We start from the raw sequence: 72089 nt of genomic DNA on the forward strand, positions 1-72089 counted from the left end.
TATGTTATCAAAATTTAAATTTGTCTTTTAGCCTGGTGTTAATATGTTATCTGGTTAAGGAGAAAAGATGGGAGAGATGCTTCAGTACAAACTTCTGTTTGACGATACCAACTCTTAAATAGGGAAAAAAAAAGAAAAAAAAGAAGAAATTTTGCGGATTAAAGCCTCACGATTGATTTTATGCCTTTATAAAGTGCCTTTGATAATAAAAATGATTTTTTTTACATTAGTTTTCAAAGCATTTTAATATATATTTGATGTGCTAGACCAAGATAAAAGCAGGTAAAATCCAATAAAACCGCTTGCCTTCAAAATTCTATGGAGGATGGACCTTGCCAAAATTATCAGTAGAAAAAGAAAGAGATAAATGGTCAAAAAAATAGAGATGAATAAGGGAATAAAAACACACAAGGTAAAAAACCCCAATAATACTGGAAGTAAATTGGAAATTGAAATAATAGTGATAATGTTTAAATCATATTGTTGTACATGATAAACAGATATTAACTTAATTCACACTACATAATCAAATAAGTTGGAAAAGTTCTTATTGTTTACTTCTTTGGATCCATTATGCATTTGTTTATTTCTATTTTTACTGTCAATTTTGGCAGTACTGGTCCCCTGTAAAATTCCACAGTTTTTTAGAGGAATTTTTGAGTTGGGATTCAAACCCAGAACCTTTTTTTTACTGTTAGATAACAGTGATACCAACCAGTCCAACACATAAAATCCTAATAAATGTATTTAAGTGAACATTTGTACGTCAAGTCAGATTCATTTGTACAGCACATTTCAACAACAGGACAGTTCAAAGTGATTTATACCATAAAACACTTTGGTCACCAATTGACTGTATGGTCAGTTTGTGACCATACAGACACAAATTGAGAAACCAGTGACAAACATTACATTTTGATAACCACAATCATCAAAATCATCAATACATGTCAAGTGTGTTGGTAAATGTTCCATTAATTATTAATCAAAAGCGACTCAACAGGTGGGTTTTTGATTTACAGGAACTCAATGTTTCAGCTGTTTTTCAGCTTTCTGGAAGTTTGTTCCAGATTTGTGGTGCATAGAAACTGAATGCTGCTTCTCCATATTTGGTTCTGGGGATCCAGAGCAGAACCAGGACCAGAACCAGAACCAGAAGACCTGAAAGGTCTGGAAGGTTGATACGACAACAGCAGATCTTTAATGTGGTGCTCAGCAGTTCAGTGATTTATAAAGTAATGGTGGTTTTTTTAAAGTCTATTTTCTCAATGTAAGGACTTTAGATCTGGGTGATGTGCTCTGTCTTCCTGGTTTTAGTCAGAACGTGGCTAAATTTAAACCCATGGATGAGTTTCTCTGCTGAATCATTAGTCCTTCAATTCTGGAGATGTTCTTCAGGTGATAGAAGGCCAACTTTGTAACCGTCTTTATGTGACTCTGAAGGTTCCAGTTTGTCACTGCACACAGATCTGATCACTAGTTTCAAGTGTAATCGCAGGTTGACTCCAGAAAGTTCATCAGATCATAACTTCCTGTCCTGGAAATGTTCTTCAGGTGATATAAGGCCGACTTTGTAACAGTCTTTATGTGACTCTGAAGGTTCAAATTCATCACCACACCCAGATTTGATCACTAGTTTCTAGCTGCAAAAACACAAGCTGTGTGCTGACTCCAGATTGTTCCTTCAGTCTTGTAAAGCACATCTGGAAGGGATTGGAGGTCAAAACTGTTGTCGAAGTTTGAAGAATTGTGCATGAAGAAGCTTTAAAGCTGCTAAACGTTTTTGTCTGACTGCTGGTTTGGGTCGATGACGATGTGCGGAGCGGCAGGTCGAGCGAGGTGTGGCGAGGTGACGGCGGGTTATCAATTATCCAGAGCGCAGTGGCACTCTGGCTTCCTCCAGATCTGGTGTTAAATTGAGTTGTCAGCGCTGTCTCTCTGATTCCCCTCATCACGCGAGCAGGCGGTGATGGCGCGTGACGGCCGCTTGCCGGAGCGCCTCGCCGGCTGCCTCCACGCATCTCGCCTGCAATTCATCAGCTTCCGAGCAAAGCCATCCAGCCGCAGCCTCCACGCCAGCGCATGCGGCGTTGCACTGGAGCCAGCCAGCCTACCAAGCAAAAAGAGGAAAAAAAATCCTCGGATCACCTTCCAAAAATCCGACGTAGAGGACGGGCTGAGGTGGACTCTTGCCCCCGCGTCTGGTTTAGGGGGCGGTGAGTGTTTTGAACTTGAGGGTGTGTTTGTTTGTGCAGCGAGGAGAAAAAGCCTGGGAGTGTGTGAACTTGGGAAGTCGTGTTGGGATGAGGTCTCAGGTGAGGGCAAAGGATGTGAGACACGGAGCAGGGAGTCTTGGCACAAGACGGCGGTGAAGGGCACCGCAGCACTCAGCCGCAAGGAGAGGAAGAGGCGGCAGAGGACAATCAGGTGACAGGAAGGAAAAAGGGATAAGTGTAAAGCAGCAGGGCGCTAAGCTCTTGCACTTAAGTATTTATTTGTGATGAATAGTTATGGCGGCACAATTACAAAGCAGTTGTTTAATATGGAGACCAAGAAGCGACCAGGGGGACGTGCCAAAGTCTGCCCGGCCCGCCACCGAAAACACTTGCCGTCCCTTTACACTGTCTCTGCCTCTGAATTAAACATTAAACACCATTCTGAGATATTAACCTACTTATTGAAAAAAAGAAGCAGTGATTTATGTCGATTTGGTTGGCGCTCAATGCTGCCCAGCTGTCACTGCCGAGCCTGTAACCTAAATTATCGAGCGATGCTCTTTCACTGCGGTTTAGGGAATAAGCAGAGCTTTAACACTTCAAAAAGGCTCCTCTCTGCTAACTTGGAGCTCCAGCTTTATTTTTAAGTTCTGTAATTATTCAATCTTGGTGATAATGAGCGGCTTGTTGACCTTGTGGATGAAGAATATCTTCTTTTATCTCCACGCTTCATGTTTTCCAGGCTAATTTGAGAAAACAGTGCTTAATCTTTCATCAAACAAGCAGCAAAACATTGAGCCTTTGGATCCCCGGCACCGCAGCGGGAGAACCTCCCCGGTTAATGCGCAGCTTCCAGGGCCCCGGTGCAGAACTGGCAGCAGGTCCGGCTGCCATGGATCAAACAGCCATAACCTCCTGTTCCAAAGATAAGCTGCAATCAGATCTGCGGGGGATCTTTAACCGGAGAGGGAGGGTGTTTGTGTGGAAAAGAGGCCGAACAGACGGGGGAAGTAAGCATGAAAAAGAACAACGGGGAGGGAGGGGTGAGGATTCAGGCGAGTGTGTGCGTGACGCTCCGCCGTGGGGCCCCGCGGGGGGCCGCGGACCGAGCCCCTGCGCTTAATTGGGCACTCAAATGTTACCAGGTCCCCTTCCCAAGCGACTTGGAGGGACACATGGCCAAAGTGAGGGAGTGTTGAGGAGAGAGGAAATGGAGCAGAGGGTTTAGCACCTCCTGTGGTCGAGTGTTTTTCAGCTCCCTCCGCTTGGTGAGGCGGGCCGGCGAGGCGGGTCTGGCGAGGCGGGCCGACCCGGACTGGTGCATCGCGCCGCGCCAGAGGATGACGGGGCGAAAGGTGGAGGTTTCACTTGCATTTCTGCATCCGTTTAATTATTAAAGGCCGTGGAACAAGCCGACAGACAAACATTAAAGATTAAATCAGGGGTGTCCAAAAGTGAGGCGTGGGGGCCATTTGTGGCCCTTGGACTGAGTTTGTGCGGCCCCCAACTGCACTGCAAAAACACAAAATCTTACCAAGTATTTGTGGTCTAGTTCTAGTGAAAGTATCTTTTTTTCCAAATGCTTATTTAGCCAATTTAAGAGAGAGAAAAGCTTATTTAAGTAGCTTCTCAGTACAAGTCTCTTAGCTTTACCTTTTGTTAAAACTTGGTTATAAAACATGAATCCTTTGTGTTCTTTACATTTTCCTGTATAAGAAAATTATGTTGGTAACAATTTTTACCTTGATGACAAATTAAAAGTCTCCATCTGCATCTACGGCCCAAATCTGTATCATTTTTAATTGAACACTGCAAAAACACAAAACCTTACCAAGTATTATTTGGTCTAGTTTCTAGTGAAAATACCGTAGTACACTTGAAATAAGACAAAACCAACTTACTTTTCAGTTTGTTTTAAGTCAATAATTCCTTAATACTAATGAAAAAGTTCTTCTTTTTCACTTTTAATAAGACATTTTGTCCATAGTTAAATCAGCCTAATTTAAATATTTAACATGTAAAATTACAGATTTATTTGAAAAACTAACGCTAAAAACCACCAACATGATAAAATTTGTTTTTAAAAGAGTAAAAATGAATTCAATTAGCCTAATTTAAATATTTAGTATGTAAAATTACAGATTTGTTTGAAAAGATAAACACTAAAATCCTGGATCAGTTGAGAAGAAATTCACATTTTTCCAGTGCATCAAAGCCTCCATAACGCTAAAAGTAGTTTCTAAAAGCGTAAAAACTAATTCAATGAGCCTAACTGTGTTACTTAACATGTAAAATTACAGACTTGTTTGGAAAAATAAGCGGTAAAATCCTGCACCAGTGCAAGATGGGTAGAAAATCGCATTTTTCCAGTGCATCAAAGCCTCCGCCATGCTAATCCCCTTTCTTATATAAATAGCTCTTTTGGTGGGGAAGGTATCTGCCGCATGGAGCTCTAACCCTTCTGTCCCTGAAGCTACAGCCAGGATAAGCTGCGTGTTGGATTGGCACATCGGGCTGCCTGGGGCCTGCTGCTGCGCTGGCCGACCAGTACAGATGGAGGGCAGGGCTGGGCAATGCCAGCTTGTCAGTCGGATTAAAACGACTCATTTATTCACTGAAGTACCGTGCAAAGCGACCGGGCCAAAGCGGGGTGAGGCGAATAGGAGGGCGGGGGCGATGCGGTCCTCTGCTCTCCGGTCATCCGTCCGCGCATCACTCTCCTGCCTTATTCCATCGCCTGCTTATCCTTCTAGGGCTGCCAGAAGCTATTACGGCGGTGTGCGGAAGGCGGACGGCAGGGTGGCAGCTCCCGGTGCCCTGGTGACAGATTGCCGCTCGGCATTGGCGGCAAAGATGGCGAGGGGTGGGAAGTGATTGGCTCTGGCGCTCAGGAAGTGGGCACCGAGGGCTGGAGGAGGAAGAGGAGCAGGAGGATGACAAGACCTGGCTGCGTGACCTTTCCTAACGGCCGGGTTACGGCGAGGGGCAGAGGCCTTCAGGAGCATGGTCGGCAGCGGCGGTCGCCGTGGCGATCCTGAGCCGAACACGGACGCGAGGGCAAGAAGAGGTGGCGGCGACGCTGACATGTCTGGAAAAGCCTGCTGTCCCCGCAGAAACCTCGGCGAGGATAAGTAGAGGACGAACGGCAAGATTAGTCCAAGACTCACCTCTGGAGTTTCAGGGCCGCTGCCAACATCAGTCCTCAAAGTCAAGCGGTGGCGGGGGAAGCAAGATGGCCGATGTGTGTGCATAAATAAAGCTACAAGATGTAACTTTTCTTAAAAAATGTTTTTTGCATATTTTGTTAAAACTCTCCAATTTGTTACAGATGATCTAAGATAAGATTGATCTCCTTCACTTCCTCCCGGAGCTGCTACTGCCGTCTGAATTAATGCCTAAAATCAGCCAATCAGAGCCAGGAGGCGGGGCTTAGTGCTGCCAATCATCCTCATGTACACCCTGCTAAATGTGCTACTATCTACCGTCATAAATTCTATGCTAACTAGCCTAGCATTCATGACAGGCTATGCTAACTGTAGCGTAGCAGAGAGAAAGTGGATGAGCAGCGCTACATGGAAGGTGATATTAAATACTCTTTAAATATCGTGTTGTAGCACGTTAGCATTAGCAGAACTATTATTTATAATTTTTAATTAGTGGTGCCAACCACTGATTTTCAACCACATCCTTTTTAGACTTTAACTAATTCTGTGCTTTTCAAAGCTTTCTCAATTCTTAATGACCAACCATTAAAAAAATTAATGTATATTTTCATTATCTTCAGGAATAAAATGCTTAACTAAGACATTTTGGGAAGCTGAAGAAAACCAGTTGAGAACTAAAGGTAAACTCTGACATATTCATATTATTTACTCAGTGCAATAAGATAAATACTTGGTAAAAATTTTTTTTACCAGGTATTTGTCTAGTTTCAAGTGCAAATAAGTTAGTACCCTTGAAATATGAAAAACTAACTTACAAAAAACCTATCAGTAAAATATAGGAGCTTATTGGCTTAAAAAGTACAAGCTCCTTTGGCAAATGTTTTCACTTATAACACATGTCAAACTGAAGGTCTGTGGGCCAAATCCGGCCCGCCACAGCTTCTTATGTGGCCCTCTTGATTCGAGACTAAACACTAAGTGAGCTTAAATGTCATGTTTTCAATCAAATCAATGCAGATTTTATCTGTTTACTGCCAAATTATATCAATCAGTCCCTCCAGTTTCTCGAGAATTATGGTGGAAATTCACACAAAATCAACAAACTCCTGCATTTTTTGTACTAATAATTGGGAGTTTATTGTAGATTTTCCTCAAAATTTGTTAAAAACTTTCTAACTTGTATCTCAACTGATGTCAGATTATAGTTCATAAATAAGCACAAATATTTCCAAATTAGAACTATAAACACTTTTCAAATCACAAAATCCTGGAGGGACTGAAAAGATGTTCCTTATTATTCAACTTTAATAATTCATTGATGTTTTAACAGGTTTTATCGATGCATTCTGGTGCAACCGGCCCTTTAAGAGCATCCATGATCTTGATTTGACCCAAAAGGAAATTGACTTTGACACCTCTGACTTATATACTTTCCAAAAGTATTTCTTCTTAATTAGTATTACTCAAAACAAGCTACTTGTGAGCTAGTTTTGTCTCATTTCCAGTCAGATATTTTCAGCTGAAACTCGTTAAGATTTGGTGCTTCAGCTGCACAAAATGCATCCTGAAGGTAAGAAGCACGAAGCTCTGACCAGGTCTGGATCGCTGTGCTTCCAAGTGGCACACGCCCAGGTCAGCGACAGGCCAAGTCTGTGTACGTGTGCGCATGAAGGAGGGGGAGCTTGGAAGGGTTTTATCGGGTCTAATTACTCCAGATAGCTGTAATTTACAGGTTGACAGCAGGGAGAAATCGGCAAGATTCACACTTCTGCGGGTCAGCATCTGTCGCCATTACAACGCCGCCGGTTGGCTGGTTGGTCGGGAAGGAACCGTAAACAACAAACGGCGTGTGACAGATTAGCATGGCGGGCTAAAGGACCTTCCACTGACACATCATTTCTCTCGCTCCGCGGCTCAGTTTGGCGGCAGCTGTCAGCGATAAAATGGAAAAGGCAGGAGCCGGGGAGGGTGGAGGTGGCTTTTGTTCCAGATCCAGAGAGGTGGGTGGTGAAGGAGGAGAAACCGGAGGAAGAAAATGAAAATGGAGATGGGAGGGAGGGTTAGCTGAGAGTGACCTGTTTTAAAAGTCTGGCCTCACTTTTTAATGGAGTATTATCTGGAAATCCAGGGCAGGGCAACGTCAAACACTAGTTTTCCGCTGACTCTAATTACCCCGGCTGTTTCTTTTTTAGGTCTGCAGTACAAATTGCCGGTGTCATCCTGAAGAGGTAATTTTAGCTCCATTTGCATCAGCCTGTGTGGTACAGTCAGTGCCGAGCTGCTCTAAGCATTATCCGTGGACACATTTGTTAAAAAGCTGCAGCCCTGAACTTTCTGCTTCCTCCGGGTCGGTCCGGAGCCAGACCGGGCCGGTGGGTTCCCACCTCGTTTCCAGCAAACGGCCTCCATAATGGAAATATCCTGGCAGAAACATTTCTCCCTGACCTTCGCCTGGAGGACGCCTCCAAAGCAGGCGATCGAGAGTTTCGTCAACTTCCTGGAAGGAAAACGGAGACTTTGACGGAGAAAAAGAAACTGTCAATCAATTAAAAAATTAGATTAATCACAAATAATCACCATTAATAAGCTAAGTTGGAATATAAATATACATGCAGCTGTGCAAGCCCCGCCCTCTGACGCAAACCAACCAATCAGAATTTAACAGCAACTTTACGTTTATACAAGTAGAAGCAAACCAGTTCAGGGGACATCTGACAGATAAGATGTATTTAATATTCTAGTTCATGGGTGGCCCGCCCCTTAATCATGGCGCCCTGGGCAACTGCCATATCATATCAAAAACCACCACTGTTCACTGCAAAAACAAAGTCTTACCAACTATTTTTGGTCTAGTTCCTAGCGGAAATATTGTAGTACACTTAAAATAAGAAACTTTTCAGAAAGATACAGGAGCTTGGTTTAAGTAAATAATTACTTAATATTGATGAAAAAGTTCTAGTTTCATTAGTTTATTTCACTTATAATATGGGATTAAACATCTTGTTAAAAGTGAAATAATCTGCCAATGGAACAAGGCCATTTTTAACAACATTTTTAAATTAACCAAGTCCTTTAGATCAGGATATTTGACTGAATAAATAGTTTATTGGTATCTTCTCCGGCATCTATTCTCCAATATCTCTACACAATAACTCCAGAGTTGGTAACTAGTTACATTTGAGTAAAACATTTATTTTTACAGCCTGTATCTTTTACTTTAGTACTACTCTTAATTGAGGAACATTTCTGGGTATCTGCCCAATGTGAGTAACTTCACTGAAAGAAGAACAAGCTTGTTTTAACCAAAAACTAACACAGTTGCCGATTTTGTTAAAGTTTTCTAAGTTTTATCTTTTAAAAAATTATTTTACCTTATTTATACAAATTATTTAGATTTTTAAAATACCAACATTTTCACATAACTTTATATTTTGGCCCATCGTATGATGTAATTTTTAAATATTATATTAAAGATGTTTTGATCAGTTACTCAGTACTTCAGTCGCTTTTTACCAAATACCTTTTTTTACTCTTGAATTACTTCTTGGAAAGTTACTTTTTAGAGGGTTAAGCGCGACTATTAAGCTTCCTTGAACAGGTGAGGATAGGCCTAGGGGCGAAACAAAACATGTTGACTACATTTTTTGAACAAAACCTAGCCAGTTCATGCTATTGTGAATTCCTTTCAGATTGGATTGCTAGGTAACGGGCAGAGTTCCACTGGGGTTGCTAGGTAACGGGCAGAGTTCCACTGAGGTTGCTAGGTAATGGGCAGAGTTCCACTGGGGTTGCTAGGTAACGGGCAGAGTTCCATTGAGGTTGCTAGGTAACGGACACTACCTCCTGATTTTCCAGAACTTTTTCAAAAGGCAAATTTTCTAAACACTAAAAAACTTTAACTTACTGCGTAAAACTGGTTGATTGTTTTTTTTAATGCTTTGGTTGTTTTTAGAAGCAGCAGAAATCCAAATGGAAGTAAAAAACATTTAATTTTGTACAGTACGTCTCCTTTAAGAAACAATAGGTAGCACAAACGTTGTTTTTTTTGCCTGAAGTGAGCGAGGAGCAGCTGTGTCTCCGTCCCCATCAGCGATCACATCCATAATGGTCGCTGGTCGCGGGGTGAGTGTACGGGTCTGGCCTTGTCCTGTTCAATATCTAACGGCAGGCTGCCTGGTGGCCACCAGTGCCAACCTCCAGAGCCCCTCGGTGCCAGATGGGCACCCCAGGTCTGGTCCATTAGCGGGGCCCAAGCAGCGGTTAGAGCGGGCCTGGACCCCAGCCCTTCTGGCCATCCCCTGGCACTGCCACAGGGCATGTCGTCCCGCCGCCAGCTGCCCAACGCCGGGTCAGACCATGCAACAGCCGCTGCCTACCTGAGTGCTGCAGGCAACCAGCTGCTGGTTCCAGAAAGACATCAGGGAATGAGACAGGCCCGTTTTCTATGGAAAAGACCTGCTTTTAATAAGTTTGTTCTTCTATTTGAAATTAAAATGTAATGTTATTAAAGTCTTAAATGACACTGTTCTGTATGTAGCAGCAACACTTTGTTTTTATAATGGAGACAACAGGAATGGGATAAAAACCCAAACTGATTAAATAACTGTCAGGAAATTCAGCTCAAATCACTCAAATTATCTTCAGGCTGTTATAAAGGGTAGACTTGGTTTGATTGGAGACCAAAATAGCAAAATTTGTTACATTTTCCGTTGGTGTGGTTCGCTTTCACACTGCACTGTGAAAAGAGCCTACAGGTGACAAAAACCGCTGGTAATGGAGAAAAAACAAAGAAAGGCTAGTAGATCGTTTCACAAAAAAACGACGACTCTTTCACTATGTTCTAGTTGGTTTTATAAATACAAAGTTATGGTTTTACCCCTTTAATTATTGTTTTTATTTCCTTCAGTTACCAAAACTGTTTTCTCAGTTTCAGTTTTCGTGACTTTGTCAGCTTTAGTTAACTGTAATAACCTTGGGGACGATGAGAATCCACTCAGAGATGGGTTCTCTGACCCAGAGTGCTTTTTACATGCTAACCAAGCTCTGGTCTTCCACCTTGTGTATTTATGAGTCGGGTTAAGATGTGGGGTGTTAAGGCATGTAACACGTGTGTGGGTACCCTCCCTGAAGAAACAGAAAGCAGGAGGAAAGAGGGAGAGACATCCAGCACATCACAGGGGAACGTCAGTGTATGTCTGAGCTGCCTGTACCTGCCACAGGACCTCAGGCCTCTTTTAATTAATCATCACACAGGATGAATAATTCAGCCATTATCCCTCAGAATAAATAGAAGCACTGGATTTTTTCTGGAGTCGTTCGGTTATTATGTTTCCTTCACAGATTGGGGACCATAGAAGAAGAAAACTCTGCACTGCAAAAACATCCAAATATACCTTAAATATCAAATAAAATTAGATGTTGTATAAATTCAGACTTGGGTAGTAACTGGTTAGATTTACTGAGTAACATTACTTTTTACTTTTACTTGAATTCTTTCATTATGATGTATTTCTCCTCTTACTTGAGTAAAATGTCTGGATTTTCTTCCCACTGAATGAAAAACAAAAGACACACCTGGGATTTTTGCTAAAGTTTCATAAGTTTTTTAACTAAATAATAAATAAGAACAGAAACAAAAGTGTCATGTATTTCAGTAATAAGTGTCAAATAGATGGTGATAATTCAATAAACCCTGCAGCCATCAGTTTGTGGCGAATGTTAGTTTTTAAAAGCTGTGATGTACGTTTTGATTCATTCCAGTAGTGATTGCTGGTTTTCTGTTAAACATTGTGTAAACTGCTGCTCTGAATGCTTGTTCTGATGTCGGCACTCTGTCGCCTTAACCTTTTACACCGAGCGTCTCTGAGGGGAGCAGAGTGAAAGGCCAGCTCCGCGTTTCCACACTCAGGCGAAATCAATGGGTTTCATTGAGAGAGCAGGGAGGGGAAAAGGCAGAACCCCTTTTTTTGTCCCATATTAAGGAGAGAGAGGAAGAGGAGAAGTTATTAAGAGCTACTGTACATAACCTGAACAGAGCACCCCATAGTGATACATGGTGGTGGAACCATCATGCTGTGGGAAAGATTTCCTTTAAATGTTGATGGAAAATCTAGAAAAAAATCTGACTGAGCAAAAAAGAATTTATAAAAATGCCTGTTTAAAGTCAAGGTTAGGTTTAGGGCTGAAACGATTAATCAGATTAATCACAATTTATTGATTATCATCAACTAATTTAGTAATCAATTAATCGTTAACTGGTGTACAGACTCAAAAGAGATTCATTTGCGTGAAAACGTCATATTGAGATCAGCTCCACCTTCAAATCAGACAAAATTGGTGTCAATCAACTCGACTATGTTTGTGCTGCAACAATTTTCGTTTGTGCTGCTTTTCTTTGAAGGTATTAATGAAAGTTCATAGGTCAAAAGGTCAACCAGTCTCCCCACGTTACTTAAATCAAGTGAAATTGCAGTTAAACATTTGTGCTGCGTTTGTGCAGCAAAAGTTTTAATTTGTGCTACTTTTGCTTTGAAAAGATAAATGAAAGCTTAAAGGTCAAAAGGTCAACCAACTCACACTCCCCCAACATTACACAAATCTAACAAAATTTGTGTCAAAAATTGGTGCAGCAAAATTGTTTAATTTGTGCCGCTGTCATTTTAAAGATGTTGATAAAAACAAAATTGGTGTCAATGAACTCGACTACATTTGTTTGTGCTGCTTTTGCCCTGAAGATATTAATGATGACCTCTGCAAACCTTTTGACTTTTAAACTTTTATTAATACCTTCAAAGCAAAAGTCAGGTGAGGCCTCAGCAGTCGGTGGCGCAGAAGGAGCGCCGAGTCGACAGCCGCTCTCTGCCGCCGCCGCGGCGACCCGTCGGGTGCCGCCGGCCTCCAGAGGAAACCCGAACTCCGACGCTCCTCCACGTCCTGTTAGCGTCTCCCCGAACGGAGCGAACCGCGCTCTAAATACATTTCATTATCATCACCGTGATTATATCAGTAATTGTGTGTACTCTGTAACGCGGTGCAGCAGCAGCAGCCGCCTCCTGGGAAGGCTGAATGATTAAAACATGCATGGTGAGCCATGCATCAAAACGTCCCTGCAGGCCTCCTCACCACATCCATGCAGGCGGCTGCCCTGACGCCCGGCGCTGGCAGGCTGCAGGATGCGGTCTGCTGAGGGTTGAAAGGCTGAGGAGGATCCTGCAGGCAATAACAAGACAGTAGCTGGACTTCAGAGGTGCAGAGGATTGACCCGAGCTGACCCCATCCATATCCATAAACCCACACTACATAACCTATATGCCTTCAGACACGAGTCCAGCCTAAATAATTCCTCCAGCACACAATCCTGGGGTTCAAATCCGGCTTCTTCCATCTTCATGTGCGGCTGGCAGCAGAGGATAAAGTTTTTGTGACAGCATTTGATGAATGTTTAATCCGACATTCATACTTTTCCCCGGGCTGGGACCGGGTCCCAAGTCAAAACCCACTGCAGACACTCACAGCAGCAGGTGTGTGAAATATTCATCCACGACACGCTTCATTAAGAATGAAACACGCCGTTCATTTATTTACTCCGATTATCGAAACAAAAGACAGAAAATGGAGGGATTAAAACATGGTGGGTGTGCGATTCCGTGTTTGTCTCGCAGATTTGTAGCGATTTGTTTTGTGACAAATAACTCTGCCTGTCGTCTTGCTGAGAGTTTACAGCGAACAGGGGGCTTAAACAAATCACCGTCTGCGTCAGATACTCCGGTTCTGCAGCGGCGTCACCTTTGACCGGCCCAGAGGCGTCGGCTGACTGGTCCCACAAAGCGAGCTGATGTATGGACTCAGCCAGCAACAGAGAACTGGATAGTTTTTTACTAATTAATGACATTTAATGATCTCTCCTGACGAGAAAGGGCTGCGCTCGGACAAATGAAGTGACTGATGTCGCGGCTGTCAGAGTGACAGCGCCGCTTCGGCGTTCGTCTCCGCGAACGCTGAATGGATGTGACACGCTGATGACATAATTTCCCAATGGAGATCATTAAAGTTTCATCTGTTCTAATCTAATTACAGTAAAAGATATTCTCATCTTAACGCAGAGTCTTGGTGAGAGCTTCAAGAAAACAACTGAACGACATGAATAAGATTGAAATAACCAAACATGGAGTATATCCCACCAAGGCTACCGGAAATGTGCATTTAAATTATAAATTCAGCTTTAACTCGACTTGAAAGGCTTTCGGTTACTGTTTTTACCATTCTTACAGAAGAGCATTTATTAGGTCAGACGCTGATGTTGGACGAGAAGGCCTGGCTTACAGCCCAAGTACTGAAATCATCTCTTGTTAGCTGCGTTTCCGTCGATTATTTGACATTTTGGAAGTAAATTTGCTTAATGGAAAAAAAAATCTAGTTGTTTCAATAAAATGTTTTTGCACTAGCATGAGGTGGTTTCTTGGCCGTATCCAAATTAATGTATTTCACAAAACTGCAATGGAAACACTTTGTTTTCTGCAGTTATCAGATTAATTTGTCAGAATAATCTGATACTTTTTCTAGATTAAAAACAAGGAAATTTCTGAGTTTGAAAAGAGTCAAAGTCGTGATCAAAAATCGGATGTTACTACTGGCACAAACTACAAAGAAGAAGACTACAGGAAGTAGATTGAACAAACTTATTCATGTGTGATTTTAATTACATTTCGTATTTAATGGTAACATTGCAATTGCGAAATTGTGTTTTTTCGACATTATTGGAAAGTTTTATTCTCATTTATATTTTATAGCCAGATACAACTGCTGTCGTACAATTAAAGCTGCTCTTTAATTGTACGACAATTGTTGTCACACATTGTTGACCACAAAGGTCGCACTACATCTGTTAACCTTTAATGATTCCAATAAGTTTAATAGAAATGCGGCCTAAGCATATTGCTTTTCCTCCATAATTTTGTACATTGTAACGCACAGAGGTCAAAGGATGGATAAAAATTTATATAAAAGAGGTTTTACATGCTAACCAAGCGTAATGTTGTTACATCAAAATGTAAATTTTGATTGGATTTGTTGTTATTTACACACAAAAGCTAACAAAGGAAGCAAAATGATTATTAAATTATATTAAATTTATTGTCATATAATTTAAAATAAGGAAACCCATAATAAATAATAATAAACAATTATTATAAAGACTCAGAGAAGGGGTACATCTAAATAAGTTTGTACTTCTTCCCATTCATTTTCAAATACGTAAATTACTAATGTTGTTTTGGTTATCTATCAGGGTATTGTGTTTATTTTCATTATTTCTTACTTTATGAATAAAGTAATAAATAATTTAAATAAATAAACATTGAATTGAACTGAACCGCTGAAGAGACGGTATCAGAACAATAGAATATTGTTTGGCCGATTGAGAAGCTAAATGTAGCTAAAAACTTTACAATCCTCATTAAACTGCTGTTCCACCAGCAAGGAGACATTTTTATTTCAGTTATCAAAATATACGTGTTTCCTTTTGCTACATAAATCTCTGTTGTTCCATACAAAATACTTATTTGGAGAAAAAAAATGTGTTTATAAATATTTTTACTAGTAGTTTCCTCTTACCCGCCCGTTCGTGATGACGTCACGTCCGCTTCCTGGTAAAGATGGCGGCCGCCAGTCTGCCAGACTCTGCTCCCCCGGAGTCTGGAAACATTGCGATAAAGACGGAGCCTTTAGACGGGGATGACGTGCCGCCCACGCCGCGGGACGTGCCGGTTAAACGCGACCCGGTGGTGCCGCTGCTGTCCCCGGTGAGCGGGCTGCAGCCGCTCCGCTGGTCTCCGGATCACCGCCTGGCTGTGTGCACCTCCAGCTCCCTGTCCGTGCTGGAGCTGCTCTGTGACATGCACAGCAGCAGGCAGGACCTGAGCCTCAACAGAACCTCCATCCCCGTCCCGACCCAGACCCACAAGCTGCGGGTAAATAAAAGATATTCCGCTGTTAGAACCAGAAGCTGCAGTTCGATGAGAAAAAGCAAAACAGCAAAAATAAAGTTTCTGCAGCAAGATGTTGCTCTCTAGGACGTAAAACAACAACATATATTCATCTATTTTCATACATCCTCTGTGATTCTGGCCGCTTGATTTAACTTCAAGATATTATGTCACATTTTGCAGTGATAGTTTCTGTTTATTGTAAACAAAAAAGTGAAAGAGTAAGTTTTCACCCAAAACAAAACAAAAAAATAAACTCGGAAATTTTTAGATTAATCTCAGAAATTTTCTAGAAAAACAATCAAAGACAGTACTAAGTTCAAAAAGTCGAAAATTTGCTACAAAAATAACTCAGAAGTTAATTTTCTTGAAAAAAGTAGGAAATTTCTGAGTTTGAAAAGTTGAAAATTTACTAAAAGAAAAAGCTCAGAAATTTTGAGATTAGTCTCTTAAATGTTCTTAAACTTTACCAGAATTAACCTAAAATTTCACACTAAATATGTAGCAGAAAAGCTAAATAATTAGTAAAATACTAACTAAATAGTGTATAATAACTGAAAAACACATTATTTAGTATTCACTTAGTATGAAATACCAACTAAATAGTAGTATTATGTGCTAACATGCTAAATGTTTAGTTATTAAATTAAACATGTAACTAATTTTCTAGTTATCAAACTATATATTTAGCTTGGCTGCTAAATATTTAGTTTGGAAACCAAATATTTAGCTTGAAAATGAAACGCATAGATCAGCAAAATATGTAATTTGGAGCTAAATATTTAGCTTGAAAACTAAATATTTAGCTTCCTGACCTAACATTTAATTTGAAAGCTAAACATTAACTTTAACTAAATATTGTGCTGGGAACTCTCGCCTTTGTAAATGTAGGAATAAAAATGGTGAAAATATGACTTTGAAAAACAAAGAACCACATTTTTCTCTGCGACAGACTGAACCAAATTATTACTGCTCATTTTTTACAGTGTAACTTTCCAAACTATTTAAGAGTAAAAGTCAGATTTTCTGATAAACAGAATTTGGATATTAACTTCTTGTTAAATCTAACAGTATTGGACCATGGTTGTTTGTTTTTTGGATTTTAAGGTCGGACCGCCAGACGAGCTGTCGCAGGCTGTAAAGAAGTTCTCGTTGGATCCGGACCCGACTGTGCGGCAGGTCTTTCTGGCGGACACGGTGATCAACCCGTCAGTCGGGGTTCACAGCGGGATGAAATTCGCCAGCTGGTCTCCGTTGGGCTGCGACTCGTCCGGCCGCTGCCTCCTCGCCTGCCTGACGCTCGATAACTGCCTCACCGTCCACAGCAGCCGCGGCCACCTGGAGTGGAAACTGCTGGTCAATCTTACCGAGAGCTACGGCGAGCGGCTAAAGCAGCGAGGCTACGCCAAGAAGGATAACAACCCCCCGCAGGCGGACCTGTTGGACCTCGCCGAGCTACAGCGGCGGTTCCGCATGCAGACCCCTGTCAAGATGGAGTGGTCGAGCATTTACACCATCAAAAAGGTCCAGGCGGACAACAGCTGCGTGGATGAAGAGATGGTTCTCCTCGCCGTCCTGATGGAAAACGGCGACCTCGTGTTGTGGAAGTTCGTGCTGCCGTTCGCGGACGGAGACGACGTCGTCTTCTACGACCTCATCGAGTCCGGCGTGAGCAGACCCAGCGACTTGGCGTGGTGGGAGTACGAGAACGGCAGTCAGCGGATGGGGGGGCTGATCGTCGGCAGCGAGGTTGGACCAGTCAAGATCATGCCGGTCAGCCTGTCCAAAGTGAAGGGCTACTGCACGCTCCGGCTCCCCGTCATCCTGTGGAAGGAGTGCGACGAGATCGCAGTGGAAAACATCCGGTGCTTCCCGGTGATCCACCCGATCCATAAAACCAGCTGCAGCCTCATCCTCGCCTCCAGGGGTTGCTACATCTTCTGGTGTTTGCTGATGATTTCACCAAACGGACTCAACATTCACAATTCCCACATAACGGGACTCAACTCGCTGCCTGTCGTCTCCTTGGCAGTCAGTCAGCAGGAAGTCGCGGTCTACTCCTGCTCCATGGACGGCTGGATCAAAAAGCTGACGCCAACGTTCACGGAGAGCTCTGTTATCTTCAAAGTAGAGGACTTGGCTCAGCCAGAGACCCTTACAGGACGATGGATACACGGGATTGCTGTTAGCCACAACGGCGCGTACGTTGCTCTGGTCAGCGCCCCGGGGATCGTCGGTAGCTTCCACCCTTTCCACAAGAACTACCAGATCCACTTCCTGATGCTGAAAACTCCTGAAGCGGCTGCATCGCTCCTGCTCAAGTCCCCCGAGCAGAACCTGTTCAAAACGGCGGACTTGCTCGAGCTGGTGAGGTGGCAGGTTCTGAAAACCAAACGTGTCCCTGCGTCGCTCCAGGAGGAGCTCGACCGTAAACTCCAGGAAGTGGACTCGCCGTACTTGTGGCGCATCAAGCTCTTTTTGGCGCGAGTTCTTCACCTGACCCTGCAGGCGCCGCGCACAGAGCACAAATGGAAACCAAGGCGGACGGTGGTCAAAGTGTTGGTACAGGAAGAGGAAGAGGACGAGGCTGTGGAGAGGGTGGAGGGCGAGGCTGGTGGAGTCGAGGGGGAAGCAGAGGACCGAAGGACCGAGGTTCAGACTCTGATGCAAGTGGCAGAGATGCATCTGATGAGGGATCACATGAAGAAGGTTTTGGGTGTCGTCTACCTCAACACCTGGGTGCCTCAGAACATCTGCATCCCCACCTGCGGCCTGATGGACTACCTGTCCAGGGATCCCGACGACAAAGATTCAGAGGTACACACTTGTTTTAATGCTCATATATACACTGATAAGAATATTTTCAGTTATTAACAAGTTGCTGAAAGGGCTTTTTTACATAAATTTGAATTTTAAATAATTTTATAATGTTATTCTGTCGTCAAAAACATAACGGGAGCGTTTCCTTGATTGTAAAAAAAAAAAATCCTTTAATCCCCATGGCAACCATTTAGCAGTGCAAAATGCCTGGGTGGGCTTAGCCCCGCCTTCGAGAAAGAAGCTCCTCCCCCACTCAGCTCCTTCAGACTAGCCAGAAGCAATTAGCAAGCACCTGTTGGAACGCTGGTGAAATTGTTGTTATAGGGTTGATTGAGGAGCCATGTTGGGATGACTTCCTGAAGGCAGAGCTTCAGATAGAGCACAATTTTTTTAAAGAGACAGAGACGCAATTTCAAAGCGTTAAATTACAAAATCAAATTTATTTTAGTTTATAAATGAAATGTGATAAAAAAAAATACCCATTTTATTACAACTGTAGGTAACATAGTTGCTTGATTGTGCTATAAAATGTGCCTGGAAAATATGTAACACTGCCCCTTTAAATTCTTCAGTGGTTTTCAAAGTGTGGAGTCAGCAGGGGGCGCTACAATGACCTCAGAAAACATGAGGATAAAAAATGAATCCAATCTATTTTTTAAACAGAAAAATATGAATACTTTTTTATCTTAAAATCTATTTTTCAGTCATCACTATAATCAGTTTATTGTTGTATAGATAAATAAAAACTTTATTAATTTTAGCTTTATTAGACAATGAACTAATTTCAACTTTATTGTTGTTACGAATTTATTCTTGTATTATAAAAACTTTATTCTGGTAAAAATATATGAGAAATAAAAATTTAGTTTATTATCGTACAACTTTATTCTCATAATATTGACTTTATTGTCCACTAATGCACACTAATGAGATAGTAAAAAATGAAAAACAAATCTCTTTTCTGTTCCATTTAAGAATAATAATCACGGGAGTTTTACTTTTATTATGTTTTGTAGGTGAAATGATTAAATTTATGTGGAGTTTTTGTTTTGTGTCAGTGCTGTCAAAGCTTCAGGAACCTGAGCTGCGGTTCTGATAAACTCGTTTTGGCTCCTCCAGGTTCTGATCGGCCACATCCGGAAGAAGCTCAACAAGCAGACGTTCCCGGAGCGCTGCAGCCTCTGTCAAGCCCCGCTGCCCTTCACCGACTGCAAACAAGCCGTCTGCGAAAACGGACACATGTGGCTCAGGTCCGAACGACGGTCTTTAAAAAGAATGACGGTTTCATTTCCCCTTCCTTCTTAGGGAAGCGTGGGCGCTGCTGCTGCTCCTCCGGGAGCCTGACAGTTAGGACACAAACCGAATCCTAATGCCAAATTCCTCCTCCGACAGTTTATTTATCCTCGGAGAGCCGTAATCAAGCCGCCCACCTTTTGATATTTACTCAAGCGTCGCTCTCATCTCCTCATAAATATCATCCGTCAGCCGTTCCTCCTGCTAGCACATGGCGCCTCTGCTGGGCTCGCCATCCCAGCTCCTCGCCCGTCACTCGCACATCCGCCAAACTTTTTTTTGTTTTCTTTCTGTGTGTGTGTGTGTGTGTGTGTGTGTGTGTGTGTGTGTGTGTGTGTGTGTCGCTGTCCCTTCCCATCCGGCTTCCTCATGTATTTGTGGCGCTCTCCTCCAGGTGCGTGTTGTCATACCAGGCCTGCCAGACGCTGACGTTCAGACGCTGCCTCCTGCAGGATTGCATTGCCAGACTGCCAGAGCCTGAGGGTAAGCGCCACTTTCCATCCTCCTCCTCCTCCGTTTCGCAGGCCTGTCACCCTCAGCGACAGCCTTCGCCCCGCGCCGCCGCTCAGATCCACGCCTGGCATGTCGGGTTTCCACCCGCTTGAGGAGTTAATACCTAATAACCAGCGACCGCTTTAGAAATCGGCTTCATTTGCTCCGTTTCTGCGTCCCTTTTTTCTTTAATTTAGTTCCTCCGCCACATTTTTTAAACATTTATTGTATCATCTGTAATCGATCGTGATAAATGTCTTATATTTATAAGATTCTGATTAATTGTTGTCACAATAACTTCCTATCAATAATATTTAGCATCACCCAAAATTGTCCAGTTTTAGTTTTACTATTTCTCTCCACTGTTTGATCAATTCATAAGAAAATAAATAAAATAAGAATGAATAAATAAGAAAATATGATTATTGTGTCCTAAAGAAGCATATTACAAAATATTATAAATTTTTAACAATAATTTAATATGATGAAATGGAGATAAAACACATTAAAACAACTACTATTTCCTATTTTAACAGTATAAATCCCAAATATATTGCAAAATGTATGAGTATGATGAGATTTTGATTGATTGTTGTCATGCTAAATTCCAAATAATTATATTTAAAATCCCCCAAACTGTCCATATTGTCTTAGTTTTACTATTTTATTCCCTGTTTGCTCAATAAATATGTATAAATAACTATTAAAATATGATTAAATGCAGTTACTTTGTGGATTTTAGTCTCTATGACTATGACTCGTGTCCTAAAGAAAAATATTTCAAATTGTTTTTTAATAATTTAATTTGGTTAAATGGAGCTACTGCAATAAAACACTTCTTATTTTAACAGTATAAACATTAAATGTATTTTAATCTGTGCGCTGGAAGCCATCTTGGCGCTACCAAAGAAGCTAACATCTACAGTCTTACTTGTCTTTGCATTCGGGGTTTCAGCCAATCAGCAACGAGGAAATAAACGCAGTTCTTGGATTGGCTGCTAGCTTGTAGCGTGTCAGTTAGCATACTAGCTAGGTACTTTAGCTAAATAAATGATTTGAAAACTTTTTGTTTTTACTTAGGTTCTCTTTGTCCCACATGAAAGTTTTAGTTTGAAAATCTGAAAAACAATGTCTTCAGTCAGAGGGTTCACCAAATGCGCTGTAGCACAGACTGCTACAGGAGATCCTTCCATCACTGTCTTCAAAAACTCTTTGAAAAATGTTAAATTAAATTGAGCTACATTTAATTTCCATTTGGGAAAAATAAAAGATCTTTTAACTGAAATATTTATGTTAATGAAGCAAAACTAAATATTATTAATGGAAAAAATAGCAAAAAGTTGATAACTTTTTCTTCAGATCTTCATTAACAGAGAGCCAATATTTCTATTTTTAAAATACTTGTTTCAATTTTGGGAATAAATCAGACAACTCGGATCTTAATTCAGCAGGATTAGATCTAGTTTTCTTATTTTCTAGATATTTAGCTACATGTTTCCCCTCCAGTAATCTGTGTTTTATTTTATTTTTACCTCCATCCTGAACAAACTGCTTCATTAGTTTCCGTCTCTGGCTGCTTTGGCAGAGATGTTTGGATTTTCTTCCAGGACTTTTCGGTTCGGCTTCATGCAGCTTCTGCCTGCAGCTCAGATCTTCATCATCCCAGTTTAACTGAACAATCTGCACCGTTCAAAACCTGAGAAGTCTTGAAACTTCTCACAAACTGTTGGTGCTTTTATTTTGTTAAAAAAAGAAAAACTTCCATCAGAGGGTTTAGATTTTGGTCCTCTGAGGTTCTGCAACCTTAAGAATGCTGCAATATAAGATCAGGGGTTCCCAAATTCTGGCTGGAGGGCCATTTGTGGCCGCCAGAAGGATTTAGTGTGGTCCTCAACTGCAGAATAGGCATAACTTTGGTGTCTCACATCAAATGTTTGATGAAGAAACACATTAAAAATATGTTGGGGTGCAACTTTAACTGACAGGAGGCAGACAAATAAAAGTAGAATAGAAAACCATCTTTTATTGTCCCGCAAAGAGACAATTTAAGTGTAACAGCAGCATTAAATAATATTCTGTACAAGGAAACAGTGCAGTTATTATAAATAGGAATATTGGACTTGGAAGTTAAAGTCCACTTGAAATGTAGGATGTTTTTATCTCTTATCAACCAAGTTTTTGGCCAAATAAAGTCAGAATGAGCCTCATCCTGTTCATGTTACTGAAAATACACACAAAAATTACAAAAACTAATCAATCTGTGGACATTGTTGTGTTTTAGTTCATTGTCAAATGGGTAAAAATAACTAATTTAAACTGTGTTTGCAATTTTAATGATCAATTTAAATTTTTATTTATTTAAGTTTGGACACGATTGACTTAAATTGGAAACTGCAAAAACACAAAATTTTACCAAGTACTTTATAATGTCTTAGTTCACTTTAAGTAAACCAAACTAACTTATAAGTAACTTTTCAGTAAGATGTAGCAGCTTGTTTTGAGCTAATAATTCCTTAATATTTATTAAAAAATACTAGTTACAAGTGAAATAATCTGTTTTTTTGCAGTGCTCATCAACTCTTAATATAAAATGTTTTTCACTGTAGAATAATTCAGATTGTTTGGAGGCGGCCATCTTTGTTTATAAGTAATAATTTTGAAGTTTCATGTGGTTTTTTTTGTACATTTTATATCAGATTCCAATAATTTTATGCTTTAAGCCTCTAAAGTTGTCAGATTTTATGTTTAAAATGTGTGAAATATTAATCTTTGACTTCATTTAACAGTTTAATTCCTCAGTTTGGTGGATAAACTTCCCATTTTCTGGTTTCCTGTAATAATTTCTTGTGTTTTTGCTTCAGATCCGGAGTGGATAAAGAAACTGCTGAAGGCGCCCTGCCTGCTCTGCGACTCACCCATGGTCTGAAACCAACCTCAAGTTTACTCAAAATTACTGCTCTAAAGTCTTTATTTTTCATATATATAATTTATTTTATTAGTTTATATCGTTATAATAAAAAGAGCAAATAAAAAAGACCCTTTATTAGTTGTTGGTTTGGTTATTTACTTGAAAATCTGCTGCTTTAAATGAATGTTTTACCTCCAACTTTGCGGCTCTTTATTATTTTTCTCCTTCAAATTAATTCCCCCATGCAGGCGCCGTGTTTGCAGTAGGAAAGTTTAAAATGCAGTTATATGTGGAAGTCTTTATTATATCAGTTGGACTTCAGGGGCGCCATAAATAAGCTCGCTCATTTTCCCCGTGTTGACTGTGTTTCCAAACCTTTGGTGTAGTTTTTATTGCGAGTTAGTGGAACTTGCTCTCCAAGTCCTATTTTAGTATTGCTTTTTTCTTTTTGTTTGAGCGTAACAAATAATACGGTGTGAATAATATATACTCTGTAAAAAAAAAAAGCTTGGCGTACCTTCTTTAATTGGCACTGTAAAACAATTTTGCGGCTCTGGGTGGAGGAGGAGGAGAAGTGCTGGCGCTCAGTCATTCCCTCAGATGAGGACTTCCGCTAATGTAAACGCAGAAGAGACGAAGCGGCGAGGCAGACGAAATGAGCAGGAAGAAAAGGGGAAAGTGTGGTTAAAAACGCGGCGCGTCCTCTCCCGCGGGGACGCCACCCGTAATGAGATTCAGCAGTAATGAGGGACAGAGCATGGAGCCAGATGTGATTCTAATTCTAATCAAGGAGGGGAGTCGAGTTACAGAGCGTATTGTTAAATACGATTAACCCTTTATCGCTGTTTGGACGGGGCTACGACCGGTGATCAGAAGAACGGGACGATGAAATGGGATTTCAATCAGTAAAACTCTGAGAAGACGCAGCGAATAAAGTATTTTTGGTCTAGAATCTAATTCAGATATCTTAATACAGTTGAAATAAGACACAACTAACTTACAAGTAACTTTTTAGTAAGATATAGAAGCTTCTTTCTACATTCAATCTTCTTGGTCTGGTCAGCTCTTCCTGTTTTACTGCGTCTTGTCACTTTAAATTCAAATTAGCTCCTGCTGGCCACGCCCCCAACTCAACATTTACATTCGCACATGAAAATGGATGCCCTGCTATAAACCTATACATCTTTGAAAAGCAGAAGTGGAGCCTCCTGAACAACCAACAACAATGCAGCAAGTGATTGCTGAATGTGGTTTTTCCAGCAGCCATTCTTCAGCGCATGCAGCAGTAAAACCAGCTGACCAAACGTACTAGAACTTGGCTTACGTTGCTAGGTAACAAGCAGAACTCATGGCGTTGCTAGGTAACAAATGGAGCCCTGCTGGGGTTGCTAGGTAACAGGCAGTGCCTGCTGATTTGTGACATAATAATGTGGAGAATTTTGAAATGGTTCATTTTCTAGACATAAAAAAAAAACATTATTGCCAAAAACCGGCTAAATGGGTTTTTTAAAAAAAAATAAGACTGTTTTTAGAAGATGTTAAAGCCCAAAGTACATAAATGGGCAAAATGTGAATCTGGGCCATCGTCTTACGATCTCGAGAAAACAAAGTTTGGTTTCTTGAGATTAACTAGTTACTTTGAGAAAACATTCAAGACATGAGCCTGTTGGAAAACAAACAGGAGATTAACATATTTCAAGAAAACATGACATGACAACGTGACATCAACTCGTTATCTGGAGAAAACCATCGGGAAATTAACTCGAGAAACAATAAATTAAGTTGTTAACTCGAGGAAACCATTGCAGTTTCATTGGCAGATTATTTCACTTATAACTTGGGGAAAAATGTCTTGCAGTGAGTGCAGTAATCTACCAATGAAACACGTACTTTTGTCATTAGTGAGCTCCCATATATGCTGAAAAATTCCTTGTAAGTTAGTTTAGTCTTATTTCAGGTGTATTGTATATTTGCAGGAGAAACCAGATGAAATAACCTGGTGAGATTTTGTTTTTGCCGTGTGAAGGCCTCCTGGCGGTTCTGTAACCAGGCCGCTCGGCGCCGTCAGGTGGGATCGCTCTGCTGTTTGTCGACTGGAATCATCGGCTCCTCAGGTTGTTTTGTTGCTGTCGCTGCTTCAGGTGGAGACCAGCGAGGGTTACATCCTCCTCCCGCTTTAATATAATAATCCGTCAAAAAAGCGTCTCTACTTGTAATTACCTGGCTCCCCCTCCCTTCTTCCTCTCCTCCACCGTCTTTGCTCTCGAGACTTCAAACAGGGGAATCTTCTCTTTGCATGCAATATTTATACCCTTTATGTCAGTGGCTGGAAGACATGAAACATTCATGACACCTTTTCACACCTTAATTTCATGTGATATTCCTTTTGTTTTGTTTAGACTCAAATTTGAACATGATATGTCCCACTGTATTCTCCTGAGGGGATCAGTTTATGTTGTTGCTCCAGAATATTTCAATTCAGACACGGCAGAGGCGGCTTTCCGTCGCCGTGACAACTCCTATGAGTCATCAATCGGTCCTATTACCAATCCTACAGGTTGGTGAATGATTTCTATTGGAGAAACAAGTTAAGACATGGCTTAAACACTTTGGTGTTGACACTACCGAACTTATCAAACCACTCAGGTTCTATCTAATGTTTCATGAAGCCGTCCACTGAAGCAGCAGTGGAGGTAAGAAGAATATGGCCCACAGCATGACAGACCTTCCACCGTGCTTTACTGCTCTTGAAAGTGATCAAGATCATAAATGTCGTTTAACAGTCGGTTCTGGTTACATGTATAAACGAGACCAAGTGACATACTTGAAAAATGTAGTAAGTTCCCGTTTCTGTCATACTAAGAAAAAATAAAATATAGAAATATAAAATTATGAGAATAAAATAGAAATAATACAAGAATAAAATCAGATTTTTAAAGGGAAACAACTTAATTCTCATATGATTTTATTCCCAATTGTATTTTCTTAGCGTGGCCCTAACACTCCACCGTAGTATTCGATCAGCACTTCTTGTAATTTAATAATATTGAACATCTTTTCTTTTCAGAATGATGTAATAAATATAAAACCTGCTGATATTTAAACTCACAGCTGTTCCATTTATGAGGCTCTTCATGGCATCAAACTCATTTTCATTTTGGGCCAAATAAAGATCATGAATGCTTTTAAAGGGCCGGTTACACCAGAATGTATTGATAAAACCTGATCACAAACTGTTAAAATATCAATTAATTCTTAAAATTGAATAATGTCAATAATCTTTTCAGTTCCTTCCGGATGTTGTGATACATTTTGTGATTTCTGCAATAAAAATCAAAGTGTTTGTGGTTCTAATTTGGAAATATTTGAGCTTATTTATGATGTTAAATGCGACTCGCTGTACAGATCTTGAACTATATAATCTGACATCAATTAAACCTGAGGCAGCTGTTTAGCACAAGTAAGAAAGTTTTTGACAATTTAATTGAAAACATGATATTTAAGCACATTTAGTGTTTAGTCTGGAATCCAGAGGGCCACATTAAGATGTAAGGCGGGCCGGATTTGGCCCTCGCGCCTTTAGTTTGATTCATATGGTTCAGATGAGAAGCTGTATTCTTGTATCTGTTCTCTCTGACTTATTAGATGGAATGGTCTCTTGTCTTTCCCGTTTTGAAGAGTAGCTCTGGTACTATTTAAGTGAATTCTGGAGGATGTTGGCTGCACTGATTTTTATTTAGAGGCAATCAGAGTAAAAGGGGACTGAAAACAAACGCATGCCACACTTTTGAGATTTTTATTTTCACAAAATCTTGTTTTTGGTTGTGATGTGGCAAAATAAGAAATATTTTTGGCACTTACAGGTTTATATTTTTTTGTTTTGGATTTTGGACAGTTATCATTACATCGCCTGACATTTTACTGATTGTTTTATTGAAAATCCTAAAATTTGCCAATTAAATGTAAGTTTTAATCAGTCTGCTTGTCTTTTGCTGAGCTTCTTCAAACATTCCCTCCTTTATCCTCCTCACAGGCACAGGTATCATCTCATCCTGTGATTATAACGCTCCGACACGTCCTCTGTTTCCCTCCACAGTTACTATATTTGAGTAGCATCCAGACGGAAAACACATATTCCCTCAGCTGCAAACATGTCTGTCTGTAAAGTTTGAGCCCAGAAATACACTCCGATAATCACGGCGGTGCAGAAACAACCCGTCTGTCTCCCTTCGTTCCCTCCCTGAGGATTCCTTCCTCTCTTTCTAAAGTCGTCTAAATTGAGCTGCATCCCCCCCTTCAAACTTGTCAGTGCTAATGAAGTCGGTATTTGAGGTTGTCTTCCTCTCTTTCAGCACTGATGGGGTGAACATGGTTGTCAAACTGGTCGACACACCCTTCTGTTCCCCCGGGAGGAGAGGAGCAGTGACCCGAGACCGTCCTGCAGGGGGACGTTGTCCATCATTAGAGTCTCTATTTGTTCCTGGCTTTGGGGCGCTGAACTGGAACTAATACTGAGCAGCACAACGGACGTACAGAGGGAGGGACGCTTTTTACTGCTACATTAATTAAGCTCATTTCCAACATGCACCCAGCCCACCAACTCCTGCCCTCCGGTTCTGCTGTAATTAAGTGTGTGTGTGGGTGTGTGTGTGTGTGTTTAAACCAGGCTACATTGTTTGTGTGCGCCTGGTTTAACCTTTTCTGATGGTTAGCATCAGTGCGGACTGAAAGAGAAACAAATCCCACTAAAAGCTGCTGCACTTCTAAACAGTTTTATTTGTTTTCTGTGGTTAAACGTAAAAAATAAAACACTAAGGGAGACTAAAATGTTGTTACTCCTTGTGGGAAAAATTTAGAATTTTCCACTAAATTATTTAGGCTTAATTAGGCAACAAAAAAGTGTATGTTTATAGAATTAATTTGCTATTGAAAGCCTTGAGTTTCACTTGTGGACCGATTATAAATATAAAATTATCATCTCTGTATGTAAATTTATTTGAAATATGTTAATAAGCTACTAATTTACAATGGTGGGCACACTTCAACTAATGTATCAATACATAGAGCTCATGTGATGTCACACTTCCATGAACTTTGTAGCTGGCAGCCATCTTGGTAGGCCTTTGCTATGGCAACAACAAACAAGCCACATGCTTGGAATTAGCTCTCGCCTACTAATATCTAGTAGCTAAGCTAGTTTTTCATGTAGTACTTATGCTAACTTTGAAAAGTTAGCATCCCCTAAATGAATGTTTTTGGGTAAATTTTAATCATAAGTTTTGTAATCTTTTAGTTGAAAAAATAAACTCTAGCTTCCCCAAATTAATTTTTCCATACACAAACGCTCATTTATTTGGTTGTTTTGTAAACTTTCAGTTGAATAAAGTTTGACATCTGTATTGAAGTTTTGGTTGGAACTGTTAAGAATTCTACATGTACATATTAATGCTGATGCTCTTATTTTGAAGTCTGTTTACGCAGAACTTCTGTTTCCTCTCCTCAATTCGTATCTTTTTTTTGACAGGAAGTTCACTGAGCAATTAGCAAGTACATACATGTTGAGTATAAACATGGTTGACTTTTGTGCATTAGCATTAACAAATTTAATATTTGTAATTAGTGCTTTAGAAAAAGTGCAACAAATATTTTAATACTTCAAACTGGGGATGCTAATGCTAATGTTAGCATTTACAAACTACCATTCAACTCTAATATTTTACACACTGTGAATGAGACACAGTAGTGTACAGAAGTTACTGATTAAACTTTCCAAATGTTTTAAATCAAAGACTAAACGCCCCCTCAGGGTGTTGGTTTAGATCCTGGACGAGCCCCCAAAAATATGTTACAGGCTAAAAATCAGCAATAGTTCAAAGAACATGCGTGTCCCCAAAGCACAATCTTATGATTCCATCTTGGATATGTGGAATAAACACAAAATTAATTAAAATTAACAACATGCTAGAAGAAATAATATGGAAGCCATAGAATAAACAAAAGTTGTCCCGACTTTCACTTGATTTGCAAATTTGCATTTATTTTGTACGTCAGTTAAAAATAGTTTATCTTCGAAACAATCTATTAATAATGTCTCTTTAACTATCAAACTCTTGTGAAACAGTGGCCACGCTAAACCATAAAACAGTTTAGATAAGTGATAAAAATGAGGAATTTTGCTGCTTTTACATGGACACCACATAATTTTAATTACATGTGAGTTTAATATTCTCCATGTCTGTTGCTTTCAGTGTGATTGATGGACAGTTTTTCCTCTTTTTTCCCAGGACTCAAACACTTATTTCATGCATAGATGACAGCGATAAGTGATGAAAAAAGCCCTCCTGGCTCTGCTTGAGCGCGCTTCAGCAGATCTTAGGTGAAACACGCAGTTGAGCGCGGCCTGCGAGGCTTCACGCCGCCTTCGTAAACGCAGCAGATGACGGATGTCTGTCTCCATCAGCGCCGGCGCGCTAAAGTGACAGCTCTCTGTTAACGGTGACGAGTCAGAGCTCCAGCGGAGACAGATTGCCTTCAGGTGGCTCCATTTTCAAAATCCTTGCTAAGAATCTGCAGCGCTTAACTTTCTTTTGATGGCTGAAGGGCTCTCAGCGGCTTTTTTTTTATTTTTCAGATTTCAGCTGAAGGAAAAGGGGGGTTCCTTTAATATCTTGTCTCTCAGAGATCAGAGGGTGTCACATTCTCACACCTCATATTTCACAGCATCTATCACAGGCGGTGTAAAATTCCCTTAAAAGTGCATTATGCAATATAATAGCAGGTTGGGATGACATTTAACTGCCAAAGGGAGGAAGGCTATTACAGACCTGCTGCCTTTTCCAAGAGGGATTTCATCATGCAGGACTTTTCTTTTTCTGTTTTGTCTTGTGATTGCAGCTGATGATCGAAATTAGACATGATCTTGAGGATTTTTCCTCCAACTGTGTTTCCTCTGTGCAAAAACTACATCTCACAGTTCACATGTTTAAGAAACACAGAGCCTAGTATGTTTTTAATCCACACATAAGGAAATCCAGCCGTTTCTATGCAGCGATAACTTCAGGACATTGTCTGTATGGATAAACTAGTCACATGAATCACTCCTGCGTGATTTAGAGCTCTTCTTCCACACAAAAGGTCTTCACATCTTGAAGGTCTCTTCTTCTACTCACTCTGAACTGAAGTTCTTTCCACTGATTTTCTATCAAATCCATAAAAAGTTAGCTGTGCTAATCCTAAAGTGATAATCATAAATATTATTATCGCTAAATGCTATAGCACACTGGGTTAAGCAGCAGGAAAATTATCTTTAAAAAAATGTTGCAAAGTGGCCTAATCAAAGTTCAGAGTTCAAACCAATTGAGGTGACCGACTATGCTTCCTTAAACAAGTTAGGATGGCTGAATGAGCTACATAAAACCTATAAATCACAACTTTTTTGAACAAAATCATTCTTAGATTAAATTTTAGTTTGCTCAGTTCTACCTATTTTGAGCTGTTCTGTCACTTTAAATCCCAATAAGCCGCTGCTGGCCATGCCTCCATTAATTCAACTTTTACACTCACATGAAAACTGCAGCAAACAGATACACAATTATACATTTACTTTGAAACGCAGAAATGAAACCTCCTGCACAAGCAACAGGTATGTAGTAAGTGGTTTCTAGATAGTACGTCAACAACAAAAAACTTGTCTTTTCCAGCAACCATTGTACAGTGCTGACCAAACATGCTGGAGTTCAGCTTGGGTTTCTAGGTAACGGGCGGAATTCCTCTGGGGTTGCCAGGTAACGGGCGGAATTTCTCTAGGGTTGCCAGGTAACAGGCGGAGTTCCGCTGGGGTTACTAGGTGAAGGGTCAGTACCTGCTGATTTGTGACGTTACATTCATCAGGTTTTGAAACGGCTCATTTCAACAAGTTAATAAAATTAAATTACCAAAAAACAGCTAGTTGTTTTTTTTTAAGTGAAAGATTGTTTTTAGAAGCAGTGGAAACCCAAATGGAAGCACAAAAACGTACAAAAAGTGAATTTTTCATAATTCGTCCCTCTTACAACAGGCTATCCATGCTGGAAAACCCTCCACTGTTGCAATATTTAAACAACTCTATGAAAGAAGTGGGTCATAAGAAAGTTTAGGTGGCAATTAGTTTTCGATTCAAGTCTATTTTGTATTTACTAAGGTTATCATTGTTTGATATCTGAAACATATCAATGGGACAAAAAAAAAAACATCTCATATTCTCTGTCATTCACACATTATTTCCCATAATTCATGGGTGTTTTTGTTTTGATTTTCTGGTTCCTCAGGTGGCTGCGGACACCCGGTGTGAATCTCATTCCCACCAGAAACAGATTCTCAGACGAAAACACCGGCGTGTTCAATACTTATTTCCCCCGCCGTATAGGAGCATCCCAGGACTTCCAGTTGGGACGGCGCCAGAGCGGTTGATCTAGATAATTTTCTGTCTCAACGGGGGGAAGCGAGGATTTATTTCAGGGCCTGGTTATGCAGAATTTCTAATGAGTATTTTTGTTTTTTTATTTACGAAAAAAAAAAAATAAGAGTACCGGTAATAACTATGTGCAAAACCATTAGAATGAATATTTATGTTGCTTGTTATGAAATATTCATTAAGTAGGTTTAAAAAAAGAACAGCAAAAGAGAAAGAGCGAGAGAGAGAGTGTGTTTACTTGTGAGTATTTGTCTGTAAAATGGGGGCGGCGAGGCCCTCATCACCTATTGCACAGGAGTGCTGACAGCCCCCTCCTTCCTTCTTAGGATTGAATATCTGACATCTTTTAACAAAAGCAGCAGCAGCACTGCCATCTTCTTCCTCTCCTTTCTTTTTTCTCTCTTTCTTTCTTTCCCCTCCATCCGAGGTGATACGACTCCCTCCGTTCATCCGATCCAACCTCTCATTCCTGCACTTCCCCTTCATTCCATCCGACCAAATTAAGAAATTAATGAGGGATAGGTTCTTTACCAACTGCCCCTGCAATGTTTACCACTGATGAAATTATAATGCAGGCCCTGCTGTATTATTTATAAGCCAATTAGGGGAAGTGTTACTTGATTTGATGGCGAGCCGACACAGAGTACATTTAACTAATGGAGACCAAGAGAGTAAAGGGAACGAGAGAGGGGAGGGGAGGGACAGCTGAGGCGGGCGATTCTGCACCATGCTCTAGGATTACGTGGCTAATTGCCCTGCTTTATCTGTCTGTCACGGATAGCCATGCATATTTTAACGTTCCCAAAGACTTTGATTGTTTGCACTCGTGTTGGGGCTGTAACAAGTAGAGCAGAGGCCAGAGTGGAGTGTAGTTAAAAACTGGCAGCAAGGGGGAGGAGGTGGGCGACGGGGAGGAAGAGGAGACCAGAAAACCCACGGATGCACACGGTGACAGGTGGAGGAAGAGTTTGTGACAAGGAGGGGGCAAATGGTACAACCAAAAAAAAAAAAAAAAGAGTCGGGGCGTTTTATACGACAGTAATTAATTCCACTTATTGTAGCAGCGACTCGACCTTTTCTCCAACTGGTTTTATCTGATGGGGAAAGCTTGTTTGCACAACCTTCTGACAGAAATGGAGTCTGCTGCAGCTGGATGAAAAAGTAAAGTACAAGTAGACACAGAAATGCCAAATATATTGACTAGTTTATGAAAATATTAGGGGTTCTTCTTTTTTTTTATTATTCAAAACCAAATGCACCAGGATGTGAGTTCTTGTAGGTTAAGATTGTTACTGCACTGCAAAAACACAAAATCTTACAAAGTGATTTTGATCAAATTTATATTACAAATATCTTAGTACACTTGATGAATTAGATATAAGAGCTTGTTTTAGGTCAATAATTCCTTAATTTTGATTTTAAAAAAATACTAGTTCAACTTTCAGGCTATTTCACGTCTAACAATTCAACTAAAAATATTTTATGGATCCCAAAGCAAAATTAAATGTTGTTTTAAGTCATCTAATTAAAGTGTTATTATACATGGTGTCGGCAGTGGGCAAAAAGATATGCTGTAGCAGTCTGTGTTACAGCAAACTTGAAGAAGCTTCTGATTGAAGACACTTAAGACATTTTTCCCACAAGTCAAACAATCTCCCAGTAGAACTATTACTTTTTTATGGATATTAAGAAATTACTGACTTAAAATAATTACTGTCTTATTTCAAGACAAAACTTGAAATAAGAAAAGTTTTGCGCTAGAAATTTGACCAAAACACTGACCAACAGCCAGGATGTGAGTTCTTGTACGTTAAATTGTTACTATGCAACAAAAAAATATCTTACAAAGTGTTTTTGTTATAGTTTCTATTGGAATTATCTTAGCACACCTAAAATAAGAGAAAACTAGCAAAATATAAGAGCTTGTTTTAAGCAAATAATTCCTTAATTTTGATTATAAAAAATTATTCTTGTGACATGGAGAAGAAGCATTGAGCTTCTATTCGCCACAAATGTGGAACAAACTTCCAGAAAACTGCAAAACTGCCAAAAAACAGGGTTTGACCTATACAAAACATGTTCATTATACCTTTTGTGCACAAAACCATTTTTAAATAATGAGATTTTTTTTACCTGATCAGTTCTCAGAATGAGCTGCTTTACGGCCTCTTGTCAATTTAAATCCAAATAAACAACATTTACACTCGCAAGTTAAAATGGCTGAAAACAGATGCGCAATTATACAGCTGTACATCTTTGATAAGCAGAAGTGGAGCCTCCTGCACCAACCAACAAGGATGCAGCAAGTGGTTTCTGGATGGTAAGTCAACAACAAACCACTTGTCTTTCCCAGCAGCCATTGTACGGCGCGCACGGTGGGAAAAGCTGACCAAAGTGCTGAATCTCTGCTTAGGTTGCTAGGTAACGGGTGGAATTCCGCTGGGGTTGCTAGGTAACGGGCAGAGTCTGCTGATTTGTGACATTACATTCCAAAAGTTTTTGAAATGACTCATTTTCCAGACACCAAAAATCTTTAACTTATTGAAAAAAAAAAACTGACTGGGTGGGATTTTTTAATCAGTTCATCTGTTTTTAGAAGAAGTTTTGGAAGCATGAAAACATGCAAAACGTGAATTTTCCCCTTTAATAAACTCCTGGACTGAGCGACTCCGACTGATGAGCTTTTGGAAAGCTGATCAGACACTCACGCTAAGGAGGGGAAACTGGAGCAAAGGCATCCCTAATTATCTGATGAAGGGGGGCAGCTTATCTGCACGGCTTCTTCTTTCTCTCCGCTTTCATCCCGCCAGCTCACATGGCGCATCTTTACATAACAAAAGGTCCGTACCTGGCCGAGCCGCTTCGGTCAGGACTCCTCCTCAAACATCCCCGGTTCCGGGTCTCCGAGCGATCCGCGATTAGATCCGGCTTCGCATGACATACGGCGGCTAATTCTGGAGATTTTTTCTTTTTGCCTAAAATGTTGCTCAGCGAGGGTTTCCGAGCCGAGCATTTTGGAACGTTTACGGGTTTTTCCTCGCTGCAATGAGAGTGTAATTAATTCACGATTAAAAGCATTAGTACGGGCTTTGTATGGTGATTTATTTAAAGGCTGGTACTAATGCTGGCTCGGTTTCCTCCTTTAGGAAATGGGTAATAAGATCCGATGCCAGGCCTTCTTTAGCATCCCTCTGCACACACACACGCGCACACACACACACACACACACCAAGGATATCAGTGTGTGTCTTCGATTAGAAGGCAGAAAAGCTCTGTCACCAGCAGCGTCACAGTCACCATGTTAACTTATTCATCCCTGTTAAAGCCCGTGTAACAGGATAGCTGTTAATTAATATTGCTGTCGGGTAAATGGTTGCCGCCGGACCGTTGCCACCATCCATCAGTAACATTATCTCTTGTGTTGTTTTCTTGCCAGGCCTCGGGCTCAATTAAGATAATGCTATGCAAACGAGGTCTCTCGCCATTAGCCTCATCACTGAGGAGCCGTTAATGGCATAATTGGGGCACTCCAAAGAACAATTACCTCGCCGCCTGCCCAAGGAGATCACCAATCATCCGCGAGCATGACTGCCGAGTCACAAGTCGCAACCGCCGGGCAAAGAGTGAAACAGGAGGTTAGCAGCTGGGGAACGACGAAGACTGCAGGCGATTCCCGTCTGACGACACGCAGCTACCAGGAAGTGGTTCAGTTGATCCTGGAGATCAGGATTCTGGAAAAATCCAACTGCATGAGTACGATGGCGTGTTGGCTGGAGATAGAAAACATTTCTGCCAAAGAAAACTCAGAAATTTAATCTTGGAGATTTTCTACAAAAAAAGCTGGAATTATTTAAAATTTTAGTCTTTTGGAAATTTTCAAAAGTCTAGCATTTTTCCACTTTTGAAACTCAGAGGGTCGAATGAGAGATGGTGGGAATCTAATGAGCCATCAGTGACATTATCATTGATGACTGTATGTTGAAGCACTGAGGAGTCAGAGTCATTTGAAGTTTGTATGTCAGGTGTTGTCCAAGTGTGCCATTTGGAAAGAAACTCCTGACAACATTTTAAATCTAACCATATCGATGTGTTATAAAGAATAAAATCTAAAATATTGAAATAAATGAAGCTTGGGAAGCTGAACTGTCTTGATGTGACGCTGAACAGCGACACGAGGAAGACCATGGCTGTTAGCTTGTGCCGTGTTGCTAAGATGGTGTCCACTGTTTGTATCAAAGCACATCAAACATATTTGTGTTTGAAACTATTAAAATGAAGAAGTTTCTAAATGTTTCTAGATGGGGTCAAAGTATTTGTTGATTTTAGCTAATTGTAGTTGGCTGTGGTCCCTAAACTCCTGGAAGAGGAACAAATATATCAAACCACTTTTCCTCAAATGCACCAAAATCTAAAAAGAGTGAACCAAATCCACCTCTTTTAAAATAACTTTATTTATTTTCTATTTTGTTTAATCAAGTCTAAAATAATTAGCCCATAGACTCGGTTTGACTGGGAACAGAAACTGCAACATTTGGTTTATTTTCAGACTGCATTGAGTCAAACAATCCAAACACACTGAAGAACCTGTTAACCTCCTCACCTGTGGGGGCGCTACTCCAGGAACCACTGAAGGTAACAACACAAAAACCTCTGAAGAAAACACTGAGCACGACCTCCTTCTTCACAAAAACTAAACAAACGAAGGAGCATCAGTAGGACCAGTTTCTTTTTGTGTTTGGTAAAAGTCCACAAGACATTCCTCCATTAGCGCGAGACGCTTGTATTTGTTTCAGAGGTCGGACCAAGTCAGTGTTTTGTAAGTCTCAAGTAAAACTAGAGTCTTTATTCTCAAGTCCAAAGTCTGAAACTTTTAATTTCATGTCTTTTTTTAAACAATGCTGCAATTATATGTTAAATGGAAATAAAACTGCACGTATATATTACACAGTTCAGTTAACCTTAGCTGCAAGGATGATCATAATTTAAACTATAATTTTCAAGAACAGAGAGGAAAATAAGTATTTGAACATCCTGCAACGTTGCAATTTCTCCAACTTAGAAATCATGGAGGGTTTGAAATTTTCACCTCAGGTTCATGTCCACAGTGAGAGACACAATCTAAAAAAATCTGGAAATCCAGGAGTGCATGTGCATAAATGGTAATAATTAATCATGTTCTTTAATAATATTACTTTACAACCATGTTTCCTTTATTCAGTATATTTCTCATGAACAGTTGGGCCCATTTGCATCCATCATTGTCCTTTTTACCTAAGATAAACTTCATGGTCTGATAAAACTTTGGGTCTAACATTGGCAGGATTATTTTTATGATCTGAACTTTGAGGCGTAACCAAGATAAGCTGTGGGTAAAACCTGATTGGCTGCAGCCTCTCTGCACTGAAACATGAGTCATTAATCAGGAAAAAACACTTTCTGTTTTGAGGAAGAGAAACTCAGACAGTCACTGTGACTGACAGCAGAAATGGAGCAGAATCAGTTCGACCGAGAGACTTTCTCCTGTTCCATCTGTCTGGATCTACTGACGGATCCGGTGACGACTCCCTGTGGACACAGCTACTGTATGACCTGCATTAAAGCTCACTGGGATGAAGAGGATCAGAAACGAATCCACAGCTGCCCTCAGTGCAGGGAGACATTCATACCAAGGCCTGTTTTGAAGAAAAACACCATCCTAGCAGCTTTAGTGGAGCAGCTGAAGAAGACTGGACTCCAAGCTGCTCCTGCTGACCACTGTTATGCTGGACCTGAAGATGTGGCCTGTGATTCCTGCACTGGAAGAAAACTGAAAGCCATCAAGTCCTGTTTAGTCTGTCTGGCCTCTTTCTGTGAGAAACACCTTCAGCCTCATTATGATTCAGCTGCATTTAAGAAACACAAGCTGGTGGAGCCGTCCAAGAACCTCCAGGAGAACATCTGCTCTAAGCATGATGAGGTGATGAAGATGTTCTGCCGCACTGATCAGAAGTGTATCTGCCTCATCTGTTTAATGGATGAACATAGAGACCATGAAACAGTGTCAGCTGCAGCAGAAAGGACTGAGAGGCAGAGAGAGCTGGAGGAGAGACGAGGAAACATCCAGCAGAGAATCCAGGACCAGGAGAAAGATGTGAAGCTGCTTCAGCAGGAGGTGGAGGCCATCAATCGCTCTGCTGATAAAACAGTGGAGGACAGTGAGAAGATCTTCACCCAGCTGATCCGTCTCCTCCAGGAAAGAAGCTCTGAGGTGAAGCAGCAGATCAGATCCCAGCAGGAAACTGAAGTGAGTCGAGTCAAAGATGTTCAGGAGAAGCTGGAGCAGGAGATCACTGAGCTGAAGAGGAAAGACGCTGAGCTGGAGCAGCTCTCACACACAGAGGATCACAACCAGTTTCTCCTCAACTACCCCTCACTGCCAGCACTCAGTGAGTCGACACACTCATCCAGCATCAACATCCGTCCTCTGAGACACTTTGAGGACGTGACAGCAGCTGTGTCAGAGCTCAGAGACAAACTACAGGACGTCCTGAGAGACTCATGGACAAACATCTCACTGATGGTCACTGAGGTGGATGTTCTACTGTCAGAACCAGAACCAAAGAGCAGAGCTGGATTCTTAAGATATTCATGTGAAATCACTCTGGATCCAAACACAGCAAACAGATGGCTGGGACTATCAGAGGGGAACAGGAAGGTGACATGGATGGATCAGGATCAGTTTTATTCTAGTCATCCAGACAGATTCACTGGATGGTCTCAGGTTCTGAGTAGAGAGAGTCTGACTGGACGTTGTTACTGGGAGGTGGAGAGGAGAGGGATAGTTTATGTATCAGTCGCTTACAAGAGTATCAGCAGAGAAGGAGATAGGAATGAATGTGGTTTTGGAGGCAATGATAAATCTTGGGCATTAGATTGCAGTGATAGTGAATTTGGTCACAACAACATCTGGACCTCCATCTCAGGTCCAGTTCCCTCCAGAGTCGGAGTGTACCTGGATCACACAGCAGGTATTCTGTCCTTCTACAGCGTCTCTGAAACCATGACTCTCCTCCACAGAGTCCAGACCAGATTCACTGAACCGATACTGGCTGGAGTTTATGTTTATATCACTGGATCCTCAGCAGAGTTCAGTAAACCCAGATAGATTTCCTCTGGTCTCTCAGGTTGTTGATCAGGGTTCATGGTTCTGGTGTCTCTGCTGTTCTGATCTTCTTTATTTTTCCGGTTTAGTTCTTTGTGTTACAGGAGCCATAAAGGAAATCACTGCTGATGATTTCTTTCATTCTGATGACAGAAATATTTCATGAAAATCTAAACTTCTCTGGACTCTGATGGTTTTCCTTTAACTTTTTTATCCATGTATTTCCATGTTTTATTTGTTGTTAAATCAGTTTAGATCAAAGTGATCTGAACTTGATTCTGTTTTCTATGTTGTGATCCAGAAAACCTGAAACATCAAATCAGAACTGATGCTGTTTTCTTCTCATATTTTAGATTTAGATCAGAAATAAATGTCTGTTGTTCGTCTTCAATAAAGAAACTTGATTACAGAGAAATGCTGAAAGTTTCCTAATAAAGTAAATTACTTATATTAATATTGTTTTACTTATAAGAATACTTAGACTTGTGGGAATGCTTACAGGTAAAACAAGTAACTGTAACTTTGGTATCAAATAACTGGAATAATTGATGATTCTTGGTTTCTTTTCAGAAGGATGCCTGTAATAATTCAAACTGTGATTATAATAAGAGTAACTAATGAGTTATGGTTATCATAATGTTATGCTAAATCAGAGAAGCTAAAGAAGTTCTAGATGTGATTTTGACATTGATCTTGAAATGATGTAAAAGGTTTAACTGAAGTTAAAGATCACTGATGTTGTGATGAAGATAGATGGTAGGTGAAAGGTGGAACTAAAAAGAGAGGAGAGATGACCAACGCCTCAGAGTTTGCTGATATGGAAACAGATTGTTGAGCAACTTAAACTGTTGAAAGAAAAGGTTGTGCAGGCAACGGATGTAGGATGACCTTTGACCCTGAGACATGAACACAGACATCAGGACATAATGTCTCTAAGACATTGATGGACATGAGATCATCTATCCAAGCAGACGGCCAATAAAACAAGCATGGAAACAGAGCCAGCCAATGCAAGTGTATCTATAGGGAGGATAAACCCTGTAAAGGTGAAGAAGAGCCGGAGACTGTCCTACGCATGGGGACCAACCTGTCAGCCCCGCAACATGTGGCTTCACATCGCACTTCTCTCATCAGCTGGATTCAGACCCCAAAGACCAAGACAAATATGAAGATAAAGGCAAAGAACAAAGGTAAAAAAGAGGAACTGGGGTCTTCCTTCCATGCGGTCGGCTCGCCTACATCTCAACAGACCAGAAAGATCTTGAAACAAGATGAAGGGGCTTCAGATCTGGAAGACAAGAAGCTGAGGATCACTACACGCATGAGTAAGTCACCCTGAGATCCAAGACCTGCAGCTCTAAGTCAGTCCTCTTCCTGCCAGCACCCAAGGCCTGTGTGACCTCACATCCATGCAGAGACGAAACTCATCAGACCTACAGAGATCTCTGCCTTCGTTGATCAACCTCCTCCTCCTGCTGGATCACGTTCTTCATCATCAGGCCGGTTCTGGGGTTCACACATCCTACGCTCCGTCCGTCTCTCAAAGGTTCCCTTTTTAGTTCTTAGTGTCGGCATTAGGGAAAGATAGATGGTTGATTTTACTGATTTGATTATTTCTGCTGCTGCATTGAGCTGAACTGACCCTCGCAAAACTGTCTGACTAAATATTCAGCAGAAAGAAAAATCTAAAAGATGTTGTGGACATTCAATGAATGAATCACCTCAAAGTTCTTTGATGGTCGTAAAATATCTACGATGTTTGATTCTGGAGAGAAAAAGGTGGACAACGTTTCATATGTTGCTTTTAGCCCAAAACTTTATGTAAAACACCCTTGAGACTCGCCTGAGTCACTAAAACCAACCTGGTTCAGTAACAAGTGCAGGTTGTAACAAAGAGAGCGACCGTTAACATGTGGTCTGTGAAACTAGTTGGCTGCAGGCGGCTCAGTCTGACTAACTCACAGGGGGAAGAAGGGTGGGACACCTGGATGGAGGTGGTCAGGAACCAGGTGAGTCTTTCTCCACAGGCCAGCTTAAGGCTTCATAATCTTTCAGAGTGCAAAGTATTTGTTTGAGCTGCTAAGAAACATAATAATAATTTAGCATATTCACTGTATCTTTTAATTTCATTATTGCAAGTGTTTTAACTTTAAACCTGTATTTATTTATGTCGGTATGACTTATCAAAAGAAGTTTACTTTTTAGATCAAATCTGCTTCTTTTAACTTCAGTAATTAGTTAAAATAAGATTGTTTTTATACTGAATTATTTGTAAAAACTGAACTCTCTTGTTTAATGCATAACTATAATGTGATAGTTAATTTTTTTTATTAATACCGATTGATTTTTACATGAAATGGAAAGAACTAGTAAGGTAATGAATACATTATTTTCATGCAAATATACTGTGAAATATTAAAAAATTTAGATGTTTTAAATTTTCATCATTCTGCACAGCAGGATGAAATTGTTTACCTTTTCTCTTCCTGTTGGTGTTTTTCTCTTCTTGCATCACATTTTGTAGACAGACATAAATCTGTATCTGTCATAAATGATTCAATGTCAAGCTATATCCCTCTATAACCGACCATGAACAAACCTGAGCTGACGCAACCTGGATTTTATTTAATTGATGGACATTTCCCCTGTTGTTGTCGGTGAAGTAACAGATATTAAATATGTTGGTTAAACTTTAAGCCAACAGTGACAGCCCTGATTCTTTTGACTGAGTGTAAACATTTGCTAAAATATTAAAAAGATTACAAATCTAGAATCTCACCACAGTTTGGAGAAACTGAGCTCTACAGGAGAGTCTTAAAGTGGTTTTATATTATTTTCAAACAGCTCTAGTTTAGTTTAAATGATTTATGTACCTTCGTAATTACTTTTCCTGGATGTTCAGTTATTCAAATAGAAGATAATCTTTTGCTGTAGTCCTTTAGTTACTTTATTCTCATCCAAACTGCAGTTCTTTGGTAAGTGAAGGTTAGGCGCATTACTGCCACCTACTGGGCTGGAGTGTTTATATCAGTAATTATATCAGTGGTAAAAAATGACAGAACAGAGAAAAGTGAGTTTTAAGGTGTTTCTGTCATGATCCGTGTTTCTGTGTATTTATTTTTAGAGTTTTCTGTGTTCAGTTCTGTGCTGTGAGTCTCTGTCTCTGCGTCTTCCCCGTTGATTGTTCCCAGGTGTTTCTCGTTCCCTTGATTACCCCATGTGTATTTAAGTCCACCTGTTGTCTTTGTCTCTTGTCGGGTCCTTGTCTAAGTTGGTCGTTTGGATGTCTGTTAGTTCGTCTGCTGGCACAGTTGTACTGTGAAGTCCTGTGTCGGCATCTGCTCGTTTTTGTCAGTCTTGTAATCTGATGCTACCGACATTTAGCTGTGCGCTAGTCTCTCTGCCGTGCTGCCTGTCCTGGACTGCTCTGAGCATTATTATTAAATTTATCATCATCTTCACCATAACCTGGGTCTCTGCGTCAATCCTCACCACTACCAACCACCACTCTATGACAGTTTCTGAACAAAATTGCAACATTTGTTGAGTACAACAAACTAAACTAATTGAAAAACCTGTTCCCCTCCTCGCCAGTGGGGGCGCTGCACCAAAAACTACCAAAGTAAACAACACAAAAACCTCTGAAGAGGACACTGAGCACAACTTCCTTCTTCACAATACAAACAAAAATGGAGTAGCATCAGATTTTAGTGGTTGTAATATTTTTCTTTTGTCTTTGGAAAAAGGCCACGCGTCATTTCAACTGCTAACGTTAGCATTGCTTATTGGTTTTGGTTGTGTTTACCCAGAATGCCCTGCGCTGTAGTCCACTTTTAGAGCAGTCTCCAGTCCGTTTGGCATTCACATATGCATTTATACCGCATCAGAGTTCACTTCAACCGAACCCAGACCGAGGTTTGTAGGCAGACCAGAGTTCATTTGCACGTTCACACTTCCCCAAAAGAACCGGACTTTCTAGACAAACTAACTAGAGTTTGATTAAAGTGGACAGAACAGGACTGCTGTTAAACTTTTTTAGAGCTGTTATTAGCAGACAGTATCTTACTTGTACATAGATAGAAGTCTGCTAACACATGAAGCTAACAAGTTATCAGTTCCAAAGCAGATTTCAAACATCTTAAATTAACTCCATTGTAAGAAGTTGTGAACATCAGGTGGAACGGAGACCGCTCCAAAAATCAGGAAATGGACTACAGCGCAGGCATTCTGGGTAAATATAACAAAAACAAACGCGCTAGCCTAGTGCTAGCGGGATAAATAACTTGTATTATTTTACCAAAGGCAAAAGACAAATCCAACAACCACTAAAATCTGATTCTACTCCATTTTTGCTTTGATTTTGTGACGAATTAAGTTGCGCTCATTGTCTTTTTCTGAGGTTTTTGTGTTGTTTTCTGCAGTGGTTCTTGTTGCAGTGCCACCACAGGGAAGGAGGGGATCAGGTTTTTAGTGAACCGCAGCAGCTGAAAATGTAACGAATGCTGTAATTGTGGCGCGAAATCGAACCGAGTCTACCGGTGTATCAGGTCTGAAAACACCCAAAGAAATCTAAACATTACATTGAAATCTTTCACAGAAGTTTACACTAGAAAACAAGCTGCGGTCGTTATTATTGTATAAATAAAGAAAAACTTACGACAAACTGTAACATTTCTAGTAAAAACAACGAGAAAAGTTTCAATAACACTCAAACGACGCGACGCGGCTGTCATCTGAATTTGTACATTTCCGGGAGATTTTCACATTCCCACACAGTTACCTTCACAGCAAGTTTGTTATCGACTCGCCGGGTTTCTCCCTCTCTTCGGCAGCAGAAACAAAGCCACATCTCTCCAATCCTGACACTGCTTCCTATCTGTTGTCTTCTCACACCTCCACTTTGCTACATAAGTCACACAGACGAGTCTCAGCTCCAGCTATAATGATTCCTCTGACACACATTGGGGCGCATCATTCCACCGCGCAGCACAGCTTTGCAGCTCAAGGCCCCTAAACCTGCCTCACTAGCAGGATGCTTCCTGTTGGTGTGTGTGTGTGTTTGTGGTGAGTGGCTCCTTGGGAATTTTAAGAGTCAAGCCCCCCTAAATCTCCCTGTTTCAGCTTTACAAAATCAATAGGATAAATATCCTGTTTGGCCCTCTTCGTCTTCAGCCGCCCACCTCCAGCTAGCTCAGGTTAGCGGAGCGGAGAGTCTCAGTCTCACCTCAGGCTATGTTTAAAATAATCCCTGTTTTTCTTTTTTTTCAGCTCTGAATGACCGAGGATCTCAGGTGCAGCTTTTTAGCTAACAGTGAACAAGAGGGAAAATCATGTTAACATATGCCATCGGAGAGCGCCACCGGCTACGTCCTGAAATCGGCCCGGTCCAGAGACGGATCGAAGCGTGTATGGATCGCGAGGAGCACCTGCCGCCGAATCCAGCTGCTCCCATCGATTTTTGTGTCCTCAATTATATAATAGAAGCTCTGTTCTGGGTTTATACCCACAAATCAAGAGAGCGTTTTGACATGTATAAAAAGAGATTCTCATCGACTGTTTTCCTGAAGCCCCTCTGGAGACATTTGCAGGACGCGGTGTGAGTGATGGCTGCAGCAGGGTGCGTCCGTTGGCTTTATTTTCTGTTCCAGGTGATTGGACTAAAAAGACAAGGAGGCACTGAAACAAAACTTTCGGCTCGCCGTTCAGCCCGCTGTGTTGAAAAGCCCCTGGATTAGCTCTCACACTACACAGCTGACTCTTCTAATTGGAAGACATCCGTGTTTTTAGCCGTCCAATCCGTTGGTAACTTTTCCCAAAACGCATCCGTAGATCCATTATCCTCCCAGGCATGTCGGTTATTGACAGGAAAATGAAGGTTAGTGGGGTCATTGTGGGTGAGCGAACGGTTCGATGGCACCAAAATATTACACAACAGCCATGTTTAGTCCTCTTTAATCCAACTCTAGGTTGCTTTTTGTCTAGAAAGCCGGTGTGAATCAGACAAAAAAAAAAATCAGTCTCAGTTTGGTGGAAGTGAACTCTGCTGCAGTTTGAATGCTTATGTGAACGGCAAGCGGACCAAACCACTCCAAAAGCAGGAAGTGAACTACATCACAGGGCATTCTGCAACCAAAACAAACATGCTAGCCCAGCTTTAGCGGGAGAAATTACTCCTGATTTTTTACCAAGCACAAAAGAGAAATCCTACAACTACTAAAATCTCTTCATTATTGTTTACATTCTGTGAGGAAGAAAGTTGCACTCACTGTCAATTTTCACGTCGTTTTCTTCAGTGGTTCTTGGTGCTACGGCACCAGAGGCGAGGAGGAGAACAGGTTTTTCAAAAGGTTCAGATTGTTTGACACAGTGCAGCATAAAAGCGAAGTGCGCCAACTGAAAATGTAACAAATGTTTCAAATTTGATCCCTAGTGGAACCAAATCTACCAGATTATCAGGTGTAATAAATGAAACTTTCTAGTTTGTTTGCTGTTGAGGATAAATAATCCTCTGTTTTCCTTGTATCTCTTTTAGTTAGTTGCTAAGGTAAAGGACATGTTAGGAAATGCAAATGGGAGGTCGGGGTAAAGGATATGACACACTAGGGAACGCCCTCTTTAGCCCTGTAGCTTAGATAGAGGCTAACAAAGCAGATCACAAACTGTTCTTGGTTTCCATTTTATCTTGCTAACTCCTAAAGGTATCATGAGAAATGGACCAGCTGTATTTTGGTATTAATAAATGGATTCATGAATTCAATTCACTGACTCTTCTTTAACCTCATACATCAAGAACTCAGCATGGAGAAAGGATCATTCTCCACATTGCCTAGAAAGTTTCATTTGTTTGGGAAGTCTGAATGTGTAATCGAACTCTGATGCGGACCAAAAAGGCAATCGATATTTGCACTAGAAACTTGACCAGAACTACTTGGTAAGATTTTGTGTTTTTGCAGTGCAGTCACCATTTTAACGTACAACACTGCAAAAGCACAAAATCCTACCAACTATTGTCCAGTTTATAGTGCATATGTTTTAAACATATTTGAAATAAGACAAAAAAACATGCAAGGCACTTCTTGGTAGGATATAGGAGCTTGTTTTAAGTCAATAATTCCTTAAATATTAATGAAAAAGTTCTAGTTCCATTGGCAGAATGTTCCACTGTGTCGTTACCTAGCAACCCCAGCCAAGCCCAGCCCGTCACCTAGCAACCCAGTTCTACTTCCATTGGTAGATATTTCACTTATAACAAGACATTTTCCCCATGTTTTAAGTAAAATAATCTGCTAATGAAACTAGTATTTTTTCATCAATTATTGAATTAGTGATTATAAACAAGCTCCTCTATCTCGCTGAGAAGTTACTTTCGTCTTGTAGTAAGATATAGGCCAAAACTCCTTGGTAATATTTTGTGTTTTTACAGTGAAGCAAACTATTTTCTCCCCTTGTAAACAGACTCTTTGGCTCGCGGAGCTTTAACATCAACCTAATTTCGAGAGGTTTGTCTTTCCTGTAAATGAGAGCATCCTCATTATCACCGTGTGCTATCAGACACCTGCAGCAGGAAGACAGTGGAGAGGTGCTGGCAGAAGACGGCAGTGCGCTCCGTGTCGATCGGAGGGAGGGTAACCCGAGAATCAGATCCTAATCTTGCCACGCTCGGGCATTTTGGGGGATAATTGTAGCCCTGGCAGAGCTCAGGTGATGATACAGCCCGACTTATCCGTTTGCTCTTCCTCCCCCTCACCCGTCCCTCCTTTTAATCTCTTTCTCATTCCTTTATTCCGTGAATAATCTGCAGAGTAAACCTGCAGTAACGTGTGGTGTGGAAGGGCTGTAGGCGTAACTTTAGCTGGAGTAATGAGGCCTAATCCTCCGCTGACTGGGGCCTGTTTAAACAGCTCCTGGCTGAGTCGCCCGGTAATGGAGTAATTAACCCCCGTCGGCCGCCCCGGCCTCCGACCGCCAACGACCCTCGCACTTCGTTCAGATTGAACTCCTGCTCCGGGTTTGTTGCAAAGGATAATGGAAATTGATCTGCACTGGTGAGAAATAAGTTGAAACCAGAGAACAATAAAGTTTCCACTCATGGATTACTTCTGCTTTTGCTTTTTATTTTTTACATAAATGAAAATCAAATTAATCTAAGCAGGTTTCCACACCTGATAGTTCAGTAGATTGGGTTAAATTGGGGACTAAAGTTGCAACATTTGTTACATTTTCAGCTGCTGCGGTTTGCTTTCACACTGCACTATGTCAAACCAACCAAACTAATTGAGGAATCTGTTCCCCTCCTCGACTGTAGGGGCGCTGCACCAAAAACCATTGAAGGAAACAACATGAAAACCTTCTTAAAAAGACAATGATCACAGAATCCTTCTTCACAAAATGTAAAGAAAAATGGAGTGGCGTCAGATTGTAGCATTTCTCTTTCGTCTTTAGTAAAAAACCATGAAGCTTTTCCCCCGTTAGCGCTAAGCTAGTGTGTTTGTTTTGGTTGTATTTACCCAGAATGCCCAGCGCTGTGGTCCACTTTCTGCTTTTGGAGTGACCTCTGGTCGGCTTGGCGTTCACATATGTTCAACTGAACTGAGACTGAGGTTTGTAGGCGGACCAGAGTTTGCTTTTGGAGTTGATTATTCCTCCCCAAACGAAAAGCCTGACTCTGGTCTGCCTACAAACCTCGGTCTTGGTTCAGTTGAAGTGAACTCTGGTGCGATTTGAATGCAAACTGGAGTGGAGACTGCTCCAAAAGCAGGAAGTGGAGCACAGCACAGTGCATTCTGGGTAAAAACAACTAGAATGCATAGAAACTGGCCACTTAGGTTCTCACATTTCTGTTCACCCACATAGTGAGGAACGCACCGCCAATGGAGATGAACCCAACTTGACCAGAACCAAACCCGACACTAACCAGCTTGAGTGAGACTTGCCAATCTAGAAGAGGCTTACATCAAGAAGAGGGGCACATACTTTTCATATCAGGTTAGTCTGGTCACATTTTGCATGTTTCTTTACTTCTATTTGGGATTTTTCTGCTTCTAAAAGCAGCAAGATGCTTAAAAAAAAAACACCAAGTTGGTTTTAGGCCATAAGTTGATATTTTTTGGTGTTTGGAAAATGAGCCGTTTCAAAACACTCCCAATTGTTAAGTCACATTCCTTGGACACTGTGCTGTTACCTAGCAACCCAAGCTGAGCCCAACCCATTACCTAGCAACCCAATCGGAACTCCAGCACGTTTGGTCAGCTGGTTTTAACCGCTATATGCGGTGCAATGGCTGCTGGAAAAGACAAGTGTTTTGTTGTTCACTTACTAGAAACTAAGTGCTGCATTCTTGTTGATTGTGCAGGAGGCTCCACTTCTGTTTTTTCAAAGATGTACGATTGCATAACTGTATCCATTTTCATGTGTGTGTAAATGTTGAGTTTATTTGGATTTAAAGTGACAAGACGCCATAAAACAGCTCTTTTAGAAAGGAGCTTAAAACAGGCAGAGTTGATCAGACTAAAATCTCATTATTTTGTGAAAAATAATGTAATGAACATGCTTTGAATAGACCATGCATCTATCCTAACATGTTCAAGGAAGCATAATAGATCACCTTTGATAGATTTTCTTCATCTGGCTTGGTTTGTTTGATAATTTAAAAACATTTAAGCGTGACGAAGAAGCAAAAAAACAGAAGAAATCTGTAAGGCGGGAAACAATTCTTCATGTTGGGAAACCAAATGACAATCATGATAAGAGTTCAAAGGTCACCACTCCCTGCTGATCTGATTCCCAGACAATCATCTGAGGCAGAATCTTTGAATTTACGATGGAAACAATCAACGCAATCAAACAGCGTAAAGGAGGCGCCGCGCGCAGAGCCGGCGTCCCAACAACGGCCTTGTGCGTCCGGCGCCGCGGCCCGTTTGAAGTGAGCAGCCAGCGCGCATTACGGCAGATGAAATGCTGTCACGCGTGGCCGCCGAATGGTTTGTGTCATTAGGAGAACGAGGCGAACAGGGGGAGCCGAGCCAACCTGCTCTGAAGGAAGGCGAGATTAAGGCGATGTTCAGAGACTCTCGTCTGTCAAGACTTCAAAGATGCCATCGACACTCCTTGTTTCTGCCGACGCAGCGACCAAATCGCACACACTCGGCTGCCTCTGTGGCTGTCAAAGCTCCTCTGACATCCCCTTCATCAGGAGCAGGGGCTTTAATCCAGACACGGATAAATAAATCAACACACAGGGGTCCTGCACCTCTCAGCGCCTCCTGGTGGCGGGGCATCCGCGCCCGATGGTGAATTATCAAGATTAATTCTCCGCAAAGGAAGGATAATTAATGCAACTGAAAGGGGAGAACCAAATTAACCAGCATGTGGTGCATTTTTTCCCTCCACGTCAGATAATTCAGAGCGAGGAATGAAATGAGCGGCGGCATCAAGGCTCGTCTCCTCCTGCACGCCTGAAAGGAATTTCAAAGTCTATCTATCAGTTTCAACAAACAGAGAAATGTGTTGCTTTCCACCTTTTTCATTCCGGCGTGCAGGATCCGTTTTGACACAACCATCTGGAGCCGACGTGATGAGAGGAGAACGGAGGAGTTTGAGTTTGAGACGACACGCCGAATACGCGAGGAGACAAATCAGAGACGACCGGGCCGTCAGTTCCCGCCTGGTTCAGGCGGGACGCGTCCGCATGTTGGGATCTGGAAACGGAGGGAAAGCTAGAACTAACACAGGTGTGGCGAAACAACCTGTGGGTCGCCCAAAGTACAAAAACACACAACAGATTCAACTTTTTCATTATATATTAAACGGGAAGAGTAAAAAAAAGAAAAACTTAAATTGTATTTGAAAGGGGAACTTACGACGACGCAGTAGAGCCATTGAGTAAATTTACACCGTAAAACTGACAAATTTTGAGATTAATTTCAGAAATTTTCAAGAAAACAAACTTGGAACTTCTGGAACTTCTGAGTTTCACAAGCTGAACATTTTTAACATTTGAATCTCAAGAAAATTCCAAAAGCCAACACTTTTTGACATTTGAAACAGAAAATTACCCTGGAAAAAATCTCAGACTTTTAAAATTTCCAAAAGTCAAACATTCTCAACTCAAAATCTTTGTTTTCAAACTCAAATTCAAATTTTCAAGGTTTTCTGGAAAATTTCTGAGATTAAACTCAAATTTTTTGAAAAGATATTCTCGCAAATCTTTGACTCAAAGTTCCAAGTTGCTCTCAGTGTCGTCTTCAGAGGTTTTTGGTGTTGATTCCTTCAGCGGTTCTTGGTGTAGCGCCTCCACAGGTTAGGAGAGGAGCAGGTTTTTCATAAGGTTTGGAACATTTGACACAATGCAGTGTGAAAATGGCTGCAAACATCTGCAATTACACAACTGTACATCTTTGAAAAGCAAAGGTTGAGCCTCCTGCACAACCTACAATAATTTAGGAAGTTGTTTCTGGATGGTAAGTCAACAGTAAAACACTCGCCTTTTCCAGCAGCCATTGTACAGTGCATACAGTGGTAACACCAGCTGACCAAACATGCTGGGATTGCTAGGTAACGGCAGAGTTCCACTGTGGTTGCTCTGTAACGGTGCAGCGCCGTGGAATGTGAATTAATAATCTGGAAGTTTGAAGCGGCTCATTTTCCAAACACCAAAAATCATAAACTTATTGCCAAAAAAATGCCTTGGTGTTTCTTTTTTTAATCGCTTGTTTTTAGAAGCGGTAGAGATGCAAATCGAAACATAAAAATGTCCAAAATGTAAATTTTGCATCTTCACAATTTGTTCTGGAGTTAATTTGCACATTTTGAAACCAAAACATCTCCAGGACACAGAAAACCGTCTCCTTCCTGAATGGTTTGAAGGTCAAACATTCATAGATAAATGTGGATATTCAATGCATCAGTCATGTAGGTTCATAATTTCCTGTTTTCAGTAAAAGAGGCTGTTACGGTTTTTTATTATTGTTACTTTGACTCCAAGTACAGAAGAAAACATCTATTGGAGAATTTCCCTAATTTCAGGAAAGGGGAAGCCATTGTTGCACCTGTCTGGGTGTTTTTCCATCACTTCTTCCTCCTTTTGTATTTTAACTGCAAATTTGAAGCAGACAGAGATCACCACAACAAAAACACACGATCTGAACCACGAAGCGAGATCTGTTGCTCTGCCATGTTGTTTTGTTTGTTGTTTTTTGAAGACCAGTCTGGCAGCCGAAACGTGCTTCCCTTTCAGAATACAAAAGATGCCTCGGAGGCAACACAAGTGAAGCTCTACGCTGATGACTGCCTGCTTGACAAACGTCACGTTGGAGCGAACAATTCTGCTTTTTTAAACCCAATATTTTAACATCAGGTGGTTAATGCTGTGAAAGGGGTTAAAAAATGAAGGAGTGAGGCGAAAAAAACTAATTTATATACTATGAGAGATATGTGAGGCACCCAGGGGGGGCCTGTAAGTTGTGAAAAATTAAAGGAGACGGATTCAAACTGTCCAATTTCCACATCAAACAAACCCTAGGCTCAATACTCCTGGAGTGGCTGCCTCATATCCAACACATCGACTCAGAAAAAAGGTTCTCCTGCTCCCCTCCTCCACCAGTCCATCTCTGCAGCTGCTTTTATTTTATTTTATTTCTTTTTTTTCCTCCCTCCTCACCAGTGCTCTCTCTATTTCCTCAATAGCCACTCTGTAATTCCCATAAGCACTGTACTGGTTACACTAGCCACTGTCTCTCCCCTGCCTAATTATACCCTTGTGAGTCTATTAATCAACTTGTGAATTATTTAAGAAGGAGAGCTCTTCTGCCTGTAACTGGGTTTGACACCGTGAAGGGGAGACGAAGAGCGGGGGAAAGGTGGGAAAAGGAAATGAAAAGAAGAAGGGAAGACAGAAGATAGCGGGGTCTTCTTGCATTCGTCCCAGGAGGACGAAGCTGCAACCAGACGAGACAAGAAAAAAAACCTGTTTGTCTTTTTTTTAATGCAGTTGTTGTTTTCTTCGTCCCACTCTCCATTTCCATGCATAAGTTTTCACGATAAACAGGAAATTCATGAATATATGGAGCGACATTGAGACGGAAGGGCGAGGGCGAGGGAGGAAGAGGAGCGAAAAGTCAAAGCCAAAGAGCGAGCCGAGGCGGCGCTGGGAGCTGCGAAATTATGTAGACAGCAGGATGCAGGCATTAACGTACACAGGCATCGGTAAGCAGATGCAGTCGGGGTCGATCCGCTGTTTGACAGTGTCTCTCCGGAGCTGGTGATGGCAGTCGGCCGGCCCCTCCTAACGACTCCCATCCACTCTGACGCAGCGAGAAATTCGACCCTTTATTATTTTTCCTAATATTTCGCGCTCTCAGTCGGACCTCAACGTCACTATGAGAATCAGAATGAAATCTTGGATGAGGAGGAATGTTTAGAGGGACTCCAAGGAGAGAGATATGGGGATGTTGAGGTAATTTACTAGCAAAGGCCTGGGAACTTACAGTGCTACACAAAACAATGGCACTTTGGTGGAATGGTACGATTCCACTAGAAAACACGCAAATCAGTGGGAGTGAAAGTGGAAAGATGATCCATAAACACCCTGAAACTAAAGGTGTTTTCACACCTGATAGTTTGGTAGACTCGCTTCAATTGGGGACAAAAGCTGTAACATTTGTCGGTTCTCTTTCACACTGCAAACCCTTTGAAACTCCTGTTCATCTCCTCGTCTGTGGGGGCACTGCACCGAGAACCACTGAGGGAAAACCTCTAAAAAAGACACTGAGCGCAACTTCCATATTCACAAAAGGTAAACAAAATGGAGTAGCATCAGATTTTAGCGGTTGCAAGATTTCTCTTTTGTCTTTGGTAAAAGATCACAAGACATTTCTCCTGCTAGTGCTTAATTAGCTAACTTGTTTTGGTTTTATTTACCCAGAATTCCCTGTGCTGAAGCCCACTTCCTTCTTTGAGAGCGGACTCTGGTCCGCTTGATGTTCACATATGCATTCAAACCACACCAGAGTTCACTTCAACCGAACTGAGACTTTTAGGCGGACCAGAGTTCACTTTTTGGTCTGCATCAGAGTTTGATTACACATTCACACCTCCCCAAACAAACCTTTCCCTAAAATCCACAGTCTCAGTTCGATCAAAGTGAATTCTAGTGTGGTTTGAATGCGTATATGAACAGTAAGTGGACTGGAGACCACTCTAAAAGCAAGTGGACTATAGCGCAGGGCAGAGGTTCCCAAACTGTGGGGCGCGCCCCCTAGGGGGGGCGCCGTGTCATTGCAGGGGGGGCGCGGGAAGCCGTCTGGTTGAAAAAACAAAAAACAAAAACATGAACACTGTATGCGCTGGGTTTTTACCTTAGAATGACCAACTCTCTGTTATTCCTATGTCAATTTGATACAGTAGACGCTTCCACACTTCCCATATTTGTGTCCTCTGTCACTTTTATCAGCAGTTAAAACTGTTTAATCCGTTGTTAACATGCTGTAACCTGTTTTTCCGAGCCGCCTTTAAACGCAACATGAGCGCTAGACGCTCGCGCTGGGTGTACACCTGAGAAGGAGACCTGCTGCTGCTGGGCGGAGCTACGTAGGTTTGTGTTAGAATCACGGCAGCAAACCAGCAAAATGCAAAGAACTTTTCAGTTTTTCCCTCCAAACTAACCGACTGAGTTGAGTAAAGCTGTTGGATGCAGGTAATGTTAGCTAAAAGATGACTAGCTAACATCAATACAGAACCTTAAGCTTAACAAGGACCTTGTAGGCTACCGATGTTGGTGTCTATTTTCAGCTACGTACATTCATTTTGCCCCCCCGTCACACGCGTCGTTTCAACCAGACAGCCATAGGTGGGGGCGCAGAAAATGTTTGGAAACCACTGGGGGGTGTCCAGAAGAAAAAGTCTGGGAACCACTGGCGTAGGGAATTCTGGGTAAATACAAACAAGCACGCTCATTAAGCGCTAGCAGAGAAACGGCTGTTAAAATCTGACGCAACTGCATTTTTGTTTACATTTTGTTAAAGAAGTTCTGCTCATTGTCTTCTTCAGACGTTTTCATGTCATTTCCTTTAGTGGTTCTTGGTGCAGCACCCCCACAGGTGAGGAGGGGAACTGCTTTTCAATTAGTTTGGTTTGTTTAAGACAATTCAGCGTGAAAGAGAACCGCACAAACACATATTACAATTTTGGTCCCCAACTGAACCGAGTCTACCAGATAGTGTTGATATTAAAATCAGATATCTAGTAATTATTCCCTCAAATGCTCCTTATTATGAAACATGGCCTTTTTTTGACTTCTACTCTAAACATTTTCTTTAAATGTGTCACCTATTTCCAAACTTGAGACTCACAAACCAAATCTCCAAAAAGCAACAGACACTAATTTTTTCTCTGCACATTTATTGGGCGATTGTGCCCCAGGGATGCACCAACGCGTGTTTTCAAAGACGCGTCATTATACGTTCAGTTTCAGCGCGTGTTTTGAGTTGCACATCTCATTAGGCCTGAGTGAACAGCGCCGTTGTCTGTGAGGGTACACAAGTCCACATAGCTCCGTCTCTGCGGGATGTTTATTAAATTAATAAAAAGTTGCTCAAGGCGAGCCGCAGCGGCGAATGCCCTGAGCTCGGCCGTGATTGGCACTCTCCACCGCCCCGCGTTGTCTCCTGGGTCCCGGCTGCGTTTGCTTTAACTAACTGGCCGTGACTGAGGAGAGCGGACTGACATGCAGCCCCCTGCTTCTCTGGTCCCCCCGCCCCGTCCGTCCGTCTCATTCCTAGTCTGTCCAACTGGTCCCCAGTTCCTCCAGGATGGGGGTTACGGGAATCCAGAGTAGCTGAAACCTCCAGCTAATTTTTGGTTTGTAAACAAGTAAAGATAATTAATTTAAATGAATCAATTAGTAAAGCAGACAGTTGGTCGTTACAAACCAGCGGACATGTTTGACCGCGGTAATCACTTTCTAAATATGGTTGTAATGGAAAACGAATTCATGTTGTTTGATAAATAATAAACTTGCTCTTAAAATAAACACGACCTAATTTGGATGGTTATACTTTTAAACTGAAAGGTGAAGATGGAAGCAGTGAGCCAGGGGTACTTTCTATGGGAAAGAAAAAGAAGTAATAAGTGTTAGCAATCTACAATGATGTACTAGGGCCATCGTGTATTGAAAAAAAGAGAAAAAAATAAATTACTAAAAAAAATTCAAGAAAAAAAAGCCGAGCTCTAAACCTTGGAAATCTGCAGGATAAAGTCAGAAATATTGCAATTAATCTAAGAAATTTTCAAGATTAAACATGAAAATTCCTGAGTTTGAAATCTCAGAAATTTACTAGAAAAAATAAGTAAATTTCAGTTTTAAGACAAATAATTTGCCGAAAAACAGCTGAAATTTTGAAAATAATCGGAGTAATTTTCTAGAAAATTCCTGAGTTTGAAAAGTCAAAAATTTGCTATAGAAAACTAAGAAATCTTTAGTCAGAAATTTTCCAAATTTTTTTTGAAATTTCTAGCTTTGGAAAGTCAAAAGTTTCATAGAAAAAAACTTAGAAATTTCAAGTATAATTTTACAAATTTACTAGAAAAAAACAACAAAATTTCTGAAAAATTTGTGAAAAAAAACAGAAGTTTTGTGAACAATCTCAGAAATTTTCTAGAAAAAAATTGGGGAAAAAAAATACAAACAGGAAAGAAAGACTAAAACCATAAAATTTCCAAGTGAAAAATTTGTGACTTTTAAAACTTCCAAGTTTTTTCTAGAAAATTTTGAAGTTTTTTTGGTGTAAATTTTTTTCTTTTTTTTTATATCTACATATTTATATTTAAAGGCATTTTCAAAAAAGTGCTGACCAAAACAAATATGTCATCCAGGAAAGAAAAGACTAACAGAGAATAACTTAACCAGGAGTACTTTCTACGTGAAATAAAGAAACGCACTGGTTCAGCAGTACTTTCTACAGGAATGAAAATACACAAAGTTACCGACAGTAATAGATCAATTAATAGCTCAGTCCAGCTTTGGGTCAGGAGTACTCTCTACTAAAACAACAGAACAAGCAATGGACATAGAGTTAATGACCTTCATCCAGATTCCCCAACAACTCAGAGCAGAGTAAGGATTACTTTCTACAGAAGAGAAAAGCAAAAGATGGAGGAAACTCTTGGGGGAAGAATTCAAAAAGAAACTTAGAAATGAGCCATTACCCTCACAGAAACTCCTGATTTAGACTCCAAGCATTATGTTCCAATTAAACACAAAAGAAAAGTCAAACTCTGTGGAGAATCTGTATAAAACAAACCTCCCCAACAAAACAAAGGGAAAAATTAAAATATATTATCATCTTTTAAAAATCCTTTTAAAAATAAACAAGACAAACACAAACAAAACAGAACAAAAAAGCCCCCCTCTGTCTCTGCGGCTGGGCTCGCCGGCTCTCCCAGGGCGACTCGTTTGCATGGAAACTGCGAGAGGCAGGGATTGTCGTCGACGGGGAGAGGATTTTCATGTGCAAATTTCAGCCTTACCAACTCTGCATTATTATTATTTCATCAGCGCCCGCGGATCCCCCCCAAAACACCCAGCCGCCGTCCCCCGTGGACACTTCAAGATTCAGACCAAATCCCGTTTCCTGTCGTCACCGCCGTCATGTTAGCGCTGCTCTTCCCCCCAGAAGGCCCAGAAGGCTCGCTGAGCGACGCACTGAGTCGATCTGCTGCTGAGATCCAACAAGGCAGAGGAGTCAAGCTCATCTTTCACTTTGGGCCACATCATATAGATTGTGAATGTTCTTAAATAGGCCGATAAAACACATGAACATCAACTGTTAAAATATTAAATATTATTGTAAAATTCACATTTTGCACGTTTTTGTTCTCACATTTGGGTTTCTACCATTTCTAAAAACCACACCGCTGATTTTTGGCAATAAGTTAATGTTTTTTGGTGTCTGGAAAATGAGCCGTTTCAAAATTCTCCAACCTCATCAAAGCCCAGCCCTGTTACCTAGCAACCCCAGCAGAATTCCGCTCGTAACCTAGCAACCTAAACTGAGCTAAAGTACGTTTGCTCAGCTGGTTTTTTACCGCTGTACGTGCTGTACAATGGCTGCTGGAAAAGACAAGTGTTTTGTTGTAGACTTACCATCCAGAAACCATTTTTGATGACTGTGCAGGAGGCTCTACTAATGCTTTTTAAACATGTACGGATGTATAATTGTGCATCTGTTTGCAGCCATTTTCATGTGAGTGTAAGCTCACATGTGAAAACATGGGTTTTAAAGTGAAGAGGCCATAAAACTGCTCATTCTGAAATAAATCAAAACAAGCAGAACTGAGTAGACTGAAATCTCATCATGTAGGAATGATTTTGTGCAAAACAAAAAGTAATAAAGTTTCGTCAGCTGGTTTTACTGCTGTACAATGGCTGCTGGATAAGATACATGTTTTGTTATTGATTTGCCATCCAGAAACCTCTTGCTGCATTCTTGTTGGTTGTGTAGGAGGCTCCACTTTTGCTTGTCAAAGACGTACAGATGTATGATTGAGCATCTGTTTACGGTCATTTTCAGGTGCGAGAGTAAACACTGATGTAATGGGTCGTGGACAGCAGCATCTGATTTTTATTTAAAGTGAGAAGATGCTCTAAAACAGCTCAAAGTAGGCAGAGCTACCTGAGTGAAGTTGCCCCCCCACCTTCTTCAAATCAGACAAAATTGGTGTCAAACGTTTGTGCTACGTTTGTGCTGGTTTGTGCAGCAAAAAATTTCGTTTGTGCCGCTATCATTTTAAAGATATAAAGAAATGTTTCCAGAGGTCATCCAAGGTCAACCAACCCCCCACCTTCGTCAAATCAGACAAAATGGGTGTCAATCAACTGGGCTATGTTTGTGTTGGTTTGTGCAGCAAAAATTTTCATGTGTGCTGCTTTGGCTTCGAAGATATTAATGAAAGTGTAAAGGTCAAAAGGTCAACCAGCTCCCCCACTTTTATGAAATCAAACAAAATCAGTGTCAAACATTAGTGCTATGTTTGTGCTGGTTTGTGCTGCAAAAATTTTCGTTTGTGCCGCTATCATTTTAAAGATATAAAGAAAGTTGGATTTCATAAAAGTTGGGGGGCTGGTTGACCTTTTGACCTTTACACTTTCATTAATATCTTCAAAGGCAAAGCAGCACAAACAAAAAATTTTGCTGCACAAACCAACACAAACATAGCACAAACGTTTGACACCAATTTTGTCTGATTTGAAGAAGGTGGGGGGGCCAACTTCACTTAGGTGGCAGAGCTGACCAGACTGAAATCTGAAGGATTTTGTATGAAAACATTTAATGAATATTTTCTGTATCGACCATAGATCTATCCTAAAGTGTCCAAGGAATCATAATAGTTCACCTTTAGCAAATGAAATAATATTGAGCAAAAAGGGGAAGCTAATGCTATCTGTAGAGCCATAGATTGGGAATGTTTAGGGATCTTTAGTCTAAAGGGCCACATAAAAAGCTACGATGGGCCAGAGTTGGCCCCCGGGCCTTGAGTTTGACACATGTGAGATAAGGGAAGGGTACACCAGTTGTGACCAGGGGTACTGGTGTTCTCTTGCATTAATTGCTTGTAAACTGCATGGTTGGAGGATTTCTGGCTTTCAACTTTAAAAAGGAGATTACAGCCAATTAGCAAGTGCTCTGAAAAAGCCCTGGGTGTCTGGGGAGTAGTGGCTGATCTCTAATATGGGACAGCTGTAAGCAACAAAAGAACAGTCCTGGTTTGGAAAACACACACATCTAATCTCACATGAAAACATAAAGAAAAACCTGACGGATAACAAGAGCTGCTAAAAGAAGTGCCATTACCAGCATGAAAAATGAATGAGAGCGTAAACGGGGAAAGAAACGCTCCCAAAGTGGCAAAATGGGAACAGGCGAGGCGGTAAATATGTTTTAAAAGGTGCAAGGGGGGGAAAGGGGCTCGTATTTTATCCTTTTAAATCAATTTGTCAGCTTCCCCTCGCAGCAACGGTAACCAAAAAGAGCCGAGTGTTTCCCTGTAAACTGCCATCTTTAATTTCTTTGTCTGACGTGCGGCGGCGTACCTCGACGCACCAGAGACCCGAGCGTGAGGTGAGCAAAAGGTTCAAAGCCCAGAAGGGAGCAGAGCCCGTGCACCTCTGAGCGTGGCGGATTACGGCGCTCGCTCTCATGTCAAACAGAGGCGGCAAGAGGAGGAACACAAGTCGAAAGATCTCCACAGGCTCCGTAATCTGCGACGATTTATGCCGAGCCCCGCGACTCCGACATCACTCCGAGTCATTGATTTCTTTCTTTATCTCTTCTCTTTCTTTCCGTTTCTCTCTCTTTCCGTGCTACGCCACGCCGCCGCCCCAGCGTCTTCCTGCTTCTGTCAGCTAAAATCTCAGACTGGAGGTTTACAGAATCTCAGGGTGTTTTCACACCTGATAGTCCGTTAGACTCGGTTTGATTTGGGACCAAAATTGTAACATTTGTCACATTTTCAGCTGCTGCAGTTTGCTTTCACATTTCACAGTCAAGGGATCCAAACTAACTGAAAACCTGTTCCCCTCCTCGCCTGTGGGGGCACTGCACCAAGAACCCCTGAAGGAAATGACACAAAAACATCTCAGAAATTTTCTAGAAAAAACTTCAGTTAGAAAAGTTAAAAAAAATAAAAAATAAAAAATCTTTTAGATTAATATCAAAAACTTTCTAGAACTTGTAAGTTTCTGAGTCAGAAAAGTAACAAAAACTGCCAGAAAAGAAATCTGAAATTTTGAGTTTAATCTCAGAAATTTACCAGAAAAAACATGGAGATTTCTGAATTTGAAAAGTAAAAAACTTACAAGAAAAATACTCAAAATGTTTGAAATTAATCTAAAATAATTTCTACAACAGACTTTAAAATGTCAAAAGTAAAAAGTTTTTGATTCTTGAACATTTCTGTCGTCTTTGGAAATGTTTTGTTTAAAAAATAAAAAATGTGAAATTTCTAAGTTTTTTTCCAGAAAATTTCTGAGATTAATCTCAGAATGTCTGAGATTTTTGTGAAAATTTACTCCTCCTGCGCAAAGAGCAACTGAAGGAAACGACATGGTCTCCAGTTCACTTGGCGTTCGCATTCAAACCACACCAGAGTTCACTTCAACCAAACTAAGTTTTGTAGTTAGAAAGACAAAGCATGAAAGACAAAGGCCTAATTTCATCTTCATTGTCGACAGTGCTAAAGGTCATCAAGGTCGCGTCTTTAAGGTTTCGCTGCTGGAGGGTGGGGAACCTTCAATGGAGCGACCAGCCACCATAAAGCCCAGGAGTCCAGTGAATTTCTACTTTCATCCAACCTGTCCTCATGATCAACAGTAATTAAATATAAGAATGTATTTTTAACATTGTTCTTAACCCATTTCTTTATTTTTGAGCTGACAAAATAAATCCATCTGTAAGTCACTGAGGCCATCTTTTATAAACATGTGCATTTGTCACAAAACAATTAATAGATCCAAGTTTGAGCTCTATTTATATAATTTAACATGAACAGTTTTACTCTGATGAAAACCTCTGCTCATCTCCTTAATTGTCGATAACCATAATCTGGAAGAAGAACTCTTTAAAATTTTCTGTTAGCCTCAATATTTCAATATTAGCTCTAAAATATACCGTTACTGTCTCAATGCACCGTCTACTGCTTCTACTAATTCTGCATGCAAATCATTTAGTAATATTTGATCCTCTCGCTGAGCTCGGGGGAGGATTCCTTCACAGTTTGACCCTCTTCGGCAAGTCAACAGCTGCTTCCAGTCAGGCTTTAGTGGCAACATCGGCATCCTTCAAAATGATGAGTTTTGCCTTTTTATTGCATTGCAGTTAGAGATAATTAGAGCTAATGGCCTCGCTCGTTAAAAAGCTCTGCAGCTAATTGGCCAGACGAAGAAGAAGCAGCGAAACGCCACTAGGAGGTCAGGAGTTTTAAAAACAGGAATCTGAAAGCCGTAAACATGGGGAGGCTGACCACAGACCGCTGACAACTTCCTTATCAAACTGCATTTTTAATCAGGGATAATCAATATTCAAGGCAACAGATTTAACACAGTTTATATATCCATCATGCACCATGAATATTTTATGCTTTAAAAAAATCTAAAACCCCAACACTCCCATGTTTTTATTCCCAAAGTCTACAGCAATCTGGCAAATCAGATGTGATTAATTATAAATTGAACTATTACGGCGCGCCTCAGAACCTCACGTTCACAAACTGCTTCTGCAAATGGGAGACGAGCGCGTTTCCTCCTGGTATTTCTACCGCGCGTATGCAGTCACCAGCTCAGATTCTCATGCAACGTCTGTTTCTGGGGGCGCACGTTTCATTTGGATCTGAAAGACTCCGACGGACAGAGAACCGCAGGACGTCCAGAATATATGAGCGCCCCCTGCGATCCAAATCAACCCCACTGCTTCTCTTTGAAAGCCTCATGCGGAATCAGTATGAAATATTTCCTGCAAGAACAGGCGAGAAAAAAAGAAAAGAACATTCGCCAAACAGAAAGAACATTATCACCAATGAACCAAAGGTGAGATTTGAACCAAAACAGCTCTGACTTCCCTTGAGGCGTGTTTTGGTATTTGGCACCAAGATGTTATCAGCAGACACTTTGACATTAGCAGATTTGGAGGTTAAGTCAAACCTTTCAACTCCTAGTTAAAGGAATTGACATTTTTGCTTTGACATGGTCTGCGGCAAACCTTCGATAGGTGGTAAGTCAGTCTTTTTCAAACTTAACCCATTTTCACTTTGTGCCACATCAAGATCATGAGTGTTGTTGAAGAGGGTGTTTGTTATTATGGGGCATGTAATATTGCAAAATGTACATTTTGCAGGTTTTTGTATTTCCATTTGGATTTCTGCAGCTTTGAAAAACATCCAAAGTGTTTTAAAAAAAACACCCAGCTGGTTTTTGGTAGTAATTTAATATTTTTTGGTGTCTGGAAAATGAGCCGTTTCAAAATTCTCCAACCCCAGCAGGGCTCCGCTCGTTACCTAGCAACCCCAGTGGAATTCTGCCCGTTACCAAGCAACCCAAGTGGCATTCCAACATGTTTTGTCAGCTGGTTTTACTGCTGCAGGTGCTGTACAATGGCTGCTAGAAAAGACAAGTGTTTTGTTGTTGAAACTACTTGCTGAATATTTGTTGGCTTTGTAGCAACCCACGACGTTACCTAGAAGTTCTTCTGCTTTTCAAAGATCTATAGTTGTATAACTGAGCATCTGTTTGAAGCCATTTTCACATGCAAGTGTAAACGTTGAGTTTATTTGGATTTAAAGTGACAAGAGGCCTTGAAACAGTGCATTCTGAAAGGAACTCAAAATAGGCAGAAATCAGCCATCTGAAATCTCATGATGCAAGAAAGATTTTGTGCAAAAAATGTACTGAAAATGTGTCCTAATGTGTTCAAGGAAGCATAATGGGTCACCTTTAAAGGACAGTTTATCTGTTTGGAAGGAAAATGTGCAGAAATTAGAGGTGATTTAAAGCTTTTGAGCAGTACAAAGAATCAGGTCAAGATCTTGAGCAGTCCTCCATGTTGGACCGTTCACAGGAGGCTGGGACACTCGTGGAAGCGTTGTCAGTCAAAATGCATTAGTGCAGTAAGTGGAAAAAAGGTCTTTCTGGGATTTATTTTCTAAAAATACACCCACAACCCAGGAAGCTGGAGCGTCTCAGGAGCCGCATCAGAAACTCTGCAGCCTGAGGACACCTCGAGCAAAGGCAAGAGAAATAAACAGGAATAAAAACCATGCCCCAAACCACTCCTATTACAGACGCGGCGCTGCAAACAGTGGGAAACAATAGTTAGAGAGGAGCAGGACAGAGAGAGCTGGCATCCAGGGGCAGAGGGCTGCAGGGCTGGGAGGGGGCCACTCGGGCAGAGGTGGATCATTGGGATGCTTTAATGGGCTCAGGGAGGCTGGAGAGCCCCTGCTGGAGGCCCACAGGAGGCCCCTAGCCTGTGGTCATGCCGTGGGCAGGCCTGCCTAGCAGCAGTCAGGTGAGCTGACAGACCCACCCCATGTGGCCTGCCGTCACCCCAAATCCCCCTCTCACCTCCTTCACCGCAGATGTTCAGAGTTTGGGGAGCAACAAGCTGAGCACTAATAAATAAAGATGGAGATTCAACGTCTCCAGGCCAGATTCTCCTCTTCACGTTCATCTCTCTATTTTAGTTCAGACTCAAGCTGCTTCAGCAATTTACCCGAAGATTAAAGTTACTGCTGGTTGTTTTGTTTTAGGTTCACCGCTAACCCTCCTGCACCTGTTGCTGCACATCATTAAGACAGTTGGCTGAAAGTAGCTGCATTTTTATTTGTGGGAGAGGAAGTGGAGTTGGTTGAGGAAAACAAAAACCTCAGTATTCGCCTGGACAACGGACTGGACAGGAGACGCAACAGTGAAGCATCTATAGATGGGGTTTCAAGAGGCTGCAGATCTTCTGTAAGTCCATTGTTGCCCATCTCCTCATCGATCATCCATCATAGCCAGGGAGCTAAAAGGCTCAACAGCCTGAAGAAGAAGGCTGGTTCTGTTCTGGGGATGACTGTGGAACCTCTGGAGATGATTATGCAAACAAGGATTCTTCAGGAAAAAAATAATAATTATAGAGCAATAGATCTTCATGAGACTGTTTTTGGAAAACAGAGCATCTTAAGTCAGAGACTTCTTCAGACACAGTGCAGTACAGACTGCTACAGGAGATCTTACCTGCCAACATCCATCAGCATCTACAATAACTGCTTGAAAAATCTGAATCAATGAGTTAGAACAACATTCAATTTCCCTCTGGGATCAATAAATTGAACTGAATTGATTAAACTAGGGCTGCACCCAGTGCAGTTTTCTGACCGATCGCCAGTTACGATCTATAAAATGTCTGACCTGCCGAACAATTTCGGCTGATACCAATCTTTTTTTGAATGAAACAAATCTCTTTAGTTGAATCCACTTGAAGTATCAAAACTGATCAAATATCACAGAAAAAATAAGAAATTTGTGATTTTCAAAGAACTGAAAACTTGCAGTAGCTGACTGATCGTGCTGAAGTTCCGCTTAGGTTACTAGGCAACAGGGCTGGACGTCGTGGGTTGCTAGGTAACGGCACAGTGCCCACAACTCAAAAACACAAAATCTTACCAAGTAATTTTGGTCTAGTTACTCCTGAAAATATTGAAGTATACTTGAAATTAGACAAGACTAACTTACTTGAAACTTTTCAGTAAGAAATAGAAACTTGTTTCAATTAAATAATTCTTCAATATTAATGAAAAAGCTGTAGTTCCACTGGCAAATTATTTCACTTATAGCAAGACCTTTTCCCCATGATTCCTCATAGACTCAAGAAAATAACAGAGAATTTCATACGTAGCCGCTCCGACGCCTGAATAAGATGCCGACGTCTCCTCTGGCTGATGGATGATGAACGCTAGCATACAAAGCGTTTCCACAACAGGAAGTGACCAAACCTTCTTTCCTCAATATGTTTGCCATAAAAATCTCTATAGACGGACATTTACAAAACAAACCAAGAGTCCAACATATTCTACAAAGTTTTCAGAGTTTAAAAGAAGTGAAAACTGACAGCTTGAGTCTGTCCTTCAACACAAGTTTTCCTCTTTGTGATGCATTGTGACTGTACTTATGGAGTCAACCTTTTGCCTCGCCGATTCCCCAAGGCCCCATCCATACAGCCTACTGTAGGAGATGAAGCTGGGCTCGGCCCGGACCGGCCGCTGAGGCCTGTGAAGCCTCTGGCATAACTCTCAGCGCGAGGAAAAGAGCAGCTTTATCACCGCTGCTCAAACATTCATCACACGACCTCTGCTGCAGCACGCTCCAAAGGGGGAGGGAGCGGGACGATACCGCCTCCGTCTATTCCCATCCTGCAAGCCTCCGATTTGGGAAGACGGTGGCAGAAAGGCAGCTTCAAAGTTTTGGGGGGAGTTGGGTCAACGCACATCACACCGAAGAAGAAGAAGAGGAGGGACGGAAGAGGGGAGGCTCTGAGCAGTCAGGAGGGAGGTCATTATCGGGCCGTGTTTATACCCACATTGATGTGTGCTGCTGCTTTAACGTTCAGAATATAGAGCTGCTGCCGTTACTGCAGGCAAAAAAGTTTATGTCCCTCTCTTTGTCTCTGGTTTGTGCACACAGAGGAAGAGCTTTACCTGGTTTCTGTGGTTTTTACTCAAAGAGATGAAAGCAAAACCTTTCCAGGAAGCTAATTAAATATCTATGCTCAAATATTGGAGATATTTTGGTTCATTTTGAACTTCAGTGGATAATTTAATAAAATGACTGTCCTTCCAATATGCTTCTTATTCTGCAAAAACACTAAATCTTACCAAGTATTTTTGGTCTAGTTTTTACTCCAAATGTTTGAATACATTTGAAATAAGACAAAACTAAGTAACTTTTCAGTTAAGTATAGGAGTTTGTTTTATGTAAATAATTATTTAATATTGATGAAAATGAAAAAGTACTGGTGACATATCATACTGAGCCAGGAAAAAACTATAATTTATAATTTATAAAAAGATACATTTGTTCTAAAATGTAAAACGATCAAATATCACAAAAAATATGCAATTTGTGATTTTCAAAGAGCTGGAAACTTGCAATAGCTGATCAAATGTGCTGGAATTCCACTTAGGTTGCTAGGTAACGGAGTTGGGCTTGGCTGGGGTTGCTAGGCAACGGCACAGTGCCCACAAGTCAAAAACACACTCTTACCAAGTATTTTTGGTCTAGTTTCTAGTGAAAGTATCTTTGTACATTTGAAATAAGGAAAAAAACTAACTTATAAGCAACATTTAAGAAAGATATGTGAGCTTGTTTTAAGTCAATAAATCCTTAAAATTGATGAAAAAGTTCTAGTTCCAGTGACAGATTATTTTAAAAAGACAGTTTTCCATGTGAATGTGAAATAATCTGAAATCAAGCAACTGGTTTTTTTCACCAATATCACTTCCTAAAAACAAGCTCCTATATATTTCTGAAAAGTTGCTTGTAAGTTAGTTTCGTCTTATTTCAAGTGGGATATTTTCACTAGAAACTAAAAATACTTGGTAAGATTTTGTGTTTTTGCAGTGTAAACATTTATATAAAAAAATTTGTGGAAGTTAATTTAATACTAACCGAATGTATGTAAGCTTTTGAGTTCAAGGAAACATACGAAACATCTCTAAAAACAATACCCTTATTTAGTATTCTGGCATTTAACAAATAGAAATAATTTTAGTAATTCTAACTAACCTAAAACAAGAGAAGTTTGGTCGGATTTAACTTCAGAAATGAGGAAAAAAAATCTTTCTTTTTATGGTCTCAACTGTATAGGTATTTCAAGCAGAAGTTGTGGACTAATAATAGCAAAGCAAAGTCAAAGTATGCCACACCAGTGGTGTTAAACATGATGGCGTATTTAAATTGGAAATCTGGCGGTGACGGTAAAAACCTTGTGCTTTCGGTGGGAAGCCGAGAAGAGGGTTAGGCGAACAAAAGCCTTGAAAAGGAGTCCAATTCTCCAGCTCCTTCCCCAATCCGTGCTGTTACCCGCTCGCAAAGTACACAAGAAAAAAGAAAATAGTAGCATGCATATCATTCATTAGCAGCAAATAAAAGAAATTCTCTCTAATAGTGCCCCCAAATCCCAGAGCTCCCGGCACCGCGGAGCAGGGAACTAAAGAAAGAGGGGGGTGGAAGAAGAGATGCAAAAAGGAAGCCGTCTCCCTCAAGTGCTTGTTAGGCCCAAATTATTATGGCGATGAATAATTTTAAAAATAAATAAGAAAATAAATAAATAAAAAAGAAACATTTATAGATCTAAGTATTATCAGAGGAGCTGCGGGTCTGTTGCCAAGCTCTCCGGGCCCGTTTGAAATCCGTCTTTGTTTTTCACTTTGATCTTTAACTGCTAACCTATCCATCGCTTCACCTGATCCCCCGTTAGAGCGCCTTCACCCACTTCCTCTCTGCTAAACTTTTCCCTTTTTTTAATGCCCTGTGCACTAAGCGGTAATCATCATCATCATCACTTTTCTCGCCCTCCTCATCATTAGCTTTAGGTTCTTCCACAGCAGTAATTAGCATGCGGCGCAGGGAGCCGGATTGGGCAGCGGAGAACGGAGCAAAGCAGGAAGCGGTTTGTTTTAGCTTCTCTCTCACCAGATCACTTTTTACTAACTTTTCCTCAACATCATTTTCTTTCTTGTCTTTTCTCAGGTTTTCTTTTCTTCTCTTTGCCGATTTGCTCCATCTAGTTTTCTCTTCTTGGTTTGTCTTTATCTGTTCATTTTCTATCTCAACAGTTTATTTTCTTTTTTTACCCCCCAAATCAACCGTCTCAGTTTCTTCGCTTTATTTCCCTTTTCTCGTTTTAATTTTGTCTCTCTACCTCAACTATTTACTATGAAAGAGAATTAGAACCGCTGAAAAGGAAAAGAAATCCGACGTTTTTCAGTGAATTCTGAATTTAAACTCAAAACTCTGAAAAAGTGATAATTCTGAGAATAAGAAATGAGATTAAAATCAGAATATAATCTCAGAATTCTGACCTTTTTTCAGAATTCTATGAAAAAGTCAGAATTCTAACAAAAAAGTTTTATTCTGAGACTATATTATGTCTTTTTCCCCTCAGGATTCTGATATAAAACTCAGAATTCTGAGAAAAAGAACTGAACTCAGTTAGAATTTAATCTCAGAATTCTGATGGAATGTCAAAACTTTAAAAAAAAGAGTCACAATTCTAAGTAAAAATTGTGAACTCTAAGATTAAAATCTGACCGTTTTTCCTCTGAGAAAAAGAACTGAGATAAAAGTCAGCATTTAATCTCAAAATGAAGTTTTTCTCTGAATTCTGAGAAGATTATACTGGCTCTAGTGACCTTTATTTGGACATGCGGCAAAGGTAATCAGAAAGAGATTTGAACCTGTGATGGCAGCATCGAGCTCTATGGCCTCCATACATGGGTTGTGCTTTACCCCAGCGCCACCACAGCACCCCAATACCAATTTGTTTAATATGAAATGTTTCTAAATGTAGCAGGAAAATCGCTGAGTCAGTGACTCTTCTACTGCAAACGTGACGTGGTGGGCCAGTCAATTCAAATTCAAATTCAAAAGTACTTTATTGATCCCAAAGGGAAATTAAATGTTGCTGTAACTCATTAATTCAAGTTTTCAAAGTGTTATTGTCGATAGTGATGGCTGTTGACAGCTAGCGGCCTGTATCACAGCAAATCTGAAGATACTTTCCCAAGACAGCCTTATGAGCTGGATGGTCAAGGTTATCCATAATTTCTTGATTTTATGAAAAATCCGTCTTTGCATAATCATCTCAAGAGGTTCCACAGTCGTCCCCAGAACAGCACCAGAACAGCACCAGCCTTCTTTCTCAGGTTTTTGAGCCTTTACCCCAACAGATGATGGCAGAAGAGATGACGCTCTCACCAACAGACTGATAGATCAGTCAAACCTTTCTCATGGGAAAGCAGAAGAGGAAAGTGGCTGACTTTTGCTGAGGTAGATAACATTGGCCAATCACCGATCTCCCTAAATTAAGGAAGCCGTTTGACACTAAACCTCCTAGTTTAACGTCAAACTGGAGCATTCAGACGTCACAGACTAAACTTCACGCCTCTAGCTACCAATGGTTCCTCAAGACCCTCTGTACAAAGCAAACAGTGTAGAACCAGGGGCTGGTTCTTACCAGGCTAGTTATTACCCAACACTGGCTGGGATTCACATCTGAATGAGACCTATACCCCAGCCCCCGCCCTTGCCTCTCCTCTTCCTCCGTCACCCCCTCCTGATCTCCCCGAGCCCCCGAGTGGCTCGCTCCATTCCGTTTCATCACACATCAAACGAGCCCGGCGCTCTCCACGCAGGGCGGACCCAGGGACCCAAACATCTGCACGGGGAGGCGTGCGTGGGAGGGGTACCCAGGCGTCCGAGCGCATGTGGAGGAGGAGGGCTAGAGCAGATGTCATAGGGACCCGAGCAGCCGGCTGGGGGGGACGCCGCGGGGAAAGAAAGATGTAGTGAGGGGAGCCGGCTGGCCTGAAGCCGCTCTCCTCACCTTAGAGCTCAGCTCCCTCCTCCTGCTCCCCGTTTTGACAGGACAATTAGGTAATTAGTCACCTCGGCACTAATAACCTCATCATTACTTGCCTGTGTGCGTCTTCCCTCTGTTTAAAATTCCTGCTCAGCCGCTCCCAGAAGCCCCGAATTAAAAGTGGAGAGGCTAAAGGAGGCGTACGGTTACCTCTGTCTGGCATCTCCCTCGGCTGCCAGGGCTCTGATCTCGACCAGAGAGGGTCAAGATCACTGTGACAACCATTAACACCGAAGCCATTTCATCAGTGCCTCGTCGTGTCAGGCGCAGGCTGCAGGGGGACTCTGATCATCGCTGACATTTCCCCGGTTAGGAAAAGTGGCAATCCGGAGAGCTTTTTCTTTTTTTCTGTCACAGAGTCATCAAAGGGCTTGTCTGAGAACAGCTGTTGACGTCAGCGTGCGGCTACAAGTGTTATCCCCACTCCACATATGAAGGGTTTTTTCCCGACTAATCTGCATGTGCATCAGGCAGATCTGTAACTTCACAGGCATGTTATCTGTCATCCAACAGGAGTCACATTTTGACAGACGTTTCAGGAGGAATGTGGAGCTAACAAGCTGAAAAGCCAATACTGAAGATCTATCTCCACACAAAGAGACCACCTTATAAACTCAACACATAAAAACATAACTAAAAAGTTCATTTATTTCAGGACTAAGCTCAAAATGTAAAACTTGCAGTGGTAGGCAACGCTAACTGAAAACTTGGAGCACTAATCATAAACATACATAGCAAATACTAATGGTAAAGCGCTAACCATAAGTATTAGTTCCACTAACGCTAAAGTGCTAATCATAAACATTAGTTCTGCTAATGCTAAAGTGCTAGTCATTTTAGTGTTAGCACTACCCAGAGTGCTTGTGATTAGCACTTATATAAAGCGCTAGTCATAAGCACTAGCTCCACTTGTGGTAAATAAATATTAGTTATACCAACACTAAAGTTCTAATCATAAATATTAGATGCGCTAAAGCTAAAGGGCTAATCATACACATTAGTTCCACTAACATTAAACAGCTAATTATACACATTACATTTGCTAAGCACTAAAGTGCTAATCATAAATATTAGTGCTATTAGCACACTGTACAAACATAGTATATGGCATAACCTAATGCTAAATCGCTAATTATAAGCATAAGTTTTGCTAATACTTTGTACCATTAAAGTATTTATCAGAAGCATTAGAAATAATGTTTCTAATCAGAAACATTATTTCTGATAATGCACTATGCCGACAGAGCATATAGCAAAAGCTAATGCAAAAGTGCTAAGGGATTAAATTAAATCATATTAAAACCCACCATGTTATTACCCTCAATAGAATACACGTTACTTCACTCAAAGCATTTTTCCATGCTATAAGAAAAATAATCTGCCATTATTACTAGTACTTCTTGAAAAATATGAAGGAATTACTGACATAAAACAAGCTCATATATCTTGTTTAAAAGTTACTTGCAAGTTAGTTTTGTCTTTTTTCCAAGTGTACAAAGATATTTGCACTAGAAACTAGACCAAAACTACTTGGTAAGATTTTGGGTTTTTCAGTCATGAAACAGTACAACATGTGGGCGAGATATTTGTAAAACCTAATGTTGTATTCCTTGATATACCGATGAAGAACTGCAAAAGGCCTCAGTTTTTAAGTGTACTGTGGGGGTTATTAGTGTGGAAGCCTCACTGCGCACATCTATATTTGTATACAAATGAAGTTTTCTTGATGAATAAAACATCTAAACCGAATGTGGAGAAATTTTAACCACAGAGGAGAGCATAAAAGAACGGGGAGATAAATCTAATTGATTCAGCCACTCGCAATATTCTCGCCTGCAACAAACTCCGGCAAAATGGATTTTGCATCTCACTCGCCTTTATTAGGCCCAGCTGAGCGCACCGCCTTGGCTCGACGTCAGGTTCGCCGCACTTTATCACGACTCCGGCTAATGAGAGATAACTTTCCTCCGACTCCACCGCTGCTAAAGTTGTGCAGTTTTTGCACCAGCAATTACTCAGAGTTTGTTGATGTTTCTTGCATTTGTTTCAGTGAAGAAAATTTGCATCACATAACCAGAGGCCTGCTGTAGGGCTAACCGAGCCGGGTTGTAATAAATTATAAGGTCTCAGGCTGTTTGACAAAGTACCCGCGGATTTGCTCATGGCCAGGCTGCTGCACCAGAGGTCACTGCTTCTTTCTGACATCTTTGGTGCCATAAACTCTCCTGCTTGGCTAAAAGTTGTAGATTTTGTTGCCAGAATTATGTGAAAAGAGGTAAAAGTTATTAGACTAATTCTCTATCTTTTTGGTAAACTATTCAGTTCATTTTAAATAGTTTTACACCAGATATTTCATTGCTTAAAGCTGCTTTTACAACATTAACAGTGGGGAATGTAAATAAAATGAGAATATTATACTTTAAGTTAGGGGTGTCCAAACGTTTGGCCAAATATGTCAAGTTTCACCACTAAATCTTTAGTATTTTCAATTATAATTGAACATTTTTTTAAATTTTTTTTATTTTTATATGCTAAATAACCAAACTAAACATGATATTTTAATCGAATAAGCAAAGCAGTGACATTAAAATTATTTTTTCAAGTTTGCGAGCTTAAAAACAAACTTAAAAATGTAAAACATAAAAGTACATCTTACATTTTTTTTAAAATCTTTTTCTGGATTTCTTTGTCGTTTTAGCAACAAGAACAGTTTCTGGCTAAACCTCTTTAAACTCCAAGTTCATTAAAGTCTCCATTTGGTTGCTATTACTAACTAATTTGATTAAAAGCAACATGGCTCCTCTATTAACCCTTTAGCAACGTTTTTAACAGTGTTGCACTGAGAAGTAGCTCCTACAACGAGCTCAGCACATGTGCAGCTCTACCATGTGTTTGCTAATTGCTGCTGGCTAGTCTGAAGGAGCAGAGTGGAGGAGTACTGATGGAGGTCTGCTCTGTGAGGGGGAAGCTCTGAAGATCGGAAACTGCAACTCAGAGGAAGAGAAGCCTCAGAAAGAGGAGGAGCTGCATCTCGAAGGCGGAGCTACGTCCACCCAGGCGTTTTCAGCTGCATGGTTGCCATGGAGATGAAATGATTTCTCAAACATGCATGAAAGAATCAAAGCAGCACTTCAGGTTTGTTTCTGATGATGAAATAACACAATGTAAAACTCAAAAAAGTTGAATTTACATACTCTTATAAACCAATAACTGTCACTTCTTGTTTTGTAAAACAAAAAAGATTTATTCACTTCAGTTTAAATTAAAGGTTGGATTTTTCAACATTTTCCATTTTTTTTCACCCATCACTGGTTCCACTAGGCATACACAGCACATAAATACTGATAAGTGAGTCAAATTTGCTTTTTAATTCAGATGCCAAGACCACAAAAATATTCTCTGTACCATAATTAATAGCTTCATTAATGCTGCAGCAGTGAGATTGGGATAATG

At 40.9% G+C, this 72089-nt stretch overlaps 2 protein-coding genes across 3 annotated transcripts; both read left to right on the plus strand.

Moving 5' to 3' along the window:
• Nucleotides 1-15019: 15019 nt before the first annotated feature.
• gtf3c4 (general transcription factor IIIC, polypeptide 4) lies at nucleotides 15020-23004 on the plus strand. Of its 2 annotated transcripts, XM_015001827.2 has the most exons (5): nucleotides 15020-15348; nucleotides 16471-18180; nucleotides 19303-19433; nucleotides 19871-19959; nucleotides 22830-23004. In XM_015001827.2, the coding sequence occupies exons 1-5, from the start codon at nucleotides 15034-15036 to the stop codon at nucleotides 22892-22894; spliced, it is 2310 nt and encodes a 769-aa protein (XP_014857313.2). In that variant the 5' UTR covers nucleotides 15020-15033; the 3' UTR covers nucleotides 22895-23004. The 2 variants fall into 2 exon arrangements, with proteins under 2 accessions (XP_014857313.2, XP_014857312.2); XM_015001826.2 differs by having other exon boundaries at nucleotides 19871-22918.
• Nucleotides 23005-36765: 13761 nt separating this feature from the next.
• LOC106913660 (tripartite motif-containing protein 16-like) lies at nucleotides 36766-38884 on the plus strand. The gene is made up of 2 exons (XM_088011093.1): nucleotides 36766-38191; nucleotides 38271-38884. The coding sequence occupies exons 1-2, from the start codon at nucleotides 36814-36816 to the stop codon at nucleotides 38369-38371; spliced, it is 1479 nt and encodes a 492-aa protein (XP_087867219.1). The 5' UTR covers nucleotides 36766-36813; the 3' UTR covers nucleotides 38372-38884.
• Nucleotides 38885-72089: the final 33205 nt, after the last annotated feature.

The sequence above is a fragment of the Poecilia mexicana genome, unplaced genomic scaffold (assembly GCF_051168715.1).
Source record: "Poecilia mexicana isolate PSO_F unplaced genomic scaffold, ASM5116871v1 scaffold_12, whole genome shotgun sequence".
Taxonomy (NCBI): domain Eukaryota; kingdom Metazoa; phylum Chordata; class Actinopteri; order Cyprinodontiformes; family Poeciliidae; genus Poecilia; species Poecilia mexicana.

What these genes read in the sequence shown, in the direction of transcription:
- gtf3c4 (XM_015001826.2), top strand. Translation starts at nt 15,034, where the DNA reads ATGGCGGCCGCCAGTCTGCCAGACTCTGCTCCCCCGGAGTCTGGAAAC. An exon ending in CCGACGACAAAGATTCAGAG is followed by an intron (nt 18,181 to 19,302) that starts GTACACACTTGT and finishes TGGCTCCTCCAG; the next exon opens with GTTCTGATCGGCCACATCCG. An exon ending in AACGGACACATGTGGCTCAG is followed by an intron (nt 19,434 to 19,870) that starts GTCCGAACGACG and finishes GCTCTCCTCCAG; the next exon opens with GTGCGTGTTGTCATACCAGG.
- LOC106913660 (XM_088011093.1), top strand. Translation starts at nt 36,814, where the DNA reads ATGGAGCAGAATCAGTTCGACCGAGAGACTTTCTCCTGTTCCATCTGT. An exon ending in GAGTATCAGCAGAGAAGGAG is followed by an intron (nt 38,192 to 38,270) that starts ATAGGAATGAAT and finishes TGGTCACAACAA; the next exon opens with CATCTGGACCTCCATCTCAG.